The sequence below is a fragment of the Phalangium opilio genome, unplaced genomic scaffold, assembly GCF_054372755.1.
Source record: "Phalangium opilio isolate 3A_F unplaced genomic scaffold, DU_Popi_V2 ptg000087l_1, whole genome shotgun sequence".
Classification (NCBI taxonomy): domain Eukaryota; kingdom Metazoa; phylum Arthropoda; class Arachnida; order Opiliones; family Phalangiidae; genus Phalangium; species Phalangium opilio.
Genome location: NW_028324192.1, coordinates 1247300 through 1319388, shown reverse-complemented (window position 1 = coordinate 1319388; position 72089 = coordinate 1247300). Strand labels below are relative to the sequence as shown.

General features: G+C 39.7%; 2 non-coding genes and 14 pseudogenes across 2 annotated transcripts; all 16 read right to left on the bottom strand.

Moving 5' to 3' along the window:
* Nucleotides 1-41223: 41223 nt before the first annotated feature.
* LOC149649749 (5S ribosomal RNA) lies at nt 41224-41342 on the bottom strand (annotated as a pseudogene).
* Nucleotides 41343-41464: 122 nt separating this feature from the next.
* On the bottom strand, nt 41465-41567 carry LOC149649748 (5S ribosomal RNA; annotated as a pseudogene).
* Nucleotides 41568-41704: 137 nt separating this feature from the next.
* Nucleotides 41705-41823, bottom strand: LOC149649747 (5S ribosomal RNA; annotated as a pseudogene).
* A 361-nt stretch (nt 41824-42184) lies between these two features.
* Nucleotides 42185-42303, bottom strand: LOC149649746 (5S ribosomal RNA; annotated as a pseudogene).
* A 361-nt stretch (nt 42304-42664) lies between these two features.
* On the bottom strand, nt 42665-42783 carry LOC149649745 (5S ribosomal RNA). Its single transcript, XR_016371638.1, has one exon. It is a non-coding gene; the product is annotated as a 5S ribosomal RNA (ribosomal RNA).
* Nucleotides 42784-42920: 137 nt separating this feature from the next.
* LOC149649744 (5S ribosomal RNA) lies at nt 42921-43039 on the bottom strand (annotated as a pseudogene).
* Nucleotides 43040-43401: 362 nt separating this feature from the next.
* Nucleotides 43402-43520, bottom strand: LOC149649743 (5S ribosomal RNA; annotated as a pseudogene).
* Nucleotides 43521-43882: 362 nt separating this feature from the next.
* On the bottom strand, nt 43883-44001 carry LOC149649742 (5S ribosomal RNA; annotated as a pseudogene).
* Nucleotides 44002-47011: 3010 nt separating this feature from the next.
* Nucleotides 47012-47130, bottom strand: LOC149649741 (5S ribosomal RNA; annotated as a pseudogene).
* Nucleotides 47131-47252: 122 nt separating this feature from the next.
* LOC149649740 (5S ribosomal RNA) lies at nt 47253-47355 on the bottom strand (annotated as a pseudogene).
* Nucleotides 47356-47492: 137 nt separating this feature from the next.
* LOC149649739 (5S ribosomal RNA) lies at nt 47493-47611 on the bottom strand (annotated as a pseudogene).
* Nucleotides 47612-47972: 361 nt separating this feature from the next.
* Nucleotides 47973-48091, bottom strand: LOC149649738 (5S ribosomal RNA; annotated as a pseudogene).
* A 361-nt stretch (nt 48092-48452) lies between these two features.
* LOC149649737 (5S ribosomal RNA) lies at nt 48453-48571 on the bottom strand. Its single transcript, XR_016371634.1, has one exon. It is a non-coding gene; the product is annotated as a 5S ribosomal RNA (ribosomal RNA).
* Nucleotides 48572-48708: 137 nt separating this feature from the next.
* LOC149649736 (5S ribosomal RNA) lies at nt 48709-48827 on the bottom strand (annotated as a pseudogene).
* Nucleotides 48828-49189: 362 nt separating this feature from the next.
* LOC149649735 (5S ribosomal RNA) lies at nt 49190-49308 on the bottom strand (annotated as a pseudogene).
* A 362-nt stretch (nt 49309-49670) lies between these two features.
* LOC149649734 (5S ribosomal RNA) lies at nt 49671-49789 on the bottom strand (annotated as a pseudogene).
* Between the last annotated feature and the right edge of the window lie 22300 nt (nt 49790-72089).

The window sequence follows — 72089 nt, the reverse complement described above, 5'->3', positions numbered from 1 at the left end:
TCAATGTTTTTAGTATGGTTAGATGGGGGACAAATTGGACTAAAACATACTCAAAGGACATCCCCGTATCTCCAGTAGAAACAGAGTTACGAGCCTGCAAAGTATAGTCTAATGCATTTTCTATGGAGGGGCTTGTTTGTTCACGTATTGCTTAATTACTTGACCCTGTTCCTTCGATTAAAAATAATAACATATCTTTAGTAAAGCGGTTACCGCATCCGCCTCACTCCCGGAAGGCCACAGGTTCGAAACCGCGAAGTTTTTTTTTTTGCTTGGAACATGCAAAGACCTGTATAATTATCCGAACATTTGTGTCAAGGTCACATTATTTACATCCCCGTATCTCTGGTAGAACCAGAGTTACGAGCCTCCAGAATTTAGTCTAATGTATTTCCTATGGAGGGGTTTGTTTGTTTACGATTAGCTTAATTACTCGACTACTGTTTGTCGTAGCCCTAATTCTTAGTATGGCTAGATGGGGGACAAATTGGTCTATAACATACTCAAAGGACATCCCCGTATCTCCAGTAGAAACAGAGTTACGAGCCTGCAAAGTATAGTCTAATGCATTTTCTATGGAGGGGTTTATTTGTTCACGTATTGCTTAATTACTTGACCCTGTTCCTTCGATTAAAAATAATAACATATCTTTAGTGTAGCGGTTATCGCATCCGCCTCACTCCCGGAAGGCCACAGGTTCGAAACCGCGAAGTTTTTTTTTTTTTGCTTGGAACATGCAAAGACCTTTATAATTATCCGAACATTTGTGTCAAGGTCACATTATTTACATCCCCGTATCTCTGGTAGAACCAGAGTTACGAGCCTCCAGAATTTAGTCTAATGTATTTCCTATTTAGGGGTTTGTTTGTTTACGATTAGCTTAATTACTCGACTACTGTTTGTCGTAGCCCTAATTCTTAAAATGGCTAGATGGGGGACAAATTGGTCTATAACATACTCAAAGGACATCCCCGTATCTCCAGTAGAAACAGAGTTACGAGCCTGCAAAGTATAGTCTAATGCATTTTCTATGGAGGGGTTTGTTTGTTCATGTATTGCTTAATTACTTGACCCTGTTCCTTCGATTAAAAATAATAACATATCTTTAGTAAAGCGGTTATCGCATCCGCCTCACTCCCGGAAGGCCACAGATTCGAAACCGCGAAGTTTTTTTTTTTTTGCTTGGAACATGCAAAGACCTGTATAATTATCCGAACATTTGTGTCAAGGTCACATTATTTACATCCCCGTATCTCTGGTAGAACCAGAGTTACGAGCCTCCAGAATTTAGTCTAATGTATTTCCTATGAAGGGGTTTGTTTGTTTTCGATTAGCTTAATTACTCGACTACTGTTTGTCGTAGCCCTAATTCTTAGTATGGCTAGATGGGGGACAAATTGGTCTATAACATACTCAAAGGACATCCCCGTATCTCCAGTAGAAACAGAGTTACGAGCCTGCAAAGTATAGTCTAATGCATTTTCTATGGAGGGGTTTATTTGTTCACGTATTGCTTAATTACTTGACCCTGTTCCTTCGATTAAAAATAATAACATATCTTTAGTGTAGCGGTTATCGCATCCGCCTCACTCCCGGAAGGCCACAGGTTCGAAACCGCGAAGTTTTTTTTTTTGCTTGGGACATGCAAAGACCTTTATAATTATCCGAACATTTGTGTCAAGGTCACATTATTTACATCCCCGTATCTCTGGTAGAACCAGAGTTACGAGCCTCCAGAATTTAGTCTAATGTATTTCCTATTTAGGGGTTTGTTTGTTTACGATTAGCTTAATTACTCGACTACTGTTTGTCGTAGCCCTAATTCTTAGTATGGCTAGATGGGGGACAAATTGGTCTATAACATACTCAAAGGACATCCCCGTATCTCCAGTAGAAACAGAGTTACGAGCCTGCAAAGTATAGTCTAATGCATTTTCTATGGAGGGGTTTGTTTGTTCATGTATTGCTTAATTACTTGACCCTGTTCCTTCGATTAAAAATAATAACATATCTTTAGTAAAGCGGTTATCGCATCCGCCTCACTCCCGGAAGGCCACAGATTCGAAACCGCGAAGTTTTTTTTTTTTTGCTTGGAACATGCAAAGACCTGTATAATTATCCGAACATTTGTGTCAAGGTCACATTATTTACATCCCCGTATCTCTGGTAGAACCAGAGTTACGAGCCTCCAGAATTTAGTCTAATGTATTTCCTATGGAGGGGTTTGTTTGTTTACGATTAGCTTAATTACTCGACTACTGTTTGTCGTAGCCCTAATTCTTAGTATGGCTAGATGGGGGACAAATTGGTCTATAACATACTCAAAGGACATCCCCGTATCTCCAGTAGAAACAGAGTTACGAGCCTGCAAAGTATAGTCTAATGCATTTTCTATGGAGGGGTTTGTTTGTTCACGTATTGCTTAATTACTTGACCCTGTTCCTTCGATTAAAAATAATAACATATCTTTAGTAAAGCGGTTATCGCATCCGCCTCACTCCCGGAAGGCTACAGGTTCGAAACCGCGAAGTTTTTTTTTTTTTGCTTGGAACATGCAAAGACCTGTATAATTATCCGAACATTTGTGTCAAGGTCACATTATTTACATCCCCGTATCTCTGGTTGAACCAGAGTTACGAGCCTCCAGAATTTAGTCTAATGTATTTCCTATGGAGGGGTTTGTTTGTTTACGATTAGCTTAATTACTCGACTACTGTTTGTCGTAGCCCTAATTCTTAGTATGGCTAGATGGGGGACAAATTGGTCTATAACATACTCAAAGGACATCCCCGTATCTCCAGTAGAAACAGAGTTACGAGCCTGCAAAGTATAGTCTAATGCATTTTCTATGGAGGGGTTTATTTGTTCCTGTATTGCTTAATTACTTGACCCTGTTCCTTCGATTAAGAATATTAACATATCTTTAGTGAAGCGGTTATCGCATCCGCCTCACTCCCGGAAGGCCACAGGTTCGAAACCGCGAAGTTTTTTTTTTTTTGCTTGGAACATGCAAAGACCTTTATAATTATCCGAACATTTGTGTCAAGGTCACATTATTTACATCCCCGTATCTCTGGTAGAACCAGAGTTACGAGCCTCCAGAATTTAGTCTAATGTATTTCCTATTTAGGGGTTTGTTTGTTTACGATTAGCTTAATTACTCGACTACTGTTTGTCGTAGCCCTAATTCTTAGTATGGCTAGATGGGGGACAAATTGGTCTATAACATACTCAAAGGACATCCCCGTATCTCCAGTAGAAACAGAGTTACGAGCCTGCAAAGTATAGTCTAATGCATTTTCTATGGAGGGGTTTGTTTGTTCATGTATTGCTTAATTACTTGACCCTGTTCCTTCGATTAAAAATAATAACATATCTTTAGTAAAGCGGTTATCGCATCCGCCTCACTCCCGGAAGGCCACAGATTCGAAACCGCGAAGTTTTTTTTTTTTTTGCTTGGAACATGCAAAGACCTGTATAATTATCCGAACATTTGTGTCAAGGTCACATTATTTACATCCCCGTATCTCTGGTAGAACCAGAGTTACGAGCCTCCAGAATTTAGTCTAATGTATTTCCTATTTAGGGGTTTGTTTGTTTACGATTAGCTTAATTACTCGACTACTGTTTGTCGTAGCCCTAATTCTTAGTATGGCTAGATGGGGGACAAATTGGTCTATAACATACTCAAAGGACATCCCCGTATCTCCAGTAGAAACAGAGTTACGAGCCTGCAAAGTATAGTCTAATGCATTTTCTATGGAGGGGTTTATTTGTTCCTGTATTGCTTAATTACTTGACCCTGTTCCTTCGATTAAAAATAATAACATATCTTTAGTGTAGCGGTTATCGCATCCGCCTCACTCCCGGAAGGCCACAGGTTCGAAACCGCGAAGTTTTTTTTTTTTTGCTTGGAACATGCAAAGACCTTTATAATTATCCGAACATTTGTGTCAAGGTCACATTATTTACATCCCCGTATCTCTGGTAGAACCAGAGTTACGAGCCTCCAGAATTTAGTCTAATGTATTTCCTATTTAGGGGTTTGTTTGTTTACGATTAGCTTAATTACTCGACTACTGTTTGTCGTAGCCCTAATTCTTAGTATGGCTAGATGGGGGACAAATTGGTCTATAACATACTCAAAGGACATCCCCGTATCTCCAGTAGAAACAGAGTTACGAGCCTGCAAAGTATAGTCTAATGCATTTTCTATGGAGGGGTTTGTTTGTTCATGTATTGCTTAATTACTTGACCCTGTTCCTTCGATTAAAAATAATAACATATCTTTAGTAAAGCGGTTATCGCATCCGCCTCACTCCCGGAAGGCCACAGATTCGAAACCGCGAAGTTTTTTTTTTTTTTGCTTGGAACATGCAAAGACCTGTATAATTATCCGAACATTTGTGTCAAGGTCACATTATTTACATCCCCGTATCTCTGGTAGAACCAGAGTTACGAGCCTCCAGAATTTAGTCTAATGTATTTCCTATGGAGGGGTTTGTTTGTTTACGATTAGCTTAATTACTCGACTACTGTTTGTCGTAGCCCTAATTCTTAGTATGGCTAGATGGGGGACAAATTGGTCTATAACATACTCAAAGGACATCCCCGTATCTCCAGTAGAAACAGAGTTACGAGCCTGCAAAGTATAGTCTAATGCATTTTCTATGGAGGGGTTTGTTTGTTCACGTATTGCTTAATTACTTGACCCTGTTCCTTCGATTAAAAATAATAACATATCTTTAGTAAAGCGGTTATCGCATCCGCCTCACTCCCGGAAGGCCACAGGTTCGAAACCGCGAAGTTTTTTTTTTTTTGCTTGGAACATGCAAAGACCTGTATAATTATCCGAACATTTGTGTCAAGGTCACATTATTTACATCCCCGTATCTCTGGTTGAACCAGAGTTACGAGCCTCCAGAATTTAGTCTAATGTATTTCCTATGGAGGGGTTTGTTTGTTTACGATTAGCTTAATTACTCGACTACTGTTTGTCGTAGCCCTAATTCTTAGTATGGCTAGATGGGGGACAAATTGGTCTATAACATACTCAAAGGACATCCCCGTATCTCCAGTAGAAACAGAGTTACGAGCCTGCAAAGTATAGTCTAATGCAATTTCTATGGAGGGGTTTATTTGTTCACGTATTGCTTAATTACTTGACCCTGTTCCTTCGATTAAAAATAATAACATATCTTTAGTAAAGCGGTTATCGCATCCGCCTCACTCCCGGAAGGCCACAGATTCGAAACCGCGAAGTTTTTTTTTTTTTGCTTGGAACATGCAAAGACCTGTATAATTATCCGAACATTTGTGTCAAGGTCACATTATTTACATCCCCGTATCTCTGGTAGAACCAGAGTTACGAGCCTCCAGAATTTAGTCTAATGTATTTCCTATGGAGGGGTTTGTTTGTTTTCGATTAGCTTAATTACTCGACTACTGTTTGTCGTAGCCCTAATTCTTAGTATGGCTAGATGGGGGACAAATTGGTCTATAACATACTCAAAGGACATCCCCGTATCTCCAGTAGAAACAGAGTTACGAGCCTGCAAAGTTTATTTTCAAAAATCAAAAGTAACCTTCTAACAATAAGTGAGACAAAAAATAAGTTGACGACGATATTCAAGTAGCCTCAAGTTTAAAGTATCCTTGAATGGGGAGCAAAGAGTACTATAACATATCCAATGGAGATCCCAGTATCTCTTGTAGAACAAGAGTTATGAGCCTCCAAAGTTTAGTGCAAAAATCATAAGTAACATAATAAAAATAAGTGAGACGATACCAAAGTTGACGAACATTTTGCTTAATATCTCGGCCCCTGTTTGTCGTAGCTCAATGTTTTTAGTATGGTTAGATGGGGGACAAATTGGACTTAAACATACTCAAAGGACATCCCCGTATCTCCAGTAGAAACAGAGTTACGAGCCTGCAAATATAGTCCAATGCATTTTCTATGGAGGGGTTTGTTTGTTCACGTATTGCTTAATTACTTGACCCTGTTCTTTCGATTAAAAATAATAACATATCTTTAGTGTAGCGGTTATCGCATCCGCCTCACTCCCGGAAGGCCACAGGTTCGAAACCGCGAAGTTTTTTTTTTTTTGCTTGGAACATGCAAAGACCTTTATAATTATCCGAACATTTGTGTCAAGGTCACATTATTTACATCCCCGTATCTCTGTAAAAACCAGAGTTACGAGCCTCCAGAATTTAGTCTAATGTATTTCCTATTTAGGGGTTTGTTTGTTTACGATTAGCTTAATTACTCGACTACTGTTTGTCGTAGCCCTAATTCTTAGTATGGCTAGATGGGGGACAAATTGGTCTATAACATACTCAAAGGACATCCCCGTATCTCCAGTAGAAACAGAGTTACGAGCCTGCAAAGTTTATTTTCAAAAATCAAAAGTAACCTTCTAACAATAAGTGAGACAAAAAATAAGTTGACGACGATATTCAGGTAGCCTCAAGTTTAAAGTATCCTTGTATGGGGAGCAAAGAGTACTATAACATATCCAAAGGAGATCCCAGTATCTCTTGTAGAACAAGAGTTATGAGCCTCCAAAGTTTAGTGCAAAAATCATAAGTAACATAATAAAAATAAGTGAGACGATACCAAAGTTGACGAACATTTTGCTTAATATCTCGGCCCCTGTTTGTCGTAGCTCAATGTTTTTAGTATGGTTAGATGGGGGACAAATTGGACTAAAACATACTCAAAGGACATCCCCGTATCTCCAGTAGAAACAGAGTTACGAGCCTGCAAAGTATAGTCTAATGCATTTTCTATGGAGGGGTTTGTTTGTTCACGTATTGCTTAATTACTTGACCCTGTTCCTTCGATTAAAAATAATAACATATCTTTAGTGTAGCGGTTATCGCATCCGCCTCACTTCCGGAAGGCCACAGGTTCGAAACCGCGAAGTTTTTTTTTTTGCTTGGAACATGCAAAGACGTTTATAATTATCCGAACATTTGTGTCAAGGTCACATTATTTACATCCCCGTATCTCTGGTAGAACCAGAGTTACGAGCCTCCAGAATTTAGTCTAATGTATTTCCTATGGAGGGGTTTGTTTGTTTACGATTAGCTTAATTACTCGACTACTGTTTGTCGTAGCCCTAATTCTTAGTATGGCTAGATGTTGGACAAATTGGTCTATAACATACTCAAAGGACATCCCCGTATCTCCAGTAGAAACAGAGTTACGAGCCTGCAAAGTATAGTCTAATGCATTTTCTATGGAGGGGTTTGTTTGTTCACGTATTGCTTAATTACTTGACCCTGTTCCTTCGATTAAAAATAATAACATATCTTTAGTAAAGCGGTTATCGCATCCGCCTCACTCCCGGAAGGCCACAGGTTCGAAACCGCGAAGTTTTTTTTTTTGCTTGGAACATGCAAAGACCTGTATAATTATCCGAACATTTGTGTCAAGGTCACATTATTTACATCCCCGTATCTCTGGTAGAACCAGAGTTACGAGCCTCCAGAATTTAGTCTAATGTATTTCCTATGGAGGGGTTTGTTTGTTTACGATTAGCTTAATTACTCGACTACTGTTTGTCGTAGCCCTAATTCTTAGTATGGCTAGATGGGGGACAAATTGGTCTATAACATACTCAAAGGACATCCCCGTATCTCCAGTAGAAACAGAGTTACGAGCCTGCAAAATTTATTTTCAAAAATCAAAAGTAACCTTCTAACAATAAGTGAGACAAAAAATAAGTTGACGACGATATTCAAGTAGCCTCAAGTTTAAAGTATCCTTGAATGGGGAGCAAAGAGTACTATAACATATCCAAAGGAGATCCCAGTATCTCTTGTAGAACAAGAGTTATGAGCCTCCAAAGTTTAGTGCAAAAATCATAAGTAACATAATAAAAATAAGTGAGACGATACCAAAGTTGACGAACATTTTGCTTAATATCTCGGCCCCTGTTTGTCGTAGCTCAATGTTTTTAGTATGGTTAGATGGGGGACAAATTGGACTTAAACATACTCAAAGGACATCCCCGTATCTCCAGTAGAAACAGAGTTACGAGCCTGCAAATATAGTCCAATGCATTTTCTATGGAGGGGTTTGTTTGTTCACGTATTGCTTAATTACTTGACCCTGTTCTTTCGATTAAAAATAATAACATATCTTTAGTGTAGCGGTTATCGCATCCGCCTCACTCCCGGAAGGCCACAGGTTCGAAACCGCGAAGTTTTTTTTTGCTTGGAACATGCAAAGACCTTTATAATTATCCGAACATTTGTGTCAAGGTCACATTATTTACATCCCCGTATCTCTGGTAGAACCAGAGTTACGAGCCTCCAGAATTTAGTCTAATGTATTTCCTATGGAGGGGTTTGTTTGTTTACGATTAGCTTAATTACTCGACTACTGTTTGTCGTAGCCCTAATTCTTAGTATGGCTAGATGGGGGACAAATTGGTCTATAACATACTCAAAGGACATCCCCGTATCTCCAGTAGAAACAGAGTTACGAGCCTGCAAAATTTATTTTCAAAAATCAAAAGTAACCTTCTAACAATAAGTGAGACAAAAAATAAGTTGACGACGATATTCAAGTAGCCTCAAGTTTAAAGTATCCTTGAATGGGGAGCAAAGAGTACTATAACATATCCAAAGGAGATCCCAGTATCTCTTGTAGAACAAGAGTTATGAGCCTCCAAAGTTTAGTGCAAAAATCATAAGTAACATAATAAAAATAAGTGAGACGATACCAAAGTTGACGAACTTTTTGCTTAATATCTCGGCCCCTGTTTGTCGTAGCTCAATGTTTTTAGTATGGTTAGATGGGGGACAAATTGGACTTAAACATACTCAAAGGACATCCCCGTATCTCCAGTAGAAACAGAGTTACGAGCCTGCAAATATAGTCCAATGCATTTTCTATGGAGGGGTTTGTTTGTTCACGTATTGCTTAATTACTTGACCCTGTTCTTTCGATTAAAAATAATAACATATCTTTAGTGTAGCGGTTATCGCATCCGCCTCACTCCCGGAAGGCCACAGGTTCGAAACCGCGAAGTTTTTTTTTGCTTGGAACATGCAAAGACCTTTATAATTATCCAAACATTTGTGTCAAGGTCACATTATTTACATCCCCGTATCTCTGGTAGAACCAGAGTTACGAGCCTCCAGAATTTAGTCTAATGTATTTCCTATGGAGGGGTTTGTTTGTTTACGATTAGCTTAATTACTCGACTACTGTTTGTCGTAGCCCTAATTTTTAGTATGGCTAGATGTTGGACAAATTGGTCCATAACATACTCAAAGGACATCCCCGTATCTCCAGTAGAAACAGAGTTACGAGCCTGCAAAGTTTATTTTCAAAAATCAAAAGTAACCTTCTAACAATAAGTGAGACAAAAAATAAGTTGACGACGATATTCAGGTAGCCTCAAGTTTAAAGTATCCTTGTATGGGGAGCAAAGAGTACTATAACATATCCAAAGGAGATCCCAGTAACTCTTGTAGAACAAGAGTTATGAGCCTCCAAAGTTTAGTGCAAAAATCATAAGTAACATAATAAAAATAAGTGAGACGATACCAAAGTTGACGAACATTTTGCTTAATATCTCGGCCCCTGTTTGTTGTAGCTCAATGTTTTTAGTATGATTAGATGGGGGACAAATTGGACTAAAACATACTCAAAGGACATCCCCGTATCTCCAGTAGAAACAGAGTTATGGGCCTGCAAAGTATAGTCTAATGCATTTTCTATGGAGCGGTTTGTTTGTTCACGTATTGCTTAATTACTTGACCCTGTTCTTTCGATTAAAAATAATACCATATGTTTAGTGTAGCGGTTATCGCATCCGCCTCACTCCCGGAAGGCCACAGGTTTGAAACCGCGAAGTTTTTTTTTTTTGCTTGGAACATGCAAAGACCTTTATAATTATCCGAACATTTGTGTCAAGGTCACATTATTTACATCCCCGTATCTCTGGTAGAACCAGAGTTACGAGCCTCCAGAATTTAGTCTAATGTATTTCCTATGGAGGGGTTTGTTTGTTTACGATTAGCTTAATTACTCGACTACTGTTTGTCGTAGCCCTAATTCTTAGTATGGCTAGATGTTGGACAAATTGGTCTATAACATACTCAAAGGACATCCCCGTATCTCCAGTAGAAACAGAGTTACGAGCCTGCAAAGTATAGTCTAATGCATTTTCTATGGAGGGGTTTGTTTGTTCACGTATTGCTTAATTACTTGACCCTGTTCCTTCGATTAAAAATAATAACATATCTTTAGTAAAGCGGTTATCGCATCCGCCTCACTCCCGGAAGGCCACAGGTTCGAAACCGCGAAGTTTTTTTTTTTGCTTGGAACATGCAAAGACCTGTATAATTATCCGAACATTTGTGTCAAGGTCACATTATTTACATCCCCGTATCTCTGGTAGAACCAGAGTTACGAGCCTCCAGAATTTAGTCTAATGTATTTCCTATGGAGGGGTTTGTTTGTTTACGATTAGCTTAATTACTCGACTACTGTTTGTCGTAGCCCTAATTCTTAGTGTGGCTAGATGGGGGACAAATTGGTCTATAACATACTCAAAGGACATCCCCGTATCTCCAGTAGAAACAGAGTTACGAGCCTGCAAAATTTATTTTCAAAAATCAAAAGTAACCTTCTAACAATAAGTGAGACAAAAAATAAGTTGACGACGATATTCAAGTAGCCTCAAGTTTAAAGTATCCTTGAATGGGGAGCAAAGAGTACTATAACATATCCAAAGGAGATCCCAGTATCTCTTGTAGAACAAGAGTTATGAGCCTCCAAAGTTTAGTGCAAAAATCATAAGTAACATAATAAAAATAAGTGAGACGATACCAAAGTTGACGAACATTTTGCTTAATATCTCGGCCCCTGTTTGTCGTAGCTCAATGTTTTTAGTATGGTTAGATGGGGGACAAATTGGACTTAAACATACTCAAAGGACATCCCCGTATCTCCAGTAGAAACAGAGTTACGAGCCTGCAAATATAGTCCAATGCATTTTCTATGGAGGAATTTGTTTGTTCACGTATTGCTTAATTACTTGACCCTGTTCTTTCGATTAAAAATAATAACATATCTTTAGTGTAGCGGTTATCGCATCCGCCTCACTCCCGGAAGGCCACAGGTTCGAAACCGCGAAGTTTTTTTTTTTTTTGCTTGGAACATGCAAAGACCTTTATAATTATCCGAACATTTGTGTCAAGGTCACATTATTTACATCCCCGTATCTCTGTAAAAACCAGAGTTACGAGCCTCCAGAATTTAGTCTAATGTATTTCCTATTTAGGGGTTTGTTTGTTTACGATTAGCTTAATTACTCGACTACTGTTTGTCGTAGCCCTAATTCTTAGTATGGCTAGATGGGGGACAAATTGGTCTATAACATACTCAAAGGACATCCCCGTATCTCCAGTAGAAACAGAGTTACGAGCCTGCAAAGTTTATTTTCAAAAATCAAAAGTAACCTTCTAACAATAAGTGAGACAAAAAATAAGTTGACGACGATATTCAGGTAGCCTCAAGTTTAAAGTATCCTTGTATGGGGAGCAAAGAGTACTATAACATATCCAAAGGAGATCCCAGTATCTCTTGTAGAACAAGAGTTATGAGCCTCCAAAGTTTAGTGCAAAAATCATAAGTAACATAATAAAAATAAGTGAGACGATACCAAAGTTGACGAACATTTTGCTTAATATCTCGGCCCCTGTTTGTCGTAGCTCAATGTTTTTAGTATGGTTAGATGGGGGACAAATTGGACTAAAACATACTCAAAGGACATCCCCGTATCTCCAGTAGAAACAGAGTTACGAGCCTGCAAAGTATAGTCTAATGCATTTTCTATGGAGGGGTTTGTTTGTTCACGTATTGCTTAATTACTTGACCCTGTTCCTTCGATTAAAAATAATAACATATCTTTAGTGTAGCGGTTATCGCATCCGCCTCACTTCCGGAAGGCCACAGGTTCGAAACCGCGAAGTTTTTTTTTTTTGCTTGGAACATGCAAAGACGTTTATAATTATCCGAACATTTGTGTCAAGGTCACATTATTTACATCCCCGTATCTCTGGTAGAACCAGAGTTACGAGCCTCCAGAATTTAGTCTAATGTATTTCCTATGGAGGGGTTTGTTTGTTTACGATTAGCTTAATTACTCGACTACTGTTTTTCGTAGCCCTAATTCTTAGTATGGCTAGATGTTGGACAAATTGGTCTATAACATACTCAAAGGACATCCCCGTATCTCCAGTAGAAACAGAGTTACGAGCCTGCAAAGTATAGTCTAATGCATTTTCTATGGAGGGGTTTGTTTGTTCACGTATTGCTTAATTACTTGACCCTGTTCCTTCGATTAAAAATAATAACATATCTTTAGTAAAGCGGTTATCGCATCCGCCTCACTCCCGGAAGGCCACAGGTTCGAAACCGCGAAGTTTTTTTTTTTGCTTGGAACATGCAAAGACCTGTATAATTATCCGAACATTTGTGTCAAGGTCACATTATTTACATCCCCGTATCTCTGGTAGAACCAGAGTTACGAGCCTCCAGAATTTAGTCTAATGTATTTCCTATGGAGGGGTTTGTTTGTTTACGATTAGCTTAATTACTCGACTACTGTTTGTCGTAGCCCTAATTCTTAGTATGGCTAGATGGGGGACAAATTGGTCTATAACATACTCAAAGGACATCCCCGTATCTCCAGTAGAAACAGAGTTACGAGCCTGCAAAATTTATTTTCAAAAATCAAAAGTAACCTTCTAACAATAAGTGAGACAAAAAATAAGTTGACGACGATATTCAAGTAGCCTCAAGTTTAAAGTATCCTTGAATGGGGAGCAAAGAGTACTATAACATATCCTAAGGAGATCCCAGTATCTCTTGTAGAACAAGAGTTATGAGCCTCCAAAGTTTAGTGCAAAAATCATAAGTAACATAATAAAAATAAGTGAGACGATACCAAAGTTGACGAACATTTTGCTTAATATCTCGGCCCCTGTTTGTCGTAGCTCAATGTTTTTAGTATGGTTAGATGGGGGACAAATTGGACTTAAACATACTCAAAGGACATCCCCGTATCTCCAGTAGAAACAGAGTTACGAGCCTGCAAATATAGTCCAATGCATTTTCTATGGAGGGGTTTGTTTGTTCACGTATTGCTTAATTACTTGACCCTGTTCTTTCGATTAAAAATAATAACATATCTTTAGTGTAGCGGTTATCGCATCCGCCTCACTCCCGGAAGGCCACAGGTTCGAAACCGCGAAGTTTTTTTTTGCTTGGAACATGCAAAGACCTTTATAATTATCCGAACATTTGTGTCAAGGTCACATTATTTACATCCCCGTATCTCTGGTAGAACCAGAGTTACGAGCCTCCAGAATTTAGTCTAATGTATTTCCTATGGAGGGGTTTGTTTGTTTACGATTAGCTTAATTACTCGACTACTGTTTGTCGTAGCCCTAATTCTTAGTATGGCTAGATGTTGGACAAATTGGTCCATAACATACTCAAAGGACATCCCCGTATCTCCAGTAGAAACAGAGTTACGAGCCTGCAAAGTTTATTTTCAAAAATCAAAAGTAACCTTCTAACAATAAGTGAGACAAAAAATAAGTTGACGACGATATTCAGGTAGCCTCAAGTTTAAAGTATCCTTGTATGGGGAGCAAAGAGTACTATAACATATCCAAAGGAGATCCCAGTAACTCTTGTAGAACAAGAGTTATGAGCCTCCAAAGTTTAGTGCAAAAATCATAAGTAACATAATAAAAATAAGTGAGACGATACCAAAGTTGACGAACATTTTGCTTAATATCTCGGCCCCTGTTTGTTGTAGCTCAATGTTTTTAGTATGATTAGATGGGGGACAAATTGGACTAAAACATACTCAAAGGACATCCCCGTATCTCCAGTAGAAACAGAGTTACGAGCCTGCAAAGTATAGTCTAATGCATTTTCTATGGAGCGGTTTGTTTGTTCACGTATTGCTTAATTACTTGACCCTGTTCTTTCGATTAAAAATAATACCATATGTTTAGTGTAGCGGTTATCGCATCCGCCTCACTCCCGGAAGGCCACAGGTTTGAAACCGCGAAGTTTTTTTTTTTTTGCTTGGAACATGCAAAGACCTTTATAATTATCCGAACATTTGTGTCAAGGTCACATTATTTACATCCCCGTATCTCTGTAAAAACCAGAGTTACGAGCCTCCAGAATTTAGTCTAATGTATTTCCTATTTAGGGGTTTGTTTGTTTACGATTAGCTTAATTACTCGACTACTGTTTGTCGTAGCCCTAATTCTTAGTATGGCTAGATGGGGGACAAATTGGCCTATAACATACTCAAAGGACATCCCCGTATCTCCAGTAGAAACAGAGTTACGAGCCTGCAAAGTTTATTTTCAAAAATCAAAAGTAACCTTCTAACAATAAGTGAGACAAAAAATAAGTTGACGACGATATTCAGGTAGCCTCAAGTTTAAAGTATCCTTGTATGGGGAGCAAAGAGTACTATAACATATCCAAAGGAGATCCCAGTATCTCTTGTAGAACAAGAGTTATGAGCCTCCAAAGTTTAGTGCAAAAATCATAAGTAACATAATAAAAATAAGTGAGACGATACCAAAGTTGACGAACATTTTGCTTAATATCTCGGCCCCTGTTTGTCGTAGCTCAATGTTTTTAGTATGGTTAGATGGGGGACAAATTGGACTAAAACATACTCAAAGGACATCCCCGTATCTCCAGTAGAAACAGAGTTACGAGCCTGCAAAGTATAGTCTAATGCATTTTCTATGGAGGGGCTTGTTTGTTCACGTATTGCTTAATTACTTGACCCTGTTCCTTCGATTAAAAATAATAACATATCTTTAGTAAAGCGGTTACCGCATCCGCCTCACTCCCGGAAGGCCACAGGTTCGAAACCGCGAAGTTTTTTTTTTTTGCTTGGAACATGCAAAGACCTGTATAATTATCCGAACATTTGTGTCAAGGTCACATTATTTACATCCCCGTATCTCTGGTAGAACCAGAGTTACGAGCCTCCAGAATTTAGTCTAATGTATTTCCTATGGAGGGGTTTGTTTGTTTACGATTAGCTTAATTACTCGACTACTGTTTGTCGTAGCCCTAATTCTTAGTATGGCTAGATGGGGGACAAATTGGTCTATAACATACTCAAAGGACATCCCCGTATCTCCAGTAGAAACAGAGTTACGAGCCTGCAAAGTATAGTCTAATGCATTTTCTATGGAGGGGTTTATTTGTTCACGTATTGCTTAATTACTTGACCCTGTTCCTTCGATTAAAAATAATAACATATCTTTAGTGTAGCGGTTATCGCATCCGCCTCACTCCCGGAAGGCCACAGGTTCGAAACCGCGAAGTTTTTTTTTTTTTGCTTGGAACATGCAAAGACCTTTATAATTATCCGAACATTTGTGTCAAGGTCACATTATTTACATCCCCGTATCTCTGGTAGAACCAGAGTTACGAGCCTCCAGAATTTAGTCTAATGTATTTCCTATTTAGGGGTTTGTTTGTTTACGATTAGCTTAATTACTCGACTACTGTTTGTCGTAGCCCTAATTCTTAAAATGGCTAGATGGGGGACAAATTGGTCTATAACATACTCAAAGGACATCCCCGTATCTCCAGTAGAAACAGAGTTACGAGCCTGCAAAGTATAGTCTAATGCATTTTCTATGGAGGGGTTTGTTTGTTCATGTATTGCTTAATTACTTGACCCTGTTCCTTCGATTAAAAATAATAAAATATCTTTAGTAAAGCGGTTATCGCATCCGCCTCACTCCCGGAAGGCCACAGATTCGAAACCGCGAAGTTTTTTTTTTTGCTTGGAACATGCAAAGACCTGTATAATTATCCGAACATTTGTGTCAAGGTCACATTATTTACATCCCCGTATCTCTGGTAGAACCAGAGTTACGAGCCTCCAGAATTTAGTCTAATGTATTTCCTATGGAGGGGTTTGTTTGTTTTCGATTAGCTTAATTACTCGACTACTGTTTGTCGTAGCCCTAATTCTTAGTATGGCTAGATGGGGGACAAATTGGTCTATAACATACTCAAAGGACATCCCCGTATCTCCAGTAGAAACAGAGTTACGAGCCTGCAAAGTATAGTCTAATGCATTTTCTATGGAGGGGTTTATTTGTTCACGTATTGCTTAATTACTTGACCCTGTTCCTTCGATTAAAAATAATAACATATCTTTAGTGTAGCGGTTATCGCATCCGCCTCACTCCCGGAAGGCCACAGGTTCGAAACCGCGAAGTTTTTTTTTTTGCTTGGAACATGCAAAGACTTTTATAATTATCCGAACATTTGTGTCAAGGTCACATTATTTACATCCCCGTATCTCTGGTAGAACCAGAGTTACGAGCCTCCAGAATTTAGTCTAATGTATTTCCTATTTAGGGGTTTGTTTGTTTACGATTAGCTTAATTACTCGACTACTGTTTGTCGTAGCCCTAATTCTTAGTATGGCTAGATGGGGGACAAATTGGTCTATAACATACTCAAAGGACATCCCCGTATCTCCAGTAGAAACAGAGTTACGAGCCTGCAAAGTATAGTCTAATGCATTTTCTATGGAGGGGTTTGTTTGTTCATGTATTGCTTAATTACTTGACCCTGTTCCTTCGATTAAAAATAATAACATATCTTTAGTAAAGCGGTTATCGCATCCGCCTCACTCCCGGAAGGCCACAGATTCGAAACCGCGAAGTTTTTTTTTTTTTGCTTGGAACATGCAAAGACCTGTATAATTATCCGAACATTTGTGTCAAGGTCACATTATTTACATCCCCGTATCTCTGGTAGAACCAGAGTTACGAGCCTCCAGAATTTAGTCTAATGTATTTCCTATGGAGGGGTTTGTTTGTTTACGATTAGCTTAATTACTCGACTACTGTTTGTCGTAGCCCTAATTCTTAGTATGGCTAGATGGGGGACAAATTGGTCTATAACATACTCAAAGGACATCCCCGTATCTCCAGTAGAAACAGAGTTACGAGCCTGCAAAGTATAGTCTAATGCATTTTCTATGGAGGGGTTTGTTTGTTCACGTATTGCTTAATTACTTGACCCTGTTCCTTCGATTAAAAATAATAACATATCTTTAGTAAAGCGGTTATCGCATCCGCCTCACTCCCGGAAGGCTACAGGTTCGAAACCGCGAAGTTTTTTTTTTTTTGCTTGGAACATGCAAAGACCTGTATAATTATCCGAACATTTGTGTCAAGGTCACATTATTTACATCCCCGTATCTCTGGTTGAACCAGAGTTACGAGCCTCCAGAATTTAGTCTAATGTATTTCCTATGGAGGGGTTTGTTTGTTTACGATTAGCTTAATTACTCGACTACTGTTTGTCGTAGCCCTAATTCTTAGTATGGCTAGATGGGGGACAAATTGGTCTATAACATACTCAAAGGACATCCCCGTATCTCCAGTAGAAACAGAGTTACGAGCCTGCAAAGTATAGTCTAATGCATTTTCTATGGAGGGGTTTATTTGTTCACGTATTGCTTAATTACTTGACCCTGTTCCTTCGATTAAAAATAATAACATATCTTTAGTGTAGCGGTTATCGCATCCGCCTCACTCCCGGAAGGCCACAGGTTCGAAACCGCGAAGTTTTTTTTTTTTGCTTGGAACATGCAAAGACCTTTATAATTATCCGAACATTTGTGTCAAGGTCACATTATTTACATCCCCGTATCTCTGGTAGAACCAGAGTTACGAGCCTCCAGAATTTAGTCTAATGTATTTCCTATTTAGGGGTTTGTTTGTTTACGATTAGCTTAATTACTCGACTACTGTTTGTCGTAGCCCTAATTCTTAGTATGGCTAGATGGGGGACAAATTGGTCTATAACATACTCAAAGGACATCCCCGTATCTCCAGTAGAAACAGAGTTACGAGCCTGCAAAGTATAGTCTAATGCATTTTCTATGGAGGGGTTTGTTTGTTCATGTATTGCTTAATTACTTGACCCTGTTCCTTCGATTAAAAATAATAACATATCTTTAGTAAAGCGGTTATCGCATCCGCCTCACTCCCGGAAGGCCACAGATTCGAAACCGCGAAGTTTTTTTTTTTTTTGCTTGGAACATTTAAAGACCTGTATAATTATCCGAACATTTGTGTCAAGGTCACATTATTTACATCCCCGTATCTCTGGTAGAACCAGAGTTACGAGCCTCCAGAATTTAGTCTAATGTATTTCCTATGGAGGGGTTTGTTTGTTTACGATTAGCTTAATTACTCGACTACTGTTTGTCGTAGCCCTAATTCTTAGTATGGCTAGATGGGGGACAAATTGGTCTATAACGTACTCAAAGGACATCCCCGTATCTCCAGTAGAAACAGAGTTACGAGCCTGCAAAGTATAGTCTAATGCATTTTCTATGGAGGGGTTTGTTTGTTCACGTATTGCTTAATTACTTGACCCTGTTCCTTCGATTAAAAATAATAACATATCTTTAGTAAAGCGGTTATCGCATCCGCCTCACTCCCGGAAGGCCACAGGTTCGAAACCGCGAAGTTTTTTTTTTTTGCTTGGAACATGCAAAGACCTGTATAATTATCCGAACATTTGTGTCAAGGTCACATTATTTACATCCCCGTATCTCTGGTTGAACCAGAGTTACGAGCCTCCAGAATTTAGTCTAATGTATTTCCTATGGAGGGGTTTGTTTGTTTACGATTAGCTTAATTACTCGACTACTGTTTGTCGTAGCCCTAATTCTTAGTATGGCTAGATGGGGGACAAATTGGTCTATAACATACTCAAAGGACATCCCCGTATCTCCAGTAGAAACAGAGTTACGAGCCTGCAAAGTATAGTCTAATGCATTTTCTATGGAGGGGTTTATTTGTTCACGTATTGCTTAATTACTTGACCCTGTTCCTTCGATTAAAAATAATAACATATCTTTAGTGTAGCGGTTATCGCATCCGCCTCACTCCCGGAAGGCCACAGGTTCGAAACCGCGAAGTTTTTTTTTTTTTGCTTGGAACATGCAAAGACCTTTATAATTATTCGAACATTTGTGTCAAGGTCACATTATTTACATCCCCGTATCTCTGGTAGAACCAGAGTTACGAGCCTCCAGAATTTAGTCTAATGTATTTCCTATTTAGGGGTTTGTTTGTTTACGATTAGCTTAATTACTCGACTACTGTTTGTCGTAGCCCTAATTCTTAGTATGGCTAGATGGGGGACAAATTGGTCTATAACATACTCAAAGGACATCCCCGTATCTCCAGTAGAAACAGAGTTACGAGCCTGCAAAGTTTATTTTCAAAAATCAAAAGTAACCTTCTAACAATAAGTGAGACAAAAAATAAGTTAACGACGATATTCAAGTAGCCTCAAGTTTAAAGTATCCTTGAATGGGGAGCAAAGAGTACTATAACATATCCAATGGAGATCCCATTATCTCTTGTAGAACAAGAGTTATGAGCCTCCAAAGTTTAGTGCAAAAATCATAAGTAACATAATAAAAATAAGTGAGACGATACCAAAGTTGACGAACATTTTGCTTAATATCTCGGCCCCTGTTTGTCGTAGCTCAATGTTTTTAGTATGGTTAGATGGGGGACAAATTGGACTTAAACATACTCAAAGGACATCCCCGTATCTCCAGTAGAAACAGAGTTACGAGCCTGCAAATATAGTCCAATGCATTTTCTATGGAGGGGTTTGTTTGTTCACGTATTGCTTAATTACTTGACCCTGTTCTTTCGATTAAAAATAATAACATATCTTTAGTGTAGCGGTTATCGCATCCGCCTCACTCCCGGAAGGCCACAGGTTCGAAACCGCGAAGTTTTTTTTTTGCTTGGAACATGCAAAGACCTTTATAATTATCCGAACATTTGTGTCAAGGTCACATTATTTACATCCCCGTATCTCTGTAAAAACCAAAGTTACGAGCCTCCAGAATTTAGTCTAATGTATTTCCTATTTAGGGGTTTGTTTGTTTACGATTAGCTTAATTACTCGACTACTGTTTGTCGTAGCCCTAATTCTTAGTATGGCTAGATGGGGGACAAATTGGTCTATAACATACTCAAAGGACATCCCCGTATCTCCAGTAGAAACAGAGTTACGAGCCTGCAAAGTTTATTTTCAAAAATCAAAAGTAACCTTCTAACAATAAGTGAGACAAAAAATAAGTTGACGACGATATTCAGGTAGCCTCAAGTTTAAAGTATCCTTGTATGGGGAGCAAAGAGTACTATAACATATCCAAAGGAGATCCCAGTATCTCTTGTAGAACAAGAGTTATGAGCCTCCAAAGTTTAGTGCAAAAATCATAAGTAACATAATAAAAATAAGTGAGACGATACCAAAGTTGACGAACATTTTGCTTAATATCTCGGCCCCTGTTTGTCGTAGCTCAATGTTTTTAGTATGGTTAGATGGGGGACAAATTGGACTAAAACATACTCAAAGGACATCCCCGTATCTCCAGTAGAAACAGAGTTACGAGCCTGCAAAGTATAGTCTAATGCATTTTCTATGGAGGGGCTTGTTTGTTCACGTATTGCTTAATTACTTGACCCTGTTCCTTCGATTAAAAATAATAACATATCTTTAGTAAAGCGGTTATCGCATCCGCCTCACTCCCGGAAGGCCACAGGTTCGAAACCGCGAAGTTTTTTTTTTGCTTGGAACATGCAAAGACCTGTATAATTATCCGAACATTTGAGTCAAGGTCACATTATTTACATCCCCGTATCTCTGGTAGAACCAGAGTTACGAGCCTCCAGAATTTAGTCTAATGTATTTCCTATGGAGGGGTTTGTTTGTTTACGATTAGCTTAATTACTCGACTACTGTTTGTCGTAGCCCTAATTCTTAGTATGGCTAGATGGGGGACAAATTGGTCTATAACATACTCAAAGGACATCCCCGTATCTCCAGTAGAAACAGAGTTACGAGCCTGCAAAGTATAGTCTAATGCATTTTCTATGGAGGGGTTTATTTGTTCACGTATTGCTTAATTACTTGACCCTGTTCCTTCGATTAAAAATAATAACATATCTTTAGTAAAGCGGTTATCGCATCCGCCTCACTCCCGGAAGGCCACAGATTCGAAACCGCGAAGTTTTTTTTTTTTTTGCTTGGAACATGCAAAGACCTGTATAATTATCCGAACATTTGTGTCAAGGTCACATTATTTACATCCCCGTATCTCTGGTAGAACCAGAGTTACGAGCCTCCAGAATTTAGTCTAATGTATTTCCTATGGAGGGGTTTGTTTGTTTTCGATTAGCTTAATTACTCGACTACTGTTTGTCGTAGCCCTAATTCTTAGTATGGCTAGATGGGGGACAAATTGGTCTATAACATACTCAAAGGACATCCCCGTATCTCCAGTAGAAACAGAGTTACGAGCCTGCAAAGTTTATTTTCAAAAATCAAAAGTAACCTTCTAACAATAAGTGAGACAAAAAATAAGTTGACGACGATATTCAAGTAGCCTCAAGTTTAAAGTATCCTTGAATGGGGAGCAAAGAGTACTATAACATATCCAATGGAGATCCCAGTATCTCTTGTAGAACAAGAGTTATGAGCCTCCAAAGTTTAGTGCAAAAATCATAAGTAACATAATAAAAATAAGTGAGACGATACCAAAGTTGACGAACATTTTGCTTAATATCTCGGCCCCTGTTTGTCGTAGCTCAATGTTTTTAGTATGGTTAGATGGGGGACAAATTGGACTTAAACATACTCAAAGGACATCCCCGTATCTCCAGTAGAAACAGAGTTACGAGCCTGCAAATATAGTCCAATGCATTTTCTATGGAGGGGTTTGTTTGTTCACGTATTGCTTAATTACTTGACCCTGTTCTTTCGATTAAAAATAATAACATATCTTTAGTGTAGCGGTTATCGCATCCGCCTCACTCCCGGAAGGCCACAGGTTCGAAACCGCGAAGTTTTTTTTTTTTTGCTTGGAACATGCAAAGACCTTTATAATTATCCGAACATTTGTGTCAAGGTCACATTATTTACATCCCCGTATCTCTGTAAAAACCAGAGTTACGAGCCTCCAGAATTTAGTCTAATGTATTTCCTATTTAGGGGTTTGTTTGTTTACGATTAGCTTAATTACTCGACTACTGTTTGTCGTAGCCCTAATTCTTAGTATGGCTAGATGGGGGACAAATTGGTCTATAACATACTCAAAGGACATCCCCGTATCTCCAGTAGAAACAGAGTTACGAGCCTGCAAAGTTTATTTTCAAAAATCAAAAGTAACCTTCTAACAATAAGTGAGACAAAAAATAAGTTGACGACGATATTCAGGTAGCCTCAAGTTTAAAGTATCCTTGTATGGGGAGCAAAGAGTACTATAACATATCCAAAGGAGATCCCAGTATCTCTTGTAGAACAAGAGTTATGAGCCTCCAAAGTTTAGTGCAAAAATCATAAGTAACATAATAAAAATAAGTGAGACGATACCAAAGTTGACGAACATTTTGCTTAATATCTCGGCCCCTGTTTGTCGTAGCTCAATGTTTTTAGTATGGTTAGATGGGGGACAAATTGGACTAAAACATACTCAAAGGACATCCCCGTATCTCCAGTAGAAACAGAGTTACGAGCCTGCAAAGTATAGTCTAATGCATTTTCTATGGAGGGGTTTGTTTGTTCACGTATTGCTTAATTACTTGACCCTGTTCCTTCGATTAAAAATAATAACATATCTTTAGTGTAGCGGTTATCGCATCCGCCTCACTTCCGGAAGGCCACAGGTTCGAAACCGCGAAGTTTTTTTTTTTGCTTGGAACATGCAAAGACGTTTATAATTATCCGAACATTTGTGTCAAGGTCACATTATTTACATCCCCGTATCTCTGGTAGAACCAGAGTTACGAGCCTCCAGAATTTAGTCTAATGTATTTCCTATGGAGGGGTTTGTTTGTTTACGATTAGCTTAATTACTCGACTACTGTTTGTCGTAGCCCTAATTCTTAGTATGGCTAGATGTTGGACAAATTGGTCTATAACATACTCAAAGGACATCCCCGTATCTCCAGTAGAAACAGAGTTACGAGCCTGCAAAGTATAGTCTAATGCATTTTCTATGGAGGGGTTTGTTTGTTCACGTATTGCTTAATTACTTGACCCTGTTCCTTCGATTAAAAATAATAACATATCTTTAGTAAAGCGGTTATCGCATCCGCCTCACTCCCGGAAGGCCACAGGTTCGAAACCGCGAAGTTTTTTTTTTTGCTTGGAACATGCAAAGACCTGTATAATTATCCGAACATTTGTGTCAAGGTCACATTATTTACATCCCCGTATCTCTGGTAGAACCAGAGTTACGAGCCTCCAGAATTTAGTCTAATGTATTTCCTATGGAGGGGTTTGTTTGTTTACGATTAGCTTAATTACTCGACTACTGTTTGTCGTAGCCCTAATTCTTAGTATGGCTAGATGGGGGAGAAATTGGTCTATAACATACTCAAAGGACATCCCCGTATCTCCAGTAGAAACAGAGTTACGAGCCTGCAAAATTTATTTTCAAAAATCAAAAGTAACCTTCTAACAATAAGTGAGACAAAAAATAAGTTGACGACGATATTCAAGTAGCCTCAAGTTTAAAGTATCCTTGAATGGGGAGCAAAGAGTACTATAACATATCCAAAGGAGATCCCAGTATCTCTTGTAGAACAAGAGTTATGAGCCTCCAAAGTTTAGTGCAAAAATCATAAGTAACATAATAAAAATAAGTGAGACGATACCAAAGTTGACGAACATTTTGCTTAACATCTCGGCCCCTGTTTGTCGTAGCTCATTGTTTTTAGTATGGTTAGATGGGGGACAATTTGGACTATAACATATCCTAAGGACATCCCCGTATCTCTAGTAGACACAGAGTTATGGGCCTGCAAAATATAGTCTAATGCATTTCCTATGGACGGGTTGTTTGTTTACGTTTAGCTTAATTACTCGGCCCCTGTTTGTCGTAGCTCAATGTTTTTAGTATGGTTAGATGGGGGACAAATTGGACTTAAACATACTCAAAGGACATCCCCGTATCTCCAGTAGAAACAGAGTTACGAGCCTGCAAATATAGTCCAATGCATTTTCTATGGAGGGGTTTGTTTGTTCACGTATTGCTTAATTACTTGACCCTGTTCTTTCGATTAAAAATAATAACATATCTTTAGTGTAGCGGTTATCGCATCCGCCTCACTCCCGGAAGGCCACAGGTTCGAAACCGCGAAGTTTTTTTTTGCTTGGAACATGCAAAGACCTTTATAATTATCCAAACATTTGTGTCAAGGTCACATTATTTACATCCCCGTATCTCTGGTAGAACCAGAGTTACGAGCCTCCAGAATTTAGTCTAATGTATTTCCTATGGAGGGGTTTGTTTGTTTACGATTAGCTTAATTACTCGACTACTGTTTGTCGTAGCCCTAATTCTTAGTATGGCTAGATGTTGGACAAATTGGTCCATAACATACTCAAAGGACATCCCCGTATCTCCAGTAGAAACAGAGTTACGAGCCTGCAAAGTTTATTTTCAAAAATCAAAAGTAACCTTCTAACAATAAGTGAGACAAAAAATAAGTTGACGACGATATTCAGGTAGCCTCAAGTTTAAAGTATCCTTGTATGGGGAGCAAAGAGTACTATAACATATCCAAAGGAGATCCCAGTAACTCTTGTAGAACAAGAGTTATGAGCCTCCAAAGTTTAGTGCAAAAATCATAAGTAACATAATAAAAATAAGTGAGACGATACCAAAGTTGACGAACATTTTGCTTAATATCTCGGCCCCTGTTTGTTGTAGCTCAATGTTTTTAGTATGATTAGATGGGGGACAAATTGGACTAAAACATACTCAAAGGACATCCCCGTATCTCCAGTAGAAACAGAGTTACGAGCCTGCAAAGTATAGTCTAATGCATTTTCTATGGAGCGGTTTGTTTGTTCACGTATTGCTTAATTACTTGACCCTGTTCTTTCGATTAAAAATAATACCATATGTTTAGTGTAGCGGTTATCGCATCCGCCTCACTCCCGGAAGGCCACAGGTTTGAAACCGCGAAGTTTTTTTTTTTGCTTGGAACATGCAAAGACCTTTATAATTATCCGAACATTTGTGTCAAGGTCACATTATTTACATCCCCGTATCTCTGGTAGAACCAGAGTTACGAGCCTCCAGAATTTAGTCTAATGTATTTCCTATGGAGGGGTTTGTTTGTTTACGATTAGCTTAATTACTCGACTACTGTTTGTCGTAGCCCTAATTCTTAGTATGGCTAGATGTTGGACAAATTGGTCTATAACATACTCAAAGGACATCCCCGTATCTCCAGTAGAAACAGAGTTACGAGCCTGCAAAGTATAGTCTAATGCATTTTCTATGGAGGGGTTTGTTTGTTCACGTATTGCTTAATTACTTGACCCTGTTCCTTCGATTAAAAATAATAACATATCTTTAGTAAAGCGGTTATCGCATCCGCCTCACTCCCGGAAGGCCACAGGTTCGAAACCGCGAAGTTTTTTTTTTTTGCTTGGAACATGCAAAGACCTGTATAATTATCCGAACATTTGTGTCAAGGTCACATTATTTACATCCCCGTATCTCTGGTAGAACCAGAGTTACGAGCCTCCAGAATTTAGTCTAATGTATTTCCTATGGAGGGGTTTGTTTGTTTACGATTAGCTTAATTACTCGACTACTGTTTGTCGTAGCCCTAATTCTTAGTGTGGCTAGATGGGGGACAAATTGGTCTATAACATACTCAAAGGACATCCCCGTATCTCCAGTAGAAACAGAGTTACGAGCCTGCAAAATTTATTTTCAAAAATCAAAAGTAACCTTCTAACAATAAGTGAGACAAAAAATAAGTTGACGACGATATTCAAGTAGCCTCAAGTTTAAAGTATCCTTGAATGGGGAACAAAGAGTACTATAACATATCCAAAGGAGATCCCAGTATCTCTTGTAGAACAAGAGTTATGAGCCTCCAAAGTTTAGTGCAAAAATCATAAGTAACATAATAAAAATAAGTGAGACGATACCAAAGTTGACGAACATTTTGCTTAATATCTCGGCCCCTGTTTGTCGTAGCTCAATGTTTTTAGTATGGTTAGATGGGGGACAAATTGGACTTAAACATACTCAAAGGACATCCCCGTATCTCCAGTAGAAACAGAGTTACGAGCCTGCAAATATAGTCCAATGCATTTTCTATGGAGGGGTTTGTTTGTTCACGTATTGCTTAATTACTTGACCCTGTTCTTTCGATTAAAAATAATAACATATCTTTAGTGTAGCGGTTATCGCATCCGCCTCACTCCCGGAAGGCCACAGGTTCGAAACCGCGAAGTTTTTTTTTGCTTGGAACATGCAAAGACCTTTATAATTATCCGAACATTTGTGTCAAGGTCACATTATTTACATCCCCGTATCTCTGTAAAAACCAGAGTTACGAGCCTCCAGAATTTAGTCTAATGTATTTCCTATGGAGGGGTTTGTTTGTTTACGATTAGCTTAATTACTCGACTACTGTTTGTCGTAGCCCTAATTCTTAGTATGGCTAGATGTTGGACAAATTGGTCCATAACATACTCAAAGGACATCCCCGTATCTCCAGTAGAAACAGAGTTACGAGCCTGCAAAGTTTATTTTCAAAAATCAAAAGTAACCTTCTAACAATAAGTGAGACAAAAAATAAGTTGACGACGATATTCAGGTAGCCTCAAGTTTAAAGTATCCTTGTATGGGGAGCAAAGAGTACTATAACATATCCAAAGGAGATCCCAGTAACTCTTGTAGAACAAGAGTTATGAGCCTCCAAAGTTTAGTGCAAAAATCATAAGTAACATAATAAAAATAAGTGAGACGATACCAAAGTTGACGAACATTTTGCTTAATATCTCGGCCCCTGTTTGTTGTAGCTCAATGTTTTTAGTATGATTAGATGGGGGACAAATTGGACTAAAACATACTCAAAGGACATCCCCGTATCTCCAGTAGAAACAGAGTTACGAGCCTGCAAAGTATAGTCTAATGCATTTTCTATGGAGCGGTTTGTTTGTTCACGTATTGCTTAATTACTTGACCCTGTTCTTTCGATTAAAAATAATACCATATGTTTAGTGTAGCGGTTATCGCATCCGCCTCACTCCCGGAAGGCCACAGGTTTGAAACCGCGAAGTTTTTTTTTTTGCTTGGAACATGCAAAGACCTTTATAATTATCCGAACATTTGTGTCAAGGTCACATTATTTACATCCCCGTATCTCTGGTAGAACCAGAGTTACGAGCCTCCAGAATTTAGTCTAATGTATTTCCTATGGAGGGGTTTGTTTGTTTACGATTAGCTTAATTACTCGACTACTGTTTGTCGTAGCCCTAATTCTTAGTATGGCTAGATGTTGGACAAATTGGTCTATAACATACTCAAAGGACATCCCCGTATCTCCAGTAGAAACAGAGTTACGAGCCTGCAAAGTATAGTCTAATGCATTTTCTATGGAGGGGTTTGTTTGTTCACGTATTGCTTAATTACTTGACCCTGTTCCTTCGATTAAAAATAATAACATATCTTTAGTAAAGCGGTTATCGCATCCGCCTCACTCCCGGAAGGCCACAGGTTCGAAACCGCGAAGTTTTTTTTTTTTGCTTGGAACATGCAAAGACCTGTATAATTATCCGAACATTTGTGTCAAGGTCACATTATTTACATCCCCGTATCTCTGGTAGAACCAGAGTTACGAGCCTCCAGAATTTAGTCTAATGTATTTCCTATGGAGGGGTTTGTTTGTTTACGATTAGCTTAATTACTCGACTACTGTTTGTCGTAGCCCTAATTCTTAGTGTGGCTAGATGGGGGACAAATTGGTCTATAACATACTCAAAGGACATCCCCGTATCTCCAGTAGAAACAGAGTTACGAGCCTGCAAAATTTATTTTCAAAAATCAAAAGTAACCTTCTAACAATAAGTGAGACAAAAAATAAGTTGACGACGATATTCAAGTAGCCTCAAGTTTAAAGTATCCTTGAATGGGGAGCAAAGAGTACTATAACATATCCAAAGGAGATCCCAGTATCTCTTGTAGAACAAGAGTTATGAGCCTCCAAAGTTTAGTGCAAAAATCATAAGTAACATAATAAAAATAAGTGAGACGATACCAAAGTTGACGAACATTTTGCTTAATATCTCGGCCCCTGTTTGTCGTAGCTCAATGTTTTTAGTATGGTTAGATGGGGGACAAATTGGACTTAAACATACTCAAAGGACATCCCCGTATCTCCAGTAGAAACAGAGTTACGAGCCTGCAAATATAGTCCAATGCATTTTCTATGGAGGGGTTTGTTTGTTCACGTATTGCTTAATTACTTGACCCTGTTCTTTCGATTAAAAATAATAACATATCTTTAGTGTAGCGGTTATCGCATCCGCCTCACTCCCGGAAGGCCACAGGTTCGAAACCGCGAAGTTTTTTTTTTTTTGCTTGGAACATGCAAAGACCTTTATAATTATCCGAACATTTGTGTCAAGGTCACATTATTTACATCCCCGTATCTCTGTAAAAACCAGAGTTACGAGCCTCCAGAATTTAGTCTAATGTATTTCCTATTTAGGGGTTTGTTTGTTTACGATTAGCTTAATTACTCGACTACTGTTTGTCGTAGCCCTAATTCTTAGTATGGCTAGATGGGGGACAAATTGGTCTATAACATACTCAAAGGACATCCCCGTATCTCCAGTAGAAACAGAGTTACGAGCCTGCAAAGTTTATTTTCAAAAATCAAAAGTAACCTTCTAACAATAAGTGAGACAAAAAATAAGTTGACGACGATATTCAGGTAGCCTCAAGTTTAAAGTATCCTTGTATGGGGAGCAAAGAGTACTATAACATATCCAAAGGAGATCCCAGTATCTCTTGTAGAACAAGAGTTATGAGCCTCCAAAGTTTAGTGCAAAAATCATAAGTAACATAATAAAAATAAGTGAGACGATACCAAAGTTGACGAACATTTTGCTTAATATCTCGGCCCCTGTTTGTCGTAGCTCAATGTTTTTAGTATGGTTAGATGGGGGACAAATTGGACTAAAACATACTCAAAGGACATCCCCGTATCTCCAGTAGAAACAGAGTTACGAGCCTGCAAAGTATAGTCTAATGCATTTTCTATGGAGGGGTTTGTTTGTTCACGTATTGCTTAATTACTTGACCCTGTTCCTTCGATTAAAAATAATAACATATCTTTAGTGTAGCGGTTATCGCATCCGCCTCACTTCCGGAAGGCCACAGGTTCGAAACCGCGAAGTTTTTTTTTTTTGCTTGGAACATGCAAAGACGTTTATAATTATCCGAACATTTGTGTCAAGGTCACATTATTTACATCCCCGTATCTCTGGTAGAACCAGAGTTACGAGCCTCCAGAATTTAGTCTAATGTATTTCCTATGGAGGGGTTTGTTTGTTTACGATTAGCTTAATTACTCGACTACTGTTTGTCGTAGCCCTAATTCTTAGTATGGCTAGATGTTGGACAAATTGGTCTATAACATACTCAAAGGACATCCCCGTATCTCCAGTAGAAACAGAGTTACGAGCCTGCAAAGTATAGTCTAATGCATTTTCTATGGAGGGGTTTGTTTGTTCACGTATTGCTTAATTACTTGACCCTGTTCCTTCGATTAAAAATAATAACATATCTTTAGTAAAGCGGTTATCGCATCCGCCTCACTCCCGGAAGGCCACAGGTTCGAAACCGCGAAGTTTTTTTTTTTTTTGCTTGGAACATGCAAAGACCTTTATAATTATCCGAACATTTGTGTCAAGGTCACATTATTTACATCCCCGTATCTCTGTAAAAACCAGAGTTACGAGCCTCCAGAATTTAGTCTAATGTATTTCCTATTTAGGGGTTTGTTTGTTTACGATTAGCTTAATTACTCGACTACTGTTTGTCGTAGCCCTAATTCTTAGTATGGCTAGATGGGGGACAAATTGGTCTATAACATACTCAAAGGACATCCCCGTATCTCCAGTAGAAACAGAGTTACGAGCCTGCAAAGTTTATTTTCAAAAATCAAAAGTAACCTTCTAACAATAAGTGAGACAAAAAATAAGTTGACGACGATATTCAGGTAGCCTCAAGTTTAAAGTATCCTTGTATGGGGAGCAAAGAGTACTATAACATATCCAAAGGAGATCCCAGTATCTCTTGTAGAACAAGAGTTATGAGCCTCCAAAGTTTAGTGCAAAAATCATAAGTAACATAATAAAAATAAGTGAGACGATACCAAAGTTGACGAACATTTTGCTTAATATCTCGGCCCCTGTTTGTCGTAGCTCAATGTTTTTAGTATGGTTAGATGGGGGACAAATTGGACTAAAACATACTCAAAGGACATCCCCGTATCTCCAGTAGAAACAGAGTTACGAGCCTGCAAAGTATAGTCTAATGCATTTTCTATGGAGGGGTTTGTTTGTTCACGTATTGCTTAATTACTTGACCCTGTTCCTTCGATTAAAAATAATAACATATCTTTAGTGTAGCGGTTATCGCATCCGCCTCACTTCCGGAAGGCCACAGGTTCGAAACCGCGAAGTTTTTTTTTTTTGCTTGGAACATGCAAAGACGTTTATAATTATCCGAACATTTGTGTCAAGGTCACATTATTTACATCCCCGTATCTCTGGTAGAACCAGAGTTACGAGCCTCCAGAATTTAGTCTAATGTATTTCCTATGGAGGGGTTTGTTTGTTTACGATTAGCTTAATTACTCGACTACTGTTTGTCGTAGCCCTAATTCTTAGTATGGCTAGATGTTGGACAAATTGGTCTATAACATACTCAAAGGACATCCCCGTATCTCCAGTAGAAACAGAGTTACGAGCCTGCAAAGTATAGTCTAATGCATTTTCTATGGAGGGGTTTGTTTGTTCACGTATTGCTTAATTACTTGACCCTGTTCCTTCGATTAAAAATAATAACATATCTTTAGTAAAGCGGTTATCGCATCCGCCTCACTCCCGGAAGGCCACAGGTTCGAAACCGCGAAGTTTTTTTTTTTTTTGCTTGGAACATGCAAAGACCTTTATAATTATCCGAACATTTGTGTCAAGGTCACATTATTTACATCCCCGTATCTCTGTAAAAACCAGAGTTACGAGCCTCCAGAATTTAGTCTAATGTATTTCCTATTTAGGGGTTTGTTTGTTTACGATTAGCTTAATTACTCGACTACTGTTTGTCGTAGCCCTAATTCTTAGTATGGCTAGATGGGGGACAAATTGGTCTATAACATACTCAAAGGACATCCCCGTATCTCCAGTAGAAACAGAGTTACGAGCCTGCAAAGTTTATTTTCAAAAATCAAAAGTAACCTTCTAACAATAAGTGAGACAAAAAATAAGTTGACGACGATATTCAGGTAGCCTCAAGTTTAAAGTATCCTTGTATGGGGAGCAAAGAGTACTATAACATATCCAAAGGAGATCCCAGTATCTCTTGTAGAACAAGAGTTATGAGCCTCCAAAGTTTAGTGCAAAAATCATAAGTAACATAATAAAAATAAGTGAGACGATACCAAAGTTGACGAACATTTTGCTTAATATCTCGGCCCCTGTTTGTCGTAGCTCAATGTTTTTAGTATGGTTAGATGGGGGACAAATTGGACTAAAACATACTCAAAGGACATCCCCGTATCTCCAGTAGAAACAGAGTTACGAGCCTGCAAAGTATAGTCTAATGCATTTTCTATGGAGGGGTTTGTTTGTTCACGTATTGCTTAATTACTTGACCCTGTTCCTTCGATTAAAAATAATAACATATCTTTAGTGTAGCGGTTATCGCATCCGCCTCACTTCCGGAAGGCCACAGGTTCGAAACCGCGAAGTTTTTTTTTTTTTGCTTGGAACATGCAAAGACGTTTATAATTATCCGAACATTTGTGTCAAGGTCACATTATTTACATCCCCGTATCTCTGGTAGAACCAGAGTTACGAGCCTCCAGAATTTAGTCTAATGTATTTCCTATGGAGGGGTTTGTTTGTTTACGATTAGCTTAATTACTCGACTACTGTTTGTCGTAGCCCTAATTCTTAGTATGGCTAGATGTTGGACAAATTGGTCTATAACATACTCAAAGGACATCCCCGTATCTCCAGTAGAAACAGAGTTACGAGCCTGCAAATTATAGTCTAATGCATTTTCTATGGAGGGGTTTGTTTGTTCACGTATTGCTTAATTACTTGACCCTGTTCCTTCGATTAAAAATAATAACATATCTTTAGTAAAGCGGTTATCGCATCCGCCTCACTCCCGGAAGGCCACAGGTTCGAAACCGCGAAGTTTTTTTTTTGCTTGGAACATGCAAAGACCTGTATAATTATCCGAACATTTGTGTCAAGGTCACATTATTTACATCCCCGTATCTCTGGTAGAACCAGAGTTACGAGCCTCCAGAATTTAGTCTAATGTATTTCCTATGGAGGGGTTTGTTTGTTTACGATTAGCTTAATTACTCGACTACTGTTTGTCGTAGCCCTAATTCTTAGTATGGCTAGATGGGGGACAAATTGGTCTATAACATACTCAAAGGACATCCCCGTATCTCCAGTAGAAACAGAGTTACGAGCCTGCAAAATTTATTTTCAAAAATCAAAAGTAACCTTCTAACAATAAGTGAGACAAAAAATAAGTTGACGACGATATTCAGGTAGCCTCAAGTTTAAAGTATCCTTGTATGGGGAGCAAAGAGTACTATAACATATCCAAAGGAGATCCCAGTAACTCTTGTAGAACAAGAGTTATGAGCCTCCAAAGTTTAGTGCAAAAATCATAAGTAACATAATAAAAATAAGTGAGACGATACCAAAGTTGACGAACATTTTGCTTAATATCTCGGCCCCTGTTTGTTGTAGCTCAATGTTTTTAGTATGATTAGATGGGGGACAAATTGGACTAAAACATACTCAAAGGACATCCCCGTATCTCCAGTAGAAACAGAGTTACGAGCCTGCAAAGTATAGTCTAATGCATTTTCTATGGAGCGGTTTGTTTGTTCACTTATTGCTTAATTACTTGACCCTGTTCTTTCGATTAAAAATAATACCATATGTTTAGTGTAGCGGTTATCGCATCCGCCTCACTCCCGGAAGGCCACAGGTTTGAAACCGCGAAGTTTTTTTTTTTTTGCTTGGAACATGCAAAGACCTTTATAATTATCCGAACATTTGTGTCAAGGTCACATTATTTACATCCGCGTATCTCTGGTAGAACCAGAGTTACGAGCCTCCAGAATTTAGTCTAATGTATTTCCTATGGAGGGGTTTGTTTGTTTACGATTAGCTTAATTACTCGACTACTGTTTGTCGTAGCCCTAATTCTTAGTATGGCTAGATGGGGGACAAATTGGTCTATAACATACTCAAAGGACATCCCCGTATCTCCAGTAGAAACAGAGTTACGAGCCTGCAAAGTTTATTTTCAAAAATCAAAAGTAACCTTCTAACAATAAGTGAGACAAAAAATAAGTTGACGACGATATTCAGGTAGCCTCAAGTTTAAAGTATCCTTGTATGGGGAGCAAAGAGTACTATAACATATCCAAAGGAGATCCCAGTATCTCTTGTAGAACAAAAGTTATGAGCCTCCAAAGTTTTGTGCAAAAATCATAAGTAACATAATAAAAATAAGTGAGACGATACCAAAGTTGACGAACATTTTGCTTAATATCTCGGCCCCTGTTTGTCGTAGCTCAATGTTTTTAGTATGGTTAGATGGGGGACAAATTGGACTAAAACATACTCAAAGGACATCCCCGTATCTCCAGTAGAAACAGAGTTACGAGCCTGCAAAGTATAGTCTAATGCATTTTCTATGGAGGGGTTTGTTTGTTCACGAATTGCTTAATAACTTGACCCTGTTCTTTCGATTAAAAATAATTACATATCTTTAGTGTAGCGGTTATGGCATCCGCCTCACTCCCGGAAGGCCACAGGTTCAAAACCGCGAAGTTTTTTTTTATAATTGTTGTAGTTTTCTATTTGATTATCTTAATAAACGTTTGTGCATAATAAAAGATTTATTTGTCACGATAAAAAGTACGCGTTGTTACACGGTAGCTGATCTTAAGAGAAGTGCTTCCTTGAAATATATCTACCGATAAGGAAGACTCGGTTTCACTCTTGTTTTATCTTATGCCAATAGATAAAATAGTTTTTTAACTAACATAGTTTTTTACATTATACAACAAGCTTTTTTTTTTTTTTTTTTATACGGTCTATGCAGGTGAGAACCACGCCGGGGTTTTCAATGGTCGTCCATACGATGAAGTGGGTGTCTTGACAATTGTTTGTGGGAAAGGTGGTACGGTTGGTGGTCGAGATTTTATTAGAGCAGTTTGTTGTGGGATCATCCTTGGCCCGGTTTCATCACGTGTTGACGTCTCTTGCAGGGATTGTCTTGATGGGTTCACGATGTGTGATTCTAAAGGGTGGTTAGCATCTAATTCAGGGATATCAGGAAGATTAGGTAGGATAGATGATCGCTGGGAGTGATCTGTCAATGCACTGGAAGATCTCGGAGACGTCGTCTCTGTCACAGCGACAGGTTTGTACGCATAATGAGCCACTTTAGGGGTTTTGTTGAAAGCTTCTTCAAGGAGGTTAGCACATGAGTTGTTTTGAAATCTTTGTGCGTTAATCCTTCTCGGAATTTCTGGCTTATTTTGATTGTCGGGTTTTTGATTGTCGGGTTTTCGTTGAATTTGAGGGCGAAGGTGAATTCTTGATCGCCGGAAAATTTGATTTTGTTCCGTTTCTATGATGTAGGAATCTGGGGAGGTAGCTTTTTGGAGTATTATTGCCGGTTTCCAAGAACGTGTTCCCACGAAGTACCAGACTTTCTCCCCTATCTCGAGTGGACGTAGATTTCTATGCGGTTTTGTGTCAGCATGTCTTTGCATGGTGAACTGTCTGTGTTGTAGTCCAGATATGATTTCTTGTGTCGGAAAATTCGGGTTGAGTGATGCGTCATTCATTGTGATGGGACTACGAAGTTTTCTCCCCATTCCATTTCTGCAAGTGTGAGAAGATTTTCCAAAGGAGTCGTCCGGTATTCTAGCAAGATTTGATTGAGGTCTTTGCCTTCAGGTTGCGATTTAGCTAGGTAGCTCTTTAGCGTTTGGACCATGCGCTCTGCTAATCCATTACTTTGCGGGTGATAAGGACTCGATGTGATTTGTTCCACGCCCCATTTTTCGAGAAATTTCGTAAACATGTACGAGGAGTAGGGTGGTCCATTGTCCGACTGAAAACGTCTTGGAATGCCATGGCGGGCAAAATTTGGTGTTAGGAACTTGATGACAGCTTCAGCATTCGTAGTTGTCAATTCTTGGGCTTCTACATATTTCGAAAAGTGGTCAATCAGAAGAATATAGTTTTTAGAGCGGAATTTGAACAGATCAGACGAGACCGTGTGCCATGGATGTGGTGGAATTGTCAAGGGATGTAAAGGCATCGCAGTGTTTGCGCGTTCTCTTTCCTTGCAAACGGGGCAATTTGCTATAAATCTGGTAATGTCGGCAGTCATTGTCGGCCAGTATACATTCATTTTGGCTTTTGCGAGACAAGCTGTAACACCTTGATGTATGGCGTGTATCTGCTTCATAGTGTCTCCTTGTAATATTGCCGGAACCAACAGACGATCGCCTCTGTATAGGAGTCCGTTCTGTGAGTGTATTTCCTCCTGTAGTGCCCAGAATGCCCTTACGCCAGGAAGACGGATTGACTTGTGATGCAAGGGCCAGCCATTTTCCACGTAGCTTTGAATCTGTTGCAGGTCAGGATCTTGATTTGTTGCGTGTTGGAACTTGCGGAGTCGGTCATCGGAAAGAGTGGTCAGAGTATATATTGTTGCAGCGGGACCTTCCAAAAAGTCCGTTGTCATTGTGCAGTTGGGTTGTGGTACTCTCGAGAGGGCGTCAGCGATGAAAAGCTTGGTACCAGGAACATAAATTAATGTCGGGTCATACCGCGCCAACCGCAATGTTAGGCGCTGGAGCCTCGGAGAGAGAAGATGGAACGGCTTCCGGATAATGGCAAGCAGCGGCTTGTGGTCTGTCTGCACTGTTAGTGGGGCGGCTGCCACATAATAATGAAAGTGTTCGCATGCATATAATATGGCGAGCAGCTCCTTTTCAATTTGAGTGTAGCGCGTTTGTGCGGATGTAAAGGTCATCGACGCGTATTCAATAGGTTTGCCTTGCTGCAGAAGTACGGCACCAATTCCATGTTGACTAGCGTCGACGGATACAGTGTTATGTAGTTTGGGATTGTAAAATGTTAACACTGGCGCTGAAGTGATGGCTTGTTTCAAGTCGTCACAAGCGTCTTGGTGGGTTTCATCCCATCGAAATACTGTGTCTTGCTTGAGAAGAGGCCGTAGGGGAGCAGTTCGTTCGGAATATCCAGAAATAAATTTTGCCATGAAGTTAACCATGCCCAGAAATCTTAGTAGTGCCGGTTTGTCCGCTGGTGGTGGTAGTTCTCTGATCGCTCCAACCTTCTCCGGATCAGTTTCGACGCCCTTGGGAGATATGATATGACCGAGATATTTGATGCGGGTAACGGCTAGTTGGATCTTTTTGGAATTAAACATCAGTCCTTTTCTTTGCGCCCGTTCCAATACTGTATATAGGATTTTCTTGTGTTCTGCTTCGTTTGAACCGTGTATAAGGAAGTCGTCTGTGGCAATTCGTGTTCGAGGTATATCGCCAAATATAGAATTCATTATCCTTTGGCAGTATTCAGAAGCAGTGGATATCCCGTAGGGTAGACGCTTGAATCGGAAATTTCCAAATGGCGTTGCAAATGCGCACATTCGAGAGCTCTCTGGTGTAAGTTCGATTTGCCAAAAGGCCGATTTGGCATCCAATGCGGTGAAAACTTGGGCGTCAGATAACTCAGAGAAGATTTGTTGGGATGTTGGCATGGGATAGTGTTCTCTTAATAGTGCCTTGTTCAAATTGCGCGGATCCAAACAAATGCGGATGTCATTGCCTGGTTTGGGAACCACTACCATTGGATGAAGCCATTCTGTGTGTTCGGTGACAGGAACTATGACCTGAGCAGCGACCATGCGTTGTATTTCGGCTTGAACCCGTGGAATCAGTTGGATCGGGATTTTGCGGGCTGGTGTTCTTGTTGGGATCGCATCCGGGCGAAGTTTCATGTGATGTTGTCCCGGGAGTTTTCCTACCGTGTCAAAAACATCAGGGAATCTCTTCATTATTTCTTGTGGCGTGCTAGTCGCAACATCAGGTGGCACTGTGCAAGAATGTAGGGACGCGGTTGCTTGCGGTGGAGTCCTAATACCAACGGCAGGTTGGAGTGCCATGAATGGGGGAATTGCGCTATGTTCATTGTGTGGTAATCTTGTGATTAGGCCGAGTTTTCGAGATGCACTCGCTCCAATGATGGGAGTTTGATCCTTTGGCGTTATATAGAAGTCGAGCGGTATGGAGGCGAGGTTTGAGGAGCAGATGAGTTGAGTCATACCCAGAACTTCGACAGCATGCCCAGAATATGCTTTGATTATGTGTCTTGGGGTTAACATGGCGGGCCGTGGATGTAGCCGAGAGTACAGTGCTTCCGGAATAACGTTGACTTGGGAGCCCGTATCGATTTTGAAGGTGGTCGGTGTATTCGCCACCATGAGTTGTGCCCGCCAGAGATGGTCATCTTCCAGATTTGCAAATGTTGCGTGTAGTGTCAGAGAAGATAAGTACAAGAATTCGTCATTTTGGATTGTGTGGTTGTCGTCATACATTATTTCGTCTACACGTCGGATGTTGTGTCCGTGTTCTTCGTCAGTGGTACGGGAAATTGGTAGATAAGCATTAAGTTCATTGATGGCACGGCAAACCGTTGACCAGTGGTTCGGTCCTCCGCAAGTACGACATGTGGATCCCATTGCGGGACATTGTTGTGATAGGTGTCGCAGACCGCATCGTGTGCAGGTTGGGTCTGAAGATGTAGAATTCTGGCTTGGTCGACGTCGTGGCGGCACAGCGGATCGAAATTGCGAGGCTGGGCGGAAGTTGTTCCTGTCTGGAGCGATTTGGTGGTAATTGTTGTTGCGAGTCCTTGGCCGACCCCGTTGTGCATGATATTGGCTTGTAGATTGGCGGTCGCGCCAGTGTTGGACGTTAGTGAGGCTATTCACTTCATGTACCATAGAATATTCCTGCTCTGGCTGTCCGTATGAGGAGGTGATTATGGATTTTGTTGGATTGATTACTTGGGCCTGCTGCATGGACGTTTCCTCAGCTTGGGCTATGGCTATAGCTTGGCCCAGCGAGAGTGGTTCTAGTTTTAGTAGTTGTTTTCGAACCTCGGCATTGGTCGTTCCTATCGCAATCTGGGTGGCTACCAGCGAGTCCGTCAGGTTGGGTTTGTCCAGATCACTTTGGGCTGCGAGAGTTTTGATTTTCGTCAGGTAGACATCAAATGGTTCGCCTGACTCTTGTTTCGTTGTAAAGAACTTGTACCGAGAATAGGTTACGTTTTTATATGGTTTATAATAGGCGTCGAAGGCATCATAGACGTTTTGTAGCGTACGATTGCCGATGGTGGATGTAAACGAGAGTGTTTTGTAAATCCGTAGTCCCTCCGTACCGATGACGTGTAGAAATACATTAAGTTGCAGTTCATGCTCTTCCTTGTTAAGTTTTGAGGCAATGGCGTAAATTTTGAAGCGTTCCTTGTAAGCCTCAAAGGCTTCCGCTGGAGTGTTGACAGGTGTAAAAGGTTCCGGACTTTTGAAGGAGGCCATCATATTTGTAACGATACGCGAGTGGGTGGTTGGGCCTGAATTATAAAAATTACCCCACTTCTGACACCATGTTGTAGTTTTCTATTTGATTATTTTAATAAACGTTTGTGCATAATAAAAGATTTATTTGTCACGATAAAAAGTACGCGTTGTTACATGGTAGCTGATCTTAAGAGAAGTGCTTCCTTGAAATATATCTACCGATAAGGAAGACTCGGTTTCACTCTTGTTTTATCTTATGCCAATAGATAAAAAAGTTTTTTAACTAACATAGTTTTTTACATTATACAACAATAATTATCCGAACATTTGTGTCAAGGTCACATTATTTACATCCCGTATCTCTGGTAGAACCACAGTTACGAGCCTCCAGAATTTAGTCTAATGTATTTCCTATGGAGGGGTTTGTTTGTTTACGATTAGCTTAATTACTCGACTACTGTTTGTCGTAGCCCTAATTCTTAGTATGGCTAGATGAGGGACAAATTGGTCTTTAACATACTCAAAGGACATCCCCGTATCTCCAGTAGAAACAGAGTTACGAGCCTGCAAAGTTTATTTTCAAAAATCAAAAGTAACCTTCTAACAATAAGTGAGACAAAAAATAAGTTGACGACGATATTGAGGTAGCCTCAAGTTTAAAGTACCATTGTATGGGGAGCAAAGAGTACTATAACATATCCAAAGGAGATCCCAGTATCTCTTGTAGAACAAGAGTTATGAGCCTCCAAAGTTTAGTGCAAAAATCATAAGTAACATAATAAAAATAAGTGAGACGATACCAAAGTTGACGAACATTTTGCTTAATATCTCGGACCCTGTTTGTCCTAGCTCAATGTTTTTAGTATGGTTAGATGGGGGACAATTTGGACTATAACATATCCTAAGGACATCCCCGTATCTCTAGTAGACACAGAGTTATGGGCCTGCAAAGTATAGTCTAATGCATTTGCTATGGACGGGTTGTTTGTTTACGTTTAGCTTAATTACTCGGCCCCTGTTTGTCGTAGCTCAATGTTTTTAGTATGGTTAGATGGGGGACAAATTGGACTATAACATACTCAAAGGACATCCCCGTATCTCCAGTAGAAACAGAGTTACGAGCCAGCAAACTATAGTCTATTGCATTTTCTATGGAGGGGTTTGTTTGTTCACGTATTGCTTAATTACTTGACCCTGTTCTTTCGATTAAAAATAATAACATATCTTTAGTGTAGCGGTTATCGCATCCACCTCACTCCCGGAAGGCCACAGGTTCGAAACCGCGAAGTTTTTTTTTATAATTATCCGAACATTTGTGTCAAGGTCACATTATTTACAACCCCGTATCTCTGGTAGAACCAGAGTTACGAGCCTCCAGAATTTAGTCTAATGTATTTCCTATGGAGGGGTTTGTTTGTTTACGATTAGCTTAATTACTCGACTACTGTTTGTCGTAGCCCTAATTTTTAGTATGGCTAGATGAGGGACAAATTGGTCTATAACATACTCAAAGGACATCCCCGTATCTCCAGTAGAAACAGAGTTACGAGCCTGCAAAGTTTATTTTCAAAAATCAAAAGTAACCTTCTAACAATAAGTGAGACAAAAAATAAGTTGACGACGATATTGAGGTAGCCTCAAGTTTAAAGTATCCTTGTATGGGGAGCAAAGAGTACTATAACATATCCAAAGGAGATCCCAGTATCTTTTGTAGAACAAGAGTTATGAGCCTCCGAAGTTTAGTGCAAAAATCATAAGTAACATAATAAAAATAAGTGAGACGATACCAAAGTTGACGAACATTTTGCTTAATATCTCGGCCCCTGTTTGTCGTAGCTCAATGTTTTTAGTATGGTTAGATGACGGACAAATTGGACTAAACCATACTCAAAGGACATCCCCGTATCTCCAGTAGAAACAGAGTTACGAGCCTGCAAAGTATAGTCTAATGCATTTCCTATGGAGGGGTTGTTTGTTTACGTTTAACTTAATTACTCGGCCCCTGTTTGTCGTAGCTCATTGTTTTTAGTATGATTAGATGGGGGACAAATTGGACTATAACATACTCAAAGGACATCGCCGTATCTCCAGTAAAAACAGAGTTACGAGCCTGCAAAGTATAGTCTAATGCATTTTCTATGGAGGGGTTTGTTTGTTCACGTATTGCTTAACTTCGGTGATCGGACGTGAACCGGTGTTTTTAGCGTGATATGGCCGTTGCCGAGAGTGCTAGTTAATATTTCGAATTTAAATTAAGTGAGACAAATTAACCTTCATCATTTTAAAACAATAACAAAAAGAAAACATGTTTGCTTTTTTCATATCTATTAAAATTTAAAAGAGGAAAAAAAAGTGAAAAAGTCAACGGCACGCAGTGTTCCTAAGTGGTCTCCCACCCAAGTAGTGACTGCGCTCGACGCTGCTTAACTTCGGTTACCGGACGAGAACCGGTGTATTCAGCGTCATATGGCCGTTGCCGAGAGTGCTAGTTAAGAATTTGAATTTAATTAACTTTCATCTTTATAAAACAATAACAAAAAGAAGATATGTTTGCTTTTTTCATATCTGGTGGAATTTGAAAGAGGAAACAAAAGTGAAAAAACAAACGGCACGCAGTATTCCCAAGTACTGTATGCGCTCGACGCTGCTTAACTTCGGTGATCGGACGTGAACCGGTGTTTTCAGCGTGATATGGCCGTTACCGAGAGTGCTAGTTAATAATTCGAATTTAAATTAAGTGAGACAAATTAACCTTCATCATTTTAAAACAATAACAAAAAGAAAACCTGTTTGCTTTTTACATATCTATTAAAATTTAAAAGAGGAAAAAAAAGTGAAAAAGCCAACGGCACGCAGTGCTCCTAAGTAGTCTCCCTCCCAAGCAATGACTGCGCTCGGCGCTGCTTAACTTCGGTTATCGGACGAGAACCGGTGTATTCAGCGTGATATGGCCGTTGCCGAGAATGCTAGTTAATAATTTGAATTTAATTAACTTTCTTCTTTATAAAACAATAACAAAAAGAAGATATGTTTGCTTTTTTCATATCTGGTGGAATTTGAAAGAGGAAACAAAAGTGAAAAAGCAAACGGCACGCAGTATTCCCAAGTACTGACTGCGCTCGACGCTGCTAACGTCGGCGATCGGACGAGAACCGGTGTTCTCAGCGTGATATGGCCGTTGCCGAGAGTGCTATTTAATAATTCGGATTTAAATTAAGTGAGACAAATTAACCTTCATCATTTTAAAACAATAACAAAAAGAAAACCTGTTTGCTTTTTACATATCTATTAAAATTTAAAAGAGGAAAAAAAAGTGAAAAAGCCAACGGCACGCAGTGTTCCTAAGTGGTCTCCCTCCCAAGTAATGACTGCGCTCGACGCTGCTTAACTTCGGTTATCGGACGAGAATCGGTGTTTTCAGCGTGATATGGCCGTTGCCGAGAGTGCTAGTTAATAATTTGAATTTAATTAACTTTCATCTTTATAAAACAATAACAAAAAGAAGATAAGTTTGCTTTTTTCATATCTGGTGGAATTTGAAAGAGGAAACAAAAGTGAAAAAGCAAACGGCACGCAGTATTCCCAAGTACTGACTGCGCTCGACGCTGCTAACGTCGGCGATCGGACGAGAACCGGTGTTCTCAGCGTGATATCGCCGTTGCCGAGAGTGCCAGATAATAATTCGAATTTAAATTAAGTGAGACAAATTAACCTTCATCTTTTTCAAACAATAACAAAAAGAAAATATGTTTGCTTTTTTCATATCTATTGGAATTTAAAAGAGAAAAAAAAAGTGAAAAAGCTAACGGCACGCAGTGTTCCTAAGTGGTCGCCCTCCCAAGTACTGACTGCGCTCGACGCTGCTTAACTTCGGTGATCGGACGTGAACCGGTGTTTTCAGCGTGATATGGCCGTTGCCGAGAGTGCTAGTTAATAATTCGAATTTAAATTAAGTGAGACAAATTAACCTTCATCATTTTAAAACAATAACAAAAAGAAAACATGTTTGCTTTTTTCATATCTATTAAAATTTAAAAGAGGAAAAAAAAGTGAAAAAGCCAACGGCACGCAGTGTTCCTAAGTGGTCTCCCTCCCAAGTAATGACTGCGCTCAACGTTGCTTAACTTCGGTTATCTGACGAGAACCGGTGTATTCATCGTGATATGGCCGTTGCCGAGAATGCTAGTTAATAATTTGAATTTAATTAACTTTCATCTTTATAAAACAATAACAAAAAGAAGATATGTTTGCTTTTTTCATATCTGGTGGAATTTAAAAGAGGAAACAAAAGTGAAAAAGCAAACGGCACGCAGTATTCCCAAGTACTGTATGCGCTCGACGCTGCTTTACTTCGGTGATCGGACGTGAACCGGTGTTTTCAGCGTGATATGGCCGTTGCCGAGAGTGCTAGTTAATAATTCGAATTTAAATTAAGTGAGACAAATTAACCTTCATCATTTTAAAACAATAACAAAAAGAAAACATGTTTGCTTTTTTCATATCTATTAAAATTTAAAAGAGGAAAAAAAAGTGAAAAAGCCAACGGCACGCAGTGTTCCTTAGTGGTCTCCCTCCCAAGTAGTGACTGCGCTCGACGCTGCTTAACTTCGGTTATCGGACGAGAACCGGTGAATTCAGCGTGATATGGCCGTTGCCGAGAGTGCTAGTTAAGAATTTGAATTTAATTAACCTTCATCTTTATAAAACAATAACAAAAAGAAGATATGTTTGCTTTTTTCATATCTGGTGGAATTTAAAAGAGGAAACAAAAGTGAAAAAACAAGCGGCACGCAGTATTCCCAAGTACTGTATGCGCTCGACGCTGCTTAACTTCGGTGATCGGACGTGAACCGGTGTTTTCAGCGTGATATGGCCGTTGCCGAGAGTGCTAGTTAATAATTCGAATTTAAATTAAGTGAGACAAATTAACCTTCATCATTTTAAAACAATAACAAAAAGAAAACCTGTTTGCTTTTTACATATCTATTAAAATTTAAAAGAGGAAAATAAAGTGAAAACGCCAACGGCACGCAGTGTTCCTAAGTGGTCTCCCTCCCAAGTAATGACTGCGCTCGACGCTGCTTAACTTCGGTTATCGGACGAGAACCGGTGTATTCAGCGTGATATGGCCGTAGACACAGAGTTATGGGCCTGCAAAGTATAGTCTAATGCATTTCCTATGGACGGGTTGTTTGTTTACGTTTAGCTTAATTACTCGGCCCCTGTTTGTCGTAGCTCATTGTTTTTAGTATGGTTAGATGGGGGACAAATTGGACTATAACATACTCAAAGGACATCCCCGTATCTCCAGTAGAAACAGAGTTACGAGCCTGCAAAGTTTATTTTCAAAAATCAAAAGTAACCTTCTAACAATAAGTGAGACAAAAAGTAAGTTGACGACGATATTGCGGTAGCCTCAAGTTTAAAGTATCCTTGTATGGGGAGCAAAGAGTACTATAACATATCCAAAGGAGATCCCAGTATCTCTTGTAGAACAAGAGTTATGAGCCTCCAAAGTTTAGTGCAAAAATCATAAGTAACATAATAAAAATAAGTGAGACGATACCAAAGTTGACGAACATTTTGCTTAATATCTCGGCTCCTGTTTGTCGTAGCTCAATGTTTTTAGTATGGTTAGATGGGGGACAAATTGGAATAAAACATACTCAAAGGACATCCCCGTATCTCCAGTAGAAACAGAGTTACGAGCCTGCAAAGTATAGTCTAATGCATTTCCTATGGAGGGGTTGTTTGTTTACGTTTAGCTTAATTACTCGGCCCCTGTTTGTCGTAGCCCAAAGTTTTTAGTATGGTTAGATGGGAAACAAATTGGACTATAAAATATCCTAAGGACATCCCCGTATCTCAAGTAGACACAGAGAAATGGGCCTGCAAAGTATAGTCTAATGCATTTCCTATGGAGGGGTTGTTTGTTTACGTTTAGCTTAATTACTCGGCCCCTGTTTGTCGTAACCCAAAGTTTTTAGTATGGTTAGATGGGAAACAAATTGGACTATAAAATATCCTAAGGACATCCCCGTATCTCCAGTAGAAACAGAGTTACGAACCTGCAAAGTATAGTCTAACTCATTTCCTATGGAGGAGTTTGTTTGTTCACGTATTGCTTAATTACTTGACCCTGTTCTTTCGATTAAAAATAATAACATATCTTTAGTGTAGCGGTTATCGCATCCGCCTCACTCCCGGAAGGCCACAGGTTCGAAACCGCGAAGTTTTTTTTTTTTGCTTGGAACATGCAAAGACCTTTATAATTATCCGAACATTTGTGTCAAGGTCACATTATTTACATCCCCGTATCTCTGGTAGAACCAGAGTTACGAGCCTCCAGAATTTAGTCTAATATATTTCCTATGGAGGGGTTTGTTTGTTTACGATTAGCTTAATTACTCGACTACTGTTTGTCGTAGCTATATGTTTTTAGTATGGTTAGATGGGGGACAAATTGGACTATAACATACTCAAAGGACATCCCCGTATCTCCAGTAGAAACAGAGTTACGAGCCTGCAAAGTATAGTCTAATGCATTTTCTATGGAGGGGTTTGTTTGTTCACGTATTGCTTAATTACTTGACCCTGTTCTTTCGATTAAAAATAATAACAAATCTTTAGTGTAGCGGTTATCGCATCCGCCTCACTCCCGGAAGGCCAAAGGTTCGAAACCGCGAAGTTTTTTTTTTTTTGCTTGGAACATGCAAAGACCTTTATAATTATCCGAACATTTGTGTCATGGTCACATTATTTACATCCCCGTATCTCTGGTAGAACCAGAGTTACGAGCCTGCAAAGTTTATTTTCAAAAATCAAAAGTAACCTTCTAACAATAAGTGAGACAAAAAATAAGTTGACGACGATATTGAGGTAGCCTCAAGTTTAAAGTATCCTTGTATGGGGAGCAAAGAGTACTATAACATATCCAAAGGAGATCCCAGTATCTCTTGTAGAACAAGAGTTATGAGCCTCCAAAATTTAGTGCAAAAATCATAAGTAACATAATAAAAATAAGTGAGACGATACCAAAGTTGACGAACATTTTGCTTAATATCTCGGCCCTTGTTTGTCGTAGATCAATGTTTTTATTATGGTTAGATGGGGGACAATTTGGACTATAGCATATCCTAAGGACATCCCCGTATCTTTAGTAGACACAGAGTTATGGGCCTGCAAAATATAGTCTAATGCATTTCCTATGGACGGGTTGTTTGTTTACGTTTAGCTTAATTACTCGGCCCCTGTTTGTCGTAGCTCAATATTTTTAGAACGGTTAGATGGGGGACAAATTGGACTATAACATACTCAAAGGACATCCCCGTATCTCCAGTAGAAACAGAGTTACGAGCCTCCAAAGTATAGTCTATTGCATTTCCTATGGAGGGGGTTTGTTTCGTTACGTTTTGCTTAAGTACTCGGCCCCTGTTTGTCGTAGCCCAAAGTTTTTAGTATGGTTAGATGGGGGACAATTTGGACTATAGCATATCCTAAGGACATCCCCGTATCTTTAGTAGACACAGAGTTATGGGCCTGCAAAGTATAGTCTAATGCATTTCCTAAGGAGGGGTTTGTTTGTTTACGATTATCTTAATTACTCGACTACTGTTTGTCGTAGCTCAATGTTTTTAGTATGGTTAGATGGGGGACAAATTGGACTATAACATACTCAAAGGACATCCCCGTATCTCCAGTAGAAACAGAGTTACGAGCCTGCAAAGTATAGTCTAATGCATTTCCTATGGAGGGGTTGTTTGTTTACGTTTAACTTAATTACTCGGCCCCTGTTTGTCGTAGCTCATTGTTTTTAGTATGATTAGATGGGGGACAAATTGGACTATAACATACTCAAAGGACATCGCCGTATCTCCAGTAAAAACAGAGTTACGAGCCTGCAAAGTATAGTCTAATGCATTTTCTATGGAGGGGTTTGTTTGTTCACGTATTGCTTAACTTCGGTGATCGGACGTGAACCGGTGTTTTTAGCGTGATATGGCCGTTGCCGAGAGTGCTAGTTAATATTTCGAATTTAAATTAAGTGAGACAAATTAACCTTCATCATTTTAAAACAATAACAAAAAGAAAACATGTTTGCTTTTTTCATATCTATTAAAATTTAAAAGAGGAAAAAAAAGTGAAAAAGTCAACGGCACGCAGTGTTCCTAAGTGGTCTCCCACCCAAGTAGTGACTGCGCTCGACGCTGCTTAACTTCGGTTACCGGACGAGAACCGGTGTATTCAGCGTCATATGGCCGTTGCCGAGAGTGCTAGTTAAGAATTTGAATTTAATTAACTTTCATCTTTATAAAACAATAACAAAAAGAAGATATGTTTGCTTTTTTCATATCTGGTGGAATTTGAAAGAGGAAACAAAAGTGAAAAAACAAACGGCACGCAGTATTCCCAAGTACTGTATGCGCTCGACGCTGCTTAACTTCGGTGATCGGACGTGAACCGGTGTTTTCAGCGTGATATGGCCGTTACCGAGAGTGCTAGTTAATAATTCGAATTTAAATTAAGTGAGACAAATTAACCTTCATCATTTTAAAACAATAACAAAAAGAAAACCTGTTTGCTTTTTACATATCTATTAAAATTTAAAAGAGGAAAAAAAAGTGAAAAAGCCAACGGCACGCAGTGCTCCTAAGTAGTCTCCCTCCCAAGCAATGACTGCGCTCGGCGCTGCTTAACTTCGGTTATCGGACGAGAACCGGTGTATTCAGCGTGATATGGCCGTTGCCGAGAATGCTAGTTAATAATTTGAATTTAATTAACTTTCTTCTTTATAAAACAATAACAAAAAGAAGATATGTTTGCTTTTTTCATATCTGGTGGAATTTGAAAGAGGAAACAAAAGTGAAAAAGCAAACGGCACGCAGTATTCCCAAGTACTGACTGCGCTCGACGCTGCTAACGTCGGCGATCGGACGAGAACCGGTGTTCTCAGCGTGATATGGCCGTTGCCGAGAGTGCTATTTAATAATTCGGATTTAAATTAAGTGAGACAAATTAACCTTCATCATTTTAAAACAATAACAAAAAGAAAACCTGTTTGCTTTTTACATATCTATTAAAATTTAAAAGAGGAAAAAAAAGTGAAAAAGCCAACGGCACGCAGTGTTCCTAAGTGGTCTCCCTCCCAAGTAATGACTGCGCTCGACGCTGCTTAACTTCGGTTATCGGACGAGAATCGGTGTTTTCAGCGTGATATGGCCGTTGCCGAGAGTGCTAGTTAATAATTTGAATTTAATTAACTTTCATCTTTATAAAACAATAACAAAAAGAAGATAAGTTTGCTTTTTTCATATCTGGTGGAATTTGAAAGAGGAAACAAAAGTGAAAAAGCAAACGGCACGCAGTATTCCCAAGTACTGACTGCGCTCGACGCTGCTAACGTCGGCGATCGGACGAGAACCGGTGTTCTCAGCGTGATATCGCCCTTGCCGAGAGTGCCAGATAATAATTCGAATTTAAATTAAGTGAGACAAATTAACCTTCATCTTTTTCAAACAATAACAAAAAGAAAATATGTTTGCTTTTTTCATATCTATTGGAATTTAAAAGAGAAAAAAAAAGTGAAAAAGCTAACGGCACGCAGTGTTCCTAAGTGGTCGCCCTCCCAAGTACTGACTGCGCTCGACGCTGCTTAACTTCGGTGATCGGACGTGAACCGGTGTTTTCAGCGTGATATGGCCGTTGCCGAGAGTGCTAGTTAATAATTCGAATTTAAATTAAGTGAGACAAATTAACCTTCATCATTTTAAAACAATAACAAAAAGAAAACATGTTTGCTTTTTTCATATCTATTAAAATTTAAAAGAGGAAAAAAAAGTGAAAAAGCCAACGGCACGCAGTGTTCCTAAGTGGTCTCCCTCCCAAGTAATGACTGCGCTCAACGTTGCTTAACTTCGGTTATCTGACGAGAACCGGTGTATTCATCGTGATATGGCCGTTGCCGAGAATGCTAGTTAATAATTTGAATTTAATTAACTTTCATCTTTATAAAACAATAACAAAAAGAAGATATGTTTGCTTTTTTCATATCTGGTGGAATTTAAAAGAGGAAACAAAAGTGAAAAAGCAAACGGCACGCAGTATTCCCAAGTACTGTATGCGCTCGACGCTGCTTTACTTCGGTGATCGGACGTGAACCGGTGTTTTCAGCGTGATATGGCCGTTGCCGAGAGTGCTAGTTAATAATTCGAATTTAAATTAAGTGAGACAAATTAACCTTCATCATTTTAAAACAATAACAAAAAGAAAACATGTTTGCTTTTTTCATATCTATTAAAATTTAAAAGAGGAAAAAAAAGTGAAAAAGCCAACGGCACGCAGTGTTCCTTAGTGGTCTCCCTCCCAAGTAGTGACTGCGCTCGACGCTGCTTAACTTCGGTTATCGGACGAGAACCGGTGAATTCAGCGTGATATGGCCGTTGCCGAGAGTGCTAGTTAAGAATTTGAATTTAATTAACCTTCATCTTTATAAAACAATAACAAAAAGAAGATATGTTTGCTTTTTTCATATCTGGTGGAATTTAAAAGAGGAAACAAAAGTGAAAAAACAAGCGGCACGCAGTATTCCCAAGTACTGTATGCGCTCGACGCTGCTTAACTTCGGTGATCGGACGTGAACCGGTGTTTTCAGCGTGATATGGCCGTTGCCGAGAGTGCTAGTTAATAATTCGAATTTAAATTAAGTGAGACAAATTAACCTTCATCATTTTAAAACAATAACAAAAAGAAAACCTGTTTGCTTTTTACATATCTATTAAAATTTAAAAGAGGAAAATAAAGTGAAAACGCCAACGGCACGCAGTGTTCCTAAGTGGTCTCCCTCCCAAGTAATGACTGCGCTCGACGCTGCTTAACTTCGGTTATCGGACGAGAACCGGTGTATTCAGCGTGATATGGCCGTAGACACAGAGTTATGGGCCTGCAAAGTATAGTCTAATGCATTTCCTATGGACGGGTTGTTTGTTTACGTTTAGCTTAATTACTCGGCCCCTGTTTGTCGTAGCTCATTGTTTTTAGTATGGTTAGATGGGGGACAAATTGGACTATAACATACTCAAAGGACATCCCCGTATCTCCAGTAGAAACAGAGTTACGAGCCTGCAAAGTTTATTTTCAAAAATCAAAAGTAACCTTCTAACAATAAGTGAGACAAAAAGTAAGTTGACGACGATATTGCGGTAGCCTCAAGTTTAAAGTATCCTTGTATGGGGAGCAAAGAGTACTATAACATATCCAAAGGAGATCCCAGTATCTCTTGTAGAACAAGAGTTATGAGCCTCCAAAGTTTAGTGCAAAAATCATAAGTAACATAATAAAAATAAGTGAGACGATACCAAAGTTGACGAACATTTTGCTTAATATCTCGGCTCCTGTTTGTCGTAGCTCAATGTTTTTAGTATGGTTAGATGGGGGACAAATTGGAATAAAACATACTCAAAGGACATCCCCGTATCTCCAGTAGAAACAGAGTTACGAGCCTGCAAAGTATAGTCTAATGCATTTCCTATGGAGGGGTTGTTTGTTTACGTTTAGCTTAATTACTCGGCCCCTGTTTGTCGTAGCCCAAAGTTTTTAGTATGGTTAGATGGGAAACAAATTGGACTATAAAATATCCTAAGGACATCCCCGTATCTCAAGTAGACACAGAGAAATGGGCCTGCAAAGTATAGTCTAATGCATTTCCTATGGAGGGGTTGTTTGTTTACGTTTAGCTTAATTACTCGGCCCCTGTTTGTCGTAACCCAAAGTTTTTAGTATGGTTAGATGGGAAACAAATTGGACTATAAAATATCCTAAGGACATCCCCGTATCTCCAGTAGAAACAGAGTTACGAACCTGCAAAGTATAGTCTAACTCATTTCCTATGGAGGAGTTTGTTTGTTCACGTATTGCTTAATTACTTGACCCTGTTCTTTCGATTAAAAATAATAACATATCTTTAGTGTAGCGGTTATCGCATCCGCCTCACTCCCGGAAGGCCACAGGTTCGAAACCGCGAAGTTTTTTTTTTTTGCTTGGAACATGCAAAGACCTTTATAATTATCCGAACATTTGTGTCAAGGTCACATTATTTACATCCCCGTATCTCTGGTAGAACCAGAGTTACGAGCCTCCAGAATTTAGTCTAATATATTTCCTATGGAGGGGTTTGTTTGTTTACGATTAGCTTAATTACTCGACTACTGTTTGTCGTAGCTATATGTTTTTAGTATGGTTAGATGGGGGACAAATTGGACTATAACATACTCAAAGGACATCCCCGTATCTCCAGTAGAAACAGAGTTACGAGCCTGCAAAGTATAGTCTAATGCATTTTCTATGGAGGGGTTTGTTTGTTCACGTATTGCTTAATTACTTGACCCTGTTCTTTCGATTAAAAATAATAACAAATCTTTAGTGTAGCGGTTATCGCATCCGCCTCACTCCCGGAAGGCCAAAGGTTCGAAACCGCGAAGTTTTTTTTTTTTTGCTTGGAACATGCAAAGACCTTTATAATTATCCGAACATTTGTGTCATGGTCACATTATTTACATCCCCGTATCTCTGGTAGAACCAGAGTTACGAGCCTGCAAAGTTTATTTTCAAAAATCAAAAGTAACCTTCTAACAATAAGTGAGACAAAAAATAAGTTGACGACGATATTGAGGTAGCCTCAAGTTTAAAGTATCCTTGTATGGGGAGCAAAGAGTACTATAACATATCCAAAGGAGATCCCAGTATCTCTTGTAGAACAAGAGTTATGAGCCTCCAAAATTTAGTGCAAAAATCATAAGTAACATAATAAAAATAAGTGAGACGATACCAAAGTTGACGAACATTTTGCTTAATATCTCGGCCCTTGTTTGTCGTAGATCAATGTTTTTATTATGGTTAGATGGGGGACAATTTGGACTATAGCATATCCTAAGGACATCCCCGTATCTTTAGTAGACACAGAGTTATGGGCCTGCAAAATATAGTCTAATGCATTTCCTATGGACGGGTTGTTTGTTTACGTTTAGCTTAATTACTCGGCCCCTGTTTGTCGTAGCTCAATATTTTTAGAATGGTTAGATGGGGGACAAATTGGACTATAACATACTCAAAGGACATCCCCGTATCTCCAGTAGAAACAGAGTTACGAGCCTCCAAAGTATAGTCTATTGCATTTCCTATGGAGGGGGTTTGTTTCGTTACGTTTTGCTTAAGTACTCGGCCCCTGTTTGTCGTAGCCCAAAGTTTTTAGTATGGTTAGATGGGGGACAATTTGGACTATAGCATATCCTAAGGACATCCCCGTATCTTTAGTAGACACAGAGTTATGGGCCTGCAAAGTATAGTCTAATGCATTTCCTAAGGAGGGGTTTGTTTGTTTACGATTAGCTTAATTACTCGACTACTGTTTGTCGTAGCTCAATGTTTTTAGTATGGTTAGATGGGGGACAAATTGGACTATAACATACTCAAAGGACATCCCCGTATCTCCAGTAGAAACCGAGTTACGAGCCTGCAAAGTATAGTCTAATGCATTTTCTATGGAGGGGTTTGTTTGTTCACGTATTGCTTAATTACTTGACCCTGTTCCTTCGATAAAAAATAATAACATATCTTTAGTGTAGCGGTTATCGCATCCGCCTCATTCCCGGAAGGCCACAGGTTCGAAACCGCGAAGTTTTTTTTTTTGCTTGGAACATGCAAAGACCTTTATAATTATCCGAACATTTGTGTCAAGGTCACATTATTTACATCCCTGTATCTCTGGTAGAACCAGAGTTACGAGCCTCCAGAATTTAGTCTAATATATTTCCTATGGAGGGGTTTGTTTGTTTACGATTAGCTTAATTACTCGACTACTGTTTGTCGTAGCCCTAATTCTTAGTATGGCTAGATGGGGGACAATTTGGACTATAACATATCCTAAGGACATCCCCGTATCTTTAGTAGACACAGAGTTATGGGCCTGCAAAATATAGTCTAATGCATTTCCTATAGACGGGTTGTTTGTTTACGTTTAGCTTAATTACTCGGCCCCTGTTTGTCGTAGCTCAATGTTTTTAGTATGGTTAGATGGGGGACAAATTGGACTATAACATATCCTAAGGACATCCCGGTATCTCTAGTAGACACAGAGTTATGGGCCTGCAAAGTATAGCCTAATGCATTTTCTATGGAGGGGTTTGTTTGTTCACGTATTGCTTAATTTCTTGACCCTGTTCTTTCGATTAAAAATAATAACATATCTTTAGTGTAGCGGTTATCGCATCCGCCTCACTCCCGGAAGGCCACAAGTTCGAAACCGCGAAGTTTTTTTTTTTGCTTGGAACATGCAAAGACCTTTATAATTATCCGAACATTTGTGTCAAGATCACATTATTTACATCCCCGTATCTCTGGTAGAACCAGAGTTACGAGCCTGCAAACTTTATTTTCAAAATTCAAAAGTAACCTTCTAACAATAAGTGAGACAAAAAATAAGTTGACGACGATATTGAGGTAGCCTCAAGTTTAAAGTATCCTTGTATGGGGAGCAAAGAGTACTATAACATATCCAAAGGAGATCCCAGTATCTCTTGTAGAACAAGAGTTATGAGCCTCCAAAGTTTAGTGCAAAAATCATAAGTAACATAATAAAAATAAGTGAGACGATACCAAAGTTGACGAACATTTTGCTTAACATCTCGGCCCCTGTTTGTCGTAGCTCATTGTTTTTAGTATGGTTAGATGGGGGACAATTTGGACTATAACATATCCTAAGGACATCCCCGTATCTCTAGTAGACACAGAGTTATGGGCCTGCAAAGTATAGTCTAATGCATTTCCTAAGGAGGGGTTTGTTTGTTTACGATTAGCTTAATTACTCGACTACTGTTTGTCGTAGCTCATTGTTTTTAGTATGGTTAGATGGGGGACAATTTGGACTATAACATATCCTAAGGACATCCCCGTATCTCTAGTAGACACAGAGTTATGGGCCTGCAAAATATAGTCTAATGCATTTCCTATGGACGGGTTGTTTGTTTACGTTTAGCTTAATTACTCGGCCCCTGTTTGTCGTAGCTCAATGTTTTTAGTATGGTTAGATGAGGGACAAATTGGACTATAACATACTCAAAGGACATGCCCGTATCTCCAGTAGAAACAGAGTTACGAGCCTGCAAAATATAGTCTAATGCATTTTCTATGGAGGGGTTTGTTTTTTCACGTATTGCTTAATTACTTGACCCTGTTCTTTCGATTAAAAATAATAACATATCTTTAGTGTAGCGGTTATCGCATCCGCCTCACTCCCGGAAGGCAACAGGTTCGAAACCGCGAAGTTTTTTTTTATAATTATCCGAACATTTGTGTCAAGGTCACATTATTTACATCCCCGTATCTCTGGTAGAACCAGAGTTACGAGCCTCCAGAATTTAGTCTAATGTATTTCCTATGGAGGGGTTTGTTTGTTTACGATTAGCTTAATTACTCGACTACTGTTTGTCGTAGCTCAATGTTTTTAGTATGGTTAGATGGGGGACAAATTGGACTATAACATACTCAAAGGACATCCCCGTATCTCCAGTAGAAACCGAGTTACGAGCCTGCAAAGTATAGTCTAATGCATTTTCTATGGAGGGGTTTGTTTGTTCACGTATTGCATAATTACTTGACCCTGTTCTTTCGATTAAAAATAATAACATATCTTTAGTGTAGCGGTTATCCCATCCGCCTCACTCTCGGAAGGCCACAGGTTCGAAACCACGAAGTTTTTTTTTTTTTGCTTGGAACATGCAAAGACCTATATAATTATCCGAACATTTGTGTCAAGGTCACATTATTTACATACCCGTATCTCTGGTAGAACCAGAGTTACGAGCCTCCTGAATTTAGTCCAATGTATTTCCTATGGAGGGGTTTGTTTGTTTACGATTAGCTTAATTACTCGACTACTGTTTGTCGTAGCCCTAATTCTTACTATGGCTAGATGGGGGACAAATTGGTCTATAACATACTCAAAGGACATCCCCGTATCTCCAGTAGAAACAGAGTTACGAGCCTGCAAAGTATATTTTCAAAAATCAAAAGTAACCTTCTCACAATAAGTGAGACAAAAAGTAAGTTGACGACGATATTGAGGTAGCCTCAAGTTTAAAGTATCCTTGTATGGGGAGCAAAGAGTACTATAACATATCCAAAGGAGATCCAAGTATCTCTTGTAGAACAAGAGTTATGATCCTCCAAAGTTTAGTGCAAAAATCATAAGTAACATAATAAAAATAAGTGAGACGATAGCAAAGTTGACGAACATTTTGCTTAATATCTCGGCCCTTGTTTGTCGTAGCTCAATGTTTTTAGTATGGTTAGATGGGGGACAATTTGGACTATATCATATCCTAAGGACATCTCCGTATCTCTTGTAGACACAGAGTTATGGGCCTGCAAAGTATAGTCTAATGCATTTCCTATGGACGGGTTGTTTGTTTACGTTTAGCTTAATTACTCGGCCCCTGTTTGTCGTAGCTCAATGTTTTTAGTATGGTTAGATGGGGGACAAATTGGACTATAAAATACTCAAAGGACATCCCCGTATCTCCAGTAGAAACAGAGTTACGAGCCTGCAAAGTATAGTCTAACTCATTTCCTATGGAGGGGGTTTGTTTCTTTACGTTTTGCTTAAGTACTCGGCCCCTGTTTGTCGTAGCCCAAAGTTTTTAATATGGTTAGATGAAGGACAAATTGGACTATAACATATCCTAAGGACATCCCGGTATCTCTAGTAGACACAGAGTTATGGGCCTGCAAAGTATAGCCTAATGCATTTTCTATGGAGGGGTTTGTTTGTTCACGTATTGCTTAATTTCTTGACCCTGTTCTTTCGATTAAAAATAATAACATATCTTTAGTGTAGCGGTTATCGCATCCGCCTCACTCCCGGAAGGCCACAGGTTCGAAACCGCGAAGTTTTTTTTTTTGCTTGGAACATGCAAAGACCTTTATAATTATCCGAACATTTGTGTCAAGATCACATTATTTACATCCCCGTATCTCTGGTAGAACCAGAGTTACGAGCCTGCAAACTTTATTTTCAAAATTCAAAAGTAACCTTCTAACAATAAGTGAGACAAAAAATAAGTTGACGACGATATTGAGGTAGCCTCAAGTTTAAAGTATCCTTGTATGGGGAGCAAAGAGTACTATAACATATCCAAAGGAGATCCCAGTATCTCTTGTAGAACAAGAGTTATGAGCCTCCAAAGTTTAGTGCAAAAATCATAAGTAACATAATAAAAATAAGTGAGACGATACCAAAGTTGACGAACATTTTGCTTAACATCTCGGCCCCTGTTTGTCGTAGCTCATTGTTTTTAGTATGGTTAGATGGGGGACAATTTGGACTATAACATATCCTAAGGACATCCCCGTATCTCTAGTAGACACAGAGTTATGGGCCTGCAAAGTATAGTCTAATGCATTTCCTAAGGAGGGGTTTGTTTGTTTACGATTAGCTTAATTACTCGACTACTGTTTGTCGTAGCTCAATGTTTTTAGTATGGTTAGATGGGGGACAAATTGGACTATAACATACTCAAAGGACATCCCCGTATCTCCAGTAGAAACCGAGTTACGAGCCTGCAAAGTATAGTCTAATGCATTTTCTATGGAGGGGTTTGTTTGTTCACGTATTGCTTAATTACTTGAACCTGTTCCTTCGATAAAAAATAATAACATATCTTTAGTGTAGCGGTTATCGCATCCGCCTCATTCCCGGAAGGCCACAGGTTCGAAACCGCGAAGTTTTTTTTTTTGCTTGGAACATGCAAAGACCTTTATAATTATCCGAACATTTGTGTCAAGGTCACATTATTTACATCCCTGTATCTCTGGTAGAACCAGAGTTACGAGCCTCCAGAATTTAGTCTAATATATTTCCTATGGAGGGGTTTGTTTGTTTACGATTAGCTTAATTACTCGACTACTGTTTGTCGTAGCCCTAATTCTTAGTATGGCTAGATGGGGGCCAATTTGGACTATAACATATCCTAAGGACATCCCCGTATCTTTAGTAGACACAGAGTTATGGGCCTGCAAAATATAGTCTAATGCATTTCCTATAGACGGGTTGTTTGTTTACGTTTAGCTTAATTACTCGGCCCCTGTTTGTCGTAGCTCAATGTTTTTAGTATGGTTAGATGGGGGACAAATTGGACTATAACATATCCTAAGGACATCCCGGTATCTCTAGTAGACACAGAGTTATGGGCCTGCAAAGTATAGCCTAATGCATTTTCTATGGAGGGGTTTGTTTGTTCACGTATTGCTTAATTTCTTGACCCTGTTCTTTCGATTAAAAATAATAACATATCTTTAGTGTAGCGGTTATCGCATCCGCCTCACTCCCGGAAGGCCACAAGTTCGAAACCGCGAAGTTTTTTTTTTTGCTTGGAACATGCAAAGACCTTTATAATTATCCGAACATTTGTGTCAAGATCACATTATTTACATCCCCGTATCTCTGGTAGAACCAGAGTTACGAGCCTGCAAACTTTATTTTCAAAATTCAAAAGTAACCTTCTAACAATAAGTGAGACAAAAAATAAGTTGACGACGATATTGAGGTAGCCTCAAGTTTAAAGTATCCTTGTATGGGGAGCAAAGAGTACTATAACATATCCAAAGGAGATCCCAGTATCTCTTGTAGAACAAGAGTTATGAGCCTCCAAAGTTTAGTGCAAAAATCATAAGTAACATAATAAAAATAAGTGAGACGATACCAAAGTTGACGAACATTTTGCTTAACATCTCGGCCCCTGTTTGTCGTAGCTCATTGTTTTTAGTATGGTTAGATGGGGGACAATTTGGACTATAACATATCCTAAGGACATCCCCGTATCTCTAGTAGACACAGAGTTATGGGCCTGCAAAATATAGTCTAATGCATTTCCTATGGACGGGTTGTTTGTTTACGTTTAGCTTAATTACTCGGCCCCTGTTTGTCGTAGCTCAATGTTTTTAGTATGGTTAGATGAGGGACAAATTGGACTATAACATACTCAAAGGACATGCCCGTATCTCCAGTAGAAACAGAGTTACGAGCCTGCAAAATATAGTCTAATGCATTTTCTATGGAGGGGTTTGTTTTTTCACGTATTGCTTAATTACTTGACCCTGTTCTTTCGATTAAAAATAATAACATATCTTTAGTGTAGCGGTTATCGCATCCGCCTCACTCCCGGAAGGCAACAGGTTCGAAACCGCGAAGTTTTTTTTTATAATTATCCGAACATTTGTGTCAAGGTCACATTATTTACATCCCCGTATCTCTGGTAGAACCAGAGTTACGAGCCTCCAGAATTTAGTCTAATGTATTTCCTATGGAGGGGTTTGTTTGTTTACGATTAGCTTAATTACTCGACTACTGTTTGTCGTAGCTCAATGTTTTTAGTATGGTTAGATGGGGGACAAATTGGACTATAACATACTCAAAGGACATCCCCGTATCTCCAGTAGAAACCGAGTTACGAGCCTGCAAAGTATAGTCTAATGCATTTTCTATGGAGGGGTTTGTTTGTTCACGTATTGCATAATTACTTGACCCTGTTCTTTCGATTAAAAATAATAACATATCTTTAGTGTAGCGGTTATCCCATCCGCCTCACTCTCGGAAGGCCACAGGTTCGAAACCACGAAGTTTTTTTTTTTTTGCTTGGAACATGCAAAGACCTATATAATTATCCGAACATTTGTGTCAAGGTCACATTATTTACATACCCGTATCTCTGGTAGAACCAGAGTTACGAGCCTCCTGAATTTAGTCCAATGTATTTCCTATGGAGGGGTTTGTTTGTTTACGATTAGCTTAATTACTCGACTACTGTTTGTCGTAGCCCTAATTCTTACTATGGCTAGATGGGGGACAAATTGGTCTATAACATACTCAAAGGACATCCCCGTATCTCCAGTAGAAACAGAGTTACGAGCCTGCAAAGTATATTTTCAAAAATCAAAAGTAACCTTCTCACAATAAGTGAGACAAAAAGTAAGTTGACGACGATATTGAGGTAGCCTCAAGTTTAAAGTATCCTTGTATGGGGAGCAAAGAGTACTATAACATATCCAAAGGAGATCCAAGTATCTCTTGTAGAACAAGAGTTATGATCCTCCAAAGTTTAGTGCAAAAATCATAAGTAACATAATAAAAATAAGTGAGACGATAGCAAAGTTGACGAACATTTTGCTTAATATCTCGGCCCTTGTTTGTCGTAGCTCAATGTTTTTAGTATGGTTAGATGGGGGACAATTTGGACTATATCATATCCTAAGGACATCTCCGTATCTCTTGTAGACACAGAGTTATGGGCCTGCAAAGTATAGTCTAATGCATTTCCTATGGACGGGTTGTTTGTTTACGTTTAGCTTAATTACTCGGCCCCTGTTTGTCGTAGCTCAATGTTTTTAGTATGGTTAGATGGGGGACAAATTGGACTATAAAATACTCAAAGGACATCCCCGTATCTCCAGTAGAAACAGAGTTACGAGCCTGCAAAGTATAGTCTAACTCATTTCCTATGGAGGGGGTTTGTTTCTTTACGTTTTGCTTAAGTACTCGGCCCCTGTTTGTCGTAGCCCAAAGTTTTTAATATGGTTAGATGAAGGACAAATTGGACTATAACATATCCTAAGGACATCCCGGTATCTCTAGTAGACACAGAGTTATGGGCCTGCAAAGTATAGCCTAATGCATTTTCTATGGAGGGGTTTGTTTGTTCACGTATTGCTTAATTTCTTGACCCTGTTCTTTCGATTAAAAATAATAACATATCTTTAGTGTAGCGGTTATCGCATCCGCCTCACTCCCGGAAGGCCACAGGTTCGAAACCGCGAAGTTTTTTTTTTTGCTTGGAACATGCAAAGACCTTTATAATTATCCGAACATTTGTGTCAAGATCACATTATTTACATCCCCGTATCTCTGGTAGAACCAGAGTTACGAGCCTGCAAACTTTATTTTCAAAATTCAAAAGTAACCTTCTAACAATAAGTGAGACAAAAAATAAGTTGACGACGATATTGAGGTAGCCTCAAGTTTAAAGTATCCTTGTATGGGGAGCAAAGAGTACTATAACATATCCAAAGGAGATCCCAGTATCTCTTGTAGAACAAGAGTTATGAGCCTCCAAAGTTTAGTGCAAAAATCATAAGTAACATAATAAAAATAAGTGAGACGATACCAAAGTTGACGAACATTTTGCTTAACATCTCGGCCCCTGTTTGTCGTAGCTCATTGTTTTTAGTATGGTTAGATGGGGGACAATTTGGACTATAACATATCCTAAGGACATCCCCGTATCTCTAGTAGACACAGAGTTATGGGCCTGCAAAATATAGTCTAATGCATTTCCTATGGACGGGTTGTTTGTTTACGTTTAGCTTAATTACTCGGCCCCTGTTTGTCGTAGCTCAATGTTTTTAGTATGGTTAGATGAGGGACAAATTGGACTATAACATACTCAAAGGACATGCCCGTATCTCCAGTAGAAACAGAGTTACGAGCCTGCAAAATATAGTCTAATGCATTTTCTATGGAGGGGTTTGTTTTTTCACGTATTGCTTAATTACTTGACCCTGTTCTTTCGATTAAAAATAATAACATATCTTTAGTGTAGCGGTTATCGCATCCGCCTCACTCCCGGAAGGCAACAGGTTCGAAACCGCGAAGTTTTTTTTTATAATTATCCGAACATTTGTGTCAAGGTCACATTATTTACATCCCCGTATCTCTGGTAGAACCAGAGTTACGAGCCTCCAGAATTTAGTCTAATGTATTTCCTATGGAGGGGTTTGTTTGTTTACGATTAGCTTAATTACTCGACTACTGTTTGTCGTAGCTCAATGTTTTTAGTATGGTTAGATGGGGGACAAATTGGACTATAACATACTCAAAGGACATCCCCGTATCTCCAGTAGAAACCGAGTAACGAGCCTGCAAAGTATAGTCTAATGCATTTTCTATGGAGGGGTTTGTTTGTTCACGTATTGCATAATTACTTGACCCTGTTCTTTCGATTAAAAATAATAACATATCTTTAGTGTAGCGGTTATCCCATCCGCCTCACTCTCGGAAGGCCACAGGTTCGAAACCACGAAGTTTTTTTTTTTTTTGCTTGGAACATGCAAAGACCTTTATAATTATCCGAACATTTGTGTCAAGGTCACATTATTTACATCCCCGTATCTCTGGTAGAACCAGAGTTACGAGCCTCCTGAATTTAGTCCAATGTATTTCCTATGGAGGGGTTTGTTTGTTTACGATTAGCTTAATTACTCGACTACTGTTTGTCGTAGCCCTAATTCTTACTATGGCAAGATGGGGGACAAATTGGTCTATAACATACTCAAAGGACATCCCCGTATCTCCAGTAGAAACAGAGTTACGAGCCTGCAAAGTATATTTTCAAAAATCAAAAGTAACCTTCTAACAATAAGTGAGACAAAAAGTAAGTTGACGACGATATTGAGGTAGCCTCAAGTTTAAAGTATCCTTGTATGGGGAGCAAAGAGTACTATAACATATCCAAAGGAGATCCAAGTATCTCTTGTAGAACAAGAGTTATGAGCCTCCAAAGTTTAGTGCAAAAATCATAAGTAACATAATAAAAATAAGTGAGACGATACCAAAGTTGACGAACATTTTGCTTAATATCTCGGCCCTTGTTTGTCGTAGCTCAATGTTTTTAGTATGGTTAGATGGGGGACAATTTGGACTATATCATATCCTAAGGACATCCCCGTATCTCTTGTAGACACAGAGTTATGGGCCTGCAAAGTATAGTCTAATGCATTTCCTATGGACGGGTTGTTTGTTTACGTTTAGCTTAATTACTCGGCCCCTGTTTGTCGTAGCTCAATGTTTTTAGTATGGTTAGATGGGGGACAAATTGGACTATAAAATACTCAAAGGACATCCCCGTATCTCCAGTAGAAACAGAGTTACGAGCCTGCAAAGTATAGTCTAACTCATTTCCTATGGAGGGGGTTTGTTTCTTTACGTTTTGCTTAAGTACTCGGCCCCTGTTTGTCGTAGCCCAAAGTTTTTAATATGGTTAGATGAAGGACAAATTGGACTATAACATATCCTAAGGACATCCCGGTATCTCTAGTAGACACAGAGTTATGGGCCTGCAAAGTATAGCCTTATGCATTTTCTATGGAGGGGTTTGTTTGTTCACGTATTGCTTAATTTCTTGACCCTGTTCTTTCGATTAAAAATAATAACATATCTTTAGTGTAGCGGTTATCGCATCCGCCTCACTCCCGGAAGGCCACAGGTTCGAAACCGCGAAGTTTTTTTTTTTTGCTTGGAACATGCAAAGACCTTTATAATTATCCGAACATTTGTGTCAAGATCACATTATTTACATCCCCGTATCTCTGGTAGAACCAGAGTTACGAGCCTGCAAACTTTATTTTCAAAATTCAAAAGAAACCTTCTAACAATAAGTGAGACAAAAAATAAGTTGACGACGATATTGAGGTAGCCTCAAGTTTAAAGTATCCTTGTATGGGGAGCAAAGAGTACTATAACATATCCAAAGGAGATCCCAGTATCTCTTGTAGAACAAGAGTTATGAGCCTCCAAAGTTTAGTGCAAAAATCATAAGTAACATAATAAAAATAAGTGAGACGATACCAAAGTTGACGAACATTTTGCTTAATATCTCGGCCCTTGTTTGTCGTAGCTCAATGTTTTTAGTATGGTTAGATGGGGGACAATTTGGACTATATCATATCCTAAGGACATCCCCGTATCTCTTGTAGACACAGAGTTATGGGCCTGCAAAGTATAGTCTAATGCATTTCCTATGGACGGGTTGTTTGTTTACGTTTAGCTTAATTACTCGGCCCCTGTTTGTCGTAGCTCAATGTTTTTAGTATGGTTAGATGAAGGACAAATTGGACTATAACATATCCTAAGGACATCACGGTATCTCTAGTAGACACAGAGCTATGGGCCTGCAAAGTATAGTCTAATGCATTTTCTATGGAGGGGTTTGTTTGTTCACGTATTGCTTAATTTCTTGACCCTGTTCTTTCGATTAAAAATAATAACATATCTTTAGTGTAGCGGTTATCGCATCCGCCTCACTCCCGGAAGGCCACAGGTTCGAAACCGCGAAGTTTTTTTTTTTGCTTGGAACATGCAAAGACCTTTATAATTATCCGAACATTTGTGTCAAGATCACATTATTTACATCCCCGTATCTCTGGTAGAACCAGAGTTACGAGCCTGCAAACTTTATTTTCAAAATTCAAAAGTAACCTTCTAACAATAAGTGAGACAAAAAATAAGTTGACGACGATATTGAGGTAGCCTCAAGTTTAAAGTATCCTTTTATGGGGAGCAAAGAGTACTATAACATATCCAAAGGAGATCCCAGTATCTCTTGTAGAACAAGAGTTATGAGCCTCCAAAGTTTAGTGCAAAAATCATAAGTAACATAATAAAAATAAGTGAGACGATACCAAAGTTGACGAACATTTTGCTTAATATCTCGGCCCTTGTTTGTCGTAGCTCAATGTTTTTAGTATGGTTAGATGGGGGACAATTTGGACTATATCATATCCTAAGGACATCCCCGTATCTCTTGTAGACACAGAGTTATGGGCCTGCAAAGTATAGTCTAATGCATTTCCTATGGACGGGTTGTTTGTTTACGTTTAGCTTAATTACTCGGCCCCTGTTTGTCGTAGCTCAATGTTTTTAGTATGGTTAGATGAAGGACAAATTGGACTATAACATATCCTAAGGACATCACGGTATCTCTAGTAGACACAGAGCTATGGGCCTGCAAAGTATAGTCTAATGCATTTTCTATGGAGGGGTTTGTTTGTTCACGTATTGCTTAATTTCTTGACCCTGTTCTTTCGATTAAAAATAATAACATATCTTTAGTGTAGCGGTTATCGCATCCGCCTCACTCCCGGAAGGCCACAGGTTCGAAACCGCGAAGTTTTTTTTTTTGCTTGGAACATGCAAAGACCTTTATAATTATCCGAACATTTGTGTCAAGATCACATTATTTACATCCCCGTATCTCTGGTAGAACCAGAGTTACGAGCCTGCAAACTTTATTTTCAAAATTCAAAAGTAACCTTCTAACAATAAGTGAGACAAAAAATAAGTTGACGACGATATTGAGGTAGCCTCAAGTTTAAAGTATCCTTTTATGGGGAGCAAAGAGTACTATAACATATCCAAAGGAGATCCCAGTATCTCTTGTAGAACAAGAGTTATGAGCCTCCAAAGTTTAGTGCAAAAATCATAAGTAACATAATAAAAATAAGTGAGACGATACCAAAGTTGACGAACATTTTGCTTAATATCTCGGCCCTTGTTTGTCGTAGCTCAATGTTTTTAGTATGGTTAGATGGGGGACAATTTGGACTATATCATATCCTAAGGACATCCCCGTATCTCTTGTAGACACAGAGTTATGGGCCTGCAAAGTATAGTCTAATGCATTTCCTATGGACGGGTTGTTTGTTTACGTTTAGCTTAATTACTCGGCCCCTGTTTGTCGTAGCTCAATGTTTTTAGTATGGTTAGATGAAGGACAAATTGGACTATAACATATCCTAAGGACATCACGGTATCTCTAGTAGACACAGAGCTATGGGCCTGCAAAGTATAGTCTAATGCATTTTCTATGGAGGGGTTTGTTTGTTCACGTATTGCTTAATTTCTTGACCCTGTTCTTTCGATTAAAAATAATAACATATCTTTAGTGTAGCGGTTATCGCATCCGCCTCACTCCCGGAAGGCCACAGGTTCGAAACCGCGAAGTTTTTTTTTTTGCTTGGAACATGCAAAGACCTTTATAATTATCCGAACATTTGTGTCAAGATCACATTATTTACATCCCCGTATCTCTGGTAGAACCAGAGTTACGAGCCTGCAAACTTTATTTTCAAAATTCAAAAGTAACCTTCTAACAATAAGTGAGACAAAAAATAAGTTGACGACGATATTGAGGTAGCCTCAAGTTTAAAGTATCCTTTTATGGGGAGCAAAGAGTACTATAACATATCCAAAGGAGATCCCAGTATCTCTTGTAGAACAAGAGTTATGAGCCTCCAAAGTTTAGTGCAAAAATCATAAGTAACATAATAAAAATAAGTGAGACGATACCAAAGTTGACGAACATTTTGCTTAATATCTCGGCCCTTGTTTGTCGTAGCTCAATGTTTTTAGTATGGTTAGATGGGGGACAATTTGGACTATATCATATCCTAAGGACATCCCCGTATCTCTTGTAGACACAGAGTTATGGGCCTGCAAAGTATAGTCTAATGCATTTCCTATGGACGGGTTGTTTGTTTACGTTTAGCTTAATTACTCGGCCCCTGTTTGTCGTAGCTCAATGTTTTTAGTATGGTTAGATGAAGGACAAATTGGACTATAACATATCCTAAGGACATCACGGTATCTCTAGTAGACACAGAGCTATGGGCCTGCAAAGTATAGTCTAATGCATTTTCTATGGAGGGGTTTGTTTGTTCACGTATTGCTTAATTACTTGACCCTGTTCTTTCGATTAAAAATAATAACATATCTTTAGTGTAGCGGTTATCGCATCCGCCTCACTCCCGGAAGGCCACAGTTTCGAAACCGCGAAGTTTTTTTTTTGCTTGGAACATGCAAAGACCTTTATAATTATCCGAACATTTGTGTCAAGGTCACATTATTTACATCCCCGTATCTCTGGTAGAACCAGAGTTACGAGCCTCCTGAATTTAGTCCAATGTATTTCCTATGGAGGGGTTTGTTTGTTTACGATTAGCTTAATTACTCGACTACTGTTTGTCGTAGCCCTAATTCTTACTATGGCAAGATGGGGGACAAATTGGTCTATAACATACTCAAAGGACATCCCCGTATCTCCAGTAGAAACAGAGTTACGAGCCTGCAAAGTATATTTTCAAAAATCAAAAGTAACCTTCTAACAATAAGTGAGACAAAAAGTAAGTTGACGACGATATTGAGGTAGCCTCAAGTTTAAAGTATCCTTGTATGGGGAGCAAAGAGTACTATAACATATCCAAAGGAGATCCAAGTATCTCTTGTAGAACAAGAGTTATGAGCCTCCAAAGTTTAGTGCAAAAATCATAAGTAACATAATAAAAATAAGTGAGACGATACCAAAGTTGACGAACATTTTGCTTAATATCTCGGCCCTTGTTTGTCGTAGCTCAATGTTTTTAGTATGGTTAGATGGGGGACAATTTGGACTATATCATATCGTAAGGACATCCCCGTATCTCTTGTAGACACAGAGTTATGGGCCTGCAAAGTATAGTCTAATGCATTTCCTATGGACGGGTTGTTTGTTTACGTTTAGCTTAATTACTCGGCCCCTGTTTGTCGTAGCTCAATGTTTTTAGTATGGTTAGATGGGGGACAAATTGGACTATAAAATACTCAAAGGACATCCCCGTATCTCCAGTAGAAACAGAGTTACGAGCCTGCAAAGTATAGTCTAACTCATTTCCTATGGAGGGGGTTTGTTTCATTACGTTTTGCTTAAGTACTCGGCCCCTGTTTGTCGTAGCCCAAAGTTTTTAATATGGTTAGATGAAGGACAAATTGGACTATAACATATCCTAAGGACATCCCGGTATCTCTAGTAGACACAGAGTTATGGGCCTGCAAAGTATAGCCTTATGCATTTTCTATGGAGGGGTTTGTTTGTTCACGTATTGCTTAATTTCTTGACCCTGTTCTTTCGATTAAAAATAATAACATATCTTTAGTGTAGCGGTTATCGCATCCGCCTCACTCCCGGAAGGCCACAGGTTCGAAACCGCGAAGTTTTTTTTTTTGCTTGGAACATGCAAAGACCTTTATAATTATCCGAACATTTGTGTCAAGATCACATTATTTACATCCCCGTATCTCTGGTAGAACCAGAGTTACGAGCCTGCAAACTTTATTTTCAAAATTCAAAAGTAACCTTCTAACAATAAGTGAGACAAAAAATAAGTTGACGACGATATTGAGGTAGCCTCAAGTTTAAAGTATCCTTGTATGGGGAGCAAAGAGTACTATAACATATCCAAAGGAGATCCCAGTATCTCTTGTAGAACAAGAGTTATGAGCCTCCAAAGTTTAGTGCAAAAATCATAAGTAACATAATAAAAATAAGTGAGACGATACCAAAGTTGACGAACATTTTGCTTAATATCTCGGCCCTTGTTTGTCGTAGCTCAATGTTTTTAGTATGGTTAGATGGGGGACAATTTGGACTATATCATATCCTAAGGACATCCCCGTATCTCTTGTAGACACAGAGTTATGGGCCTGCAAAGTATAGTCTAATGCATTTCCTATGGACGGGTTGTTTGTTTACGTTTAGCTTAATTACTCGGCCCCTGTTTGTCGTAGCTCAATGTTTTTAGTATGGTTAGATGAAGGACAAATTGGACTATAACATATCCTAAGGACATCACGGTATCTCTAGTAGACACAGAGCTATGGGCCTGCAAAGTATAGTCTAATGCATTTTCTATGGAGGGGTTTGTTTGTTCACGTATTGCTTAATTACTTGACCCTGTTCTTTCGATTAAAAATAATAACATATCTTTAGTGTAGCGGTTATCGCATCCGCCTCACTCCCGGAAGGCCACAGGTTCGAAACCGCGAAGTTTTTTTTTTGCTTGGAACATGCAAAGACCTTTATAATTATCCGAACATTTGTGTCAAGGTCACATTATTTACATCCCTATGGAACGCCGTTTCGGCCAAAAATGTTGTCAGAGGTAGCTTGCAATCGTGACGCTCTCTTCTACCCGAGACAAGCGAGGGAGGTTTGTCTTGAGGTAGAGCGTTGACTTCGGGAGAGAAAGGAGCATAATTTCTGGCAGGAAAGTCTATACTAGGCATGAAGGTCTGTACGTGGCGGGAAGGTCTGTACGTGGCGGGAAGGTCTATACGTGGCGGGAAGGTCTATACGTGGCGGGAAGGTCTATACATGGCTGGAAGTTGTATACGTGGCGGGAAGGTCTATACGTGGCGGGAAGTTTTATACGTGGCGGGAAGGTCTATACGTGGCGGCAAGGTCTATACGTGGCGGGAAGTTGTATACGTGGCGGGAAGTTGTATACGTGGCGGGAAGGTCTATACGTGGCGGCAAGGTCTATACGTGGCGGGAAGGTCTGTACGTGGCGGGAAGGTCTGTACGTGGCGGGAAGGTCTGTACGTGGCGGGAAGGTCTGTACGTGGCGGGAAGTTGTATACGTGGCGGGAAGTTGTATACGTGGCGGGAAGTTGTATACGTGGCGGGAAGGTCTATACGTGGCGGCAAGGTCTATACGTGGCGGGAAGGTCTGTACGTGGCGGGAAGGTCTGTACGTGGCGGGAAGGTCTGTACGTGGCGGGAAGGTCTGTACGTGGCGGGAAGTTGTATACGTGGCGGGAAGTTGTATACGTGGCGGGAAGTTGTATACGTGGCGGGAAGGTCTGTACGTGGCGGGAAGGTTTATAATTGGCGGGAATATACAGACTAAATAGGAAGAGGGCCTGAAAAAACCGAGTGTAGTCATTCCTGGCATTGTTCTCGAAATAGCTCTCTGTAAGTCTCAAGAACTACGAAGTATTCGTAGAGTCACACTTATGGAACATATCTTAGACTTATAAACTTATGCTCTTGCTTACTCGATATTTTGGGAATTTCTTAAAGTGATTGTATCACCTCTGTTATGAATCCGATCTAAATAGTTTTTTATGAATGTAACTCTTAAGCTTGTTAATCAATAGTTTTTTATGTATGTAACTCTTAAGCTTTGTTAATGTAATAATAGTTTTTTTTGGCCTATTCTATACTATTTAAACTAATACTCCCTAAAGAATCGGGGTCTTGTTCCGTGGGTCACGATCGGTGATAGTTGTTTGTTTGTTCTTTTATTAATAAAGTCATTTTATTACATAATGAGTTGTCGAGGTAAAAGTTCTTAACGTTTTGAGTAACCGACAAACTCAACAGTGGCGACGGAGATGAGATATCGGCCTTGGGCGTGAACTCTACATTACCTTCTTCTAGTAATGTCTACTCTGGAAGACCTCTTGCGCGTACTTATCAAGCAGAATGCGGAATCGGGGAAGCGTCACGACGAGCTACTTGATACTCTGCTTCCTCGCACTACGGGCTTGCAGGATAAGGATTCTGTGGTCAGCCCACCGCGTTTCAATGCCATCGACGTTCCTCTTTTCAGTCCGGAGGACGATGGTTCCAATTTGGATCAATGGCTTAAGCGGTTCCAGTACTCTTTGGATGTCAATGCCCCGACTATGGATGACGAAACTAAAGTCAAGTGTCTCCTTGCCAAGCTGTCGATGGAAGCATTCAATGAGTATGACAAGTTCTGCTCTCCCAAGGAACCGACAGATTTCGACCTCGACCAAACAATTACACACCTGCGCAAGCTCTTCGGTAAAACGCATACGCTATTCATCGAACGGTTTAACACCATGCGTATTCAACGAAGCTTGGACGAAGACTACGCGCGCTATTTCAACCGCGTCAAGTATCAGCTTAAACGTTTTAATTTCGGCGACCTCACGGAAGAACAGTTTGGGATTCTGATTGCTCTCTCTGGGTTATCTCGACCTGAGGACGAAACTATCCGGACACGGATTCTGCAACGCTTAAACACAGAAGCCTCCGTGGCGCTAGAATCAGTTATCGAGGATATCTTAACTGTGGTAGCCACCAAATCCGAGCAGACCGTGTTTCAAGACCGCACGGCCCGACTTAATGTTGTCCAGTCTACCACTAAGCGTCCAAAGGGGAAGCCATCTCGAAGCCGTGCGCGGTCTCGTGCTCCACGGTCCGGCTCACCGACCAGCTCCGCAAGCGGAAGTGGATCTCTCAAACCACCACCCTCTCCTTGCTATCGATGCGGGGAATTGCATTGGATCCGGGACTGCCCCTATACACATAACGTCTGTCACAAGTGTGCCAAGGAGGGCCACTTGGAAAGTCAATGCGAGAAGTGGCGGATACATAAACAATTCCCCAGGAGGTCCCGCAGACGGGTCAATTGCCTCGCGGTTCCAACGTTACGCCTCAACTCCGTTCAGGGGTCAAGACTAATCACGGGGAAGATCTTAGTCAATGGAGTGCCTGTCGAATTCCTAATGGATAGCGGTGCAGAAGCTAATATCATTGATGAAACGACTTACGAAGCTATAGGAAGGCCGTCACTGCAACCCTGCGAGGATGTTGGCCTTCTCTTTGATGGAACTACTGCTTCCTTCCTTGGAAAGGGTCTGGCGACGTTTCAACTGGGTCCCATCAAAGCCAAACAGTCGTTCTTTCTGGCCAAGAACGGGGCCTTAAAACTTCTAGGCGTAGGAACACTGGACGTGTTCGGGCTTCTTGATCAACTACGACGACCGTTCCAGTCTCTGAACCCTTGCATGCTACAGCGGCAGGAAGATGACCTCACGTCCCTGCGGAACGACTTCCCGGATGTCTTCGCAGATGGCTTAGGCCGCTGTACGACAGTAAAAGCCAGTCTAGAGGTCATTGAGGGGGCAGTGCCTGTTTTCTGTCGGGCCAGGCCAGTCCCATACGCTTCACGGGAGGTGGTAGATGCCGAAATAGACCGATTACTTACTCTGGGCGTTATTACACCTGTCGATCACACCGAATGGGCAGCGCCAATTCTGGTAATACGGAAGGCGAATGGGAAGACACGACTCTGCGTTGACTACTCCACGGGGTTGAACGAAGCTCTTCGACAAAACCATCATCCACTCCCATTACCGGAAGATATTTTCTCCACTCTCAATGGCGGTCAAGTATTTTCCCAACTCGACCTATCGGATGCGTATCTCCAAGTCGAGCTGGACGATCCGTCAAAACGTCTATGCGGAATCTCTACCCACCGCGGAATGTTCCAGTTTCAAAGGTTATCCTTTGGAATTAAGACAGCTCCAGCTATCTTCCAAAAGATTATGGACAACATGCTCGCCGGGCTACCCTTTGCTGCGGGTTATTTGGATGACATCATTGTGGCAAGCAAGAACGTCAAGGATCATAGAGATCATTTGCGGCAGGTTCTTTTACGGATTCAAAGTTTTGGTTTCCGATTGCGCCTGGAGAAATGCTCTTTGTTCAAGCCTTCAATTAAGTATCTGGGCATGATAATCGACAAAACGGGAAGAAGACCAGATCCAGCTAAGATCGACGCTCTCACTCATATGCCAGAACCTACCGACGTTCCTGGGCTTCGCGCATATCTGGGCATGATCAATTACTATCAGGCCTTCGTAAGCAACATGCGTCAAATACGGGCGCCACTGGACGCGTTGTTGCAGAAGTCTCAACCATGGCACTGGTCCCCACGTTGCCAAAAGGCGTTTGATGATCTGAAAGGGATCTTACAGTCTGATCTGCTTCTCACGCATTATGATCCAACCCTGGAAATCATCGTAGCCGCCGATGCGTCTGAACAAGGAATTGGGGCTGTTCTGCTTCACGTCTTCCCGGATGGGACCGAGAAAGCCGTAACCCATGCCTCACGGTCGTTACTACCAGCCGAACGTAATTATGGGCAAATCGAGAAGGAAGGCTTAGCGCTGGTTTTCGCCGTCAAGAAATTTCACAAAATGCTTTACGGCCGGCATTTTACCTTACTTACGGATCACAAACCTTTGGTTTCTATCTTTGGCAGCAAGAAGGGAGTACCTATACACTCTGCTAATCGACTTCAGCGCTGGGCTGTTATCCTCCTTGCGTATGATTTTCGCATTGAGTACCGCGGAACGACTATCTTCGGTCAGGCGGATGCGTTGTCTCGCTTGATATCATCTCAGAAGTCGACAGAAGACGAGGTCATTATCGCCCACATTCAAGTTGACTCTGATATGCGGGCAACCATTCGGCACCTCCCGTTGACATATAAGGACATCCAGGCCGCCACTAGAGCTGATGATCTCCTGCAACGGGTCATGCACTTTACAAAAACCCGCTGGCCAGATTCTCGATCCTTGGGGTTCGGCAAAGGCAACGACGAGCTTCACCAATTCTTTCGTCGACGTAATCAATTGGCCATACAAGAGGATTGTCTTCTATTTGATGATCGTATTGTCGTCCCGAAGCTGCTCCAACGAAAAGTTTTGGAACTTCTCCATAACGGACACCCTGGCATTAATCGTATGAAGTCCTTAGCTCGACGCTACGCGTA